At 38.6% G+C, this 67697-nt stretch overlaps 2 protein-coding genes across 2 annotated transcripts; both read right to left on the bottom strand.

The window, feature by feature from the left end:
- Positions 1–26233: 26233 nt before the first annotated feature.
- On the bottom strand, positions 26234–27310 carry LOC113729195 (polyphenol oxidase, chloroplastic-like). Its single transcript, XM_027253518.1, has 2 exons — positions 26879–27310; positions 26234–26782 (listed from the first exon to the last, which is right to left on the bottom strand). The coding sequence occupies exons 1-2, from the start codon at positions 27308–27310 to the stop codon at positions 26234–26236; spliced, it is 981 nt and encodes a 326-aa protein (XP_027109319.1).
- A 15-nt stretch (positions 27311–27325) lies between these two features.
- Positions 27326–27988, bottom strand: LOC113729194 (polyphenol oxidase, chloroplastic-like). Its single transcript, XM_027253517.1, has one exon. It carries the CDS (start codon positions 27986–27988, stop codon positions 27326–27328), a length of 663 nt encoding a protein of 220 aa, XP_027109318.1.
- Between the last annotated feature and the right edge of the window lie 39709 nt (positions 27989–67697).

Below are 67697 nucleotides of genomic sequence, written 5' to 3'. Positions count from 1 at the left end.
TACGGGTATGCCAAGTTTGTACCGATTAGTGCTAATTCGGATGCGGGCTCTTAGGGAAGAATAATTATCTTTTCGAAAGGAGAAAGGATGAGACTGATTCATTTGAAGATTATCAAAGTGTGTTGGTGACTTTGGTGCAGAAACTAGAGAGTGGTGCTGTAACCATTGGTGCTATTGAAACTCACCTTGCTCTCAAATTCGGGTTTTGGTTTTTTTTTTTTCCGAATTTTAGGTCGAGGTTCAAAATTTCTTGCAACTTTCTTTCCATTTCCAATATGCCGTAAAATGTAACAGCGGATGGTTTTCTATTTCAGTATGACACTGTGTATTATGGTCACAGCACCTCTCTTTGGACCAAAGTCACCAACACACTTTCGTGATCATCTGCCCTACTCAAACTCTCTCAATTCCTCATCCATTCTAAAGTTGGAGGATGTTTTCTCTGTGTCCAGCACAAGCAGGTAAAATTTCCGAATTCCCGTGTTAATTTGTTGCACGAATATTGTTTACTTGCTTGGAACTGTCATTTGGAAGCAGAAAACAGAGAGATAAGTTAAATGAAAAGCTTGACGTGAATGGACGAAAGGCTTCAGGGGAGAAATATGATTTAGTCAAAAAACTCAATCTAAGATTTATTCTTTGAACCCATTTATGGCATTGGAATTGGGAATGATTTGTAGCTTTCGAAACATTTTAAATATGATATTTGACAAATGAAAAGCTCCTCTTTATACTTTGATCTTTTGTTATTTCATTTTCTTGGCAAGTTCATGTTTGAATTTGATTGACTGCATCATACACTTGATCTCATTTCTGCTTCAAAAAAGAAAAGGAAGATATCTAGCTATTTCTTCAATGTTGTCTCAAGACTACTCATATAACCAGGCCAAGACCTGTTATTAAAAAATAAAATAAAAAACTGGCTAAAACCTTTCCTTGGTGTAACTAATACAGACCGACAACTAGGAGGGATACATGTCCGGAACAAACGAACTCTTTAATGTAATATACCACGAAACTTGGCAAAACTGAAGGAGTTAGTCCCATTGTAAAAAAAATGCTGCTGCCTTTTCCACGACTGAGAGAGTTACTCCCATTGTAAATATAATTCTGACAATCCAAGAATGATTGCAAATTTTTCTACATTCTCGCTGTGTATCTTAGCGTAAGAATTTGATATACATCTTTTTTTTTTTTTTTTTTTAAAAAAAAAGTGCGATCCTTTCACCATTTTCATAGTTAATAATTACGTACGTGAACTAATCTCAACCGTTGGAAAAAATAAACGAGTATGAACAATCACGAATAGTTCTTAATAACTTTGATAAGCAATTTTTGCGGTTATAAGAGGCAAGAGTCCAAGTCACCTCTACCCTTCGAAGGAAATGCTGCAACCAATTCTTTTACTGTTCGTAGGTTGAATTAGTATCTGGGCATTCTTAGGAGCCGATGCAAGTTTATTGGGTTTACGTGGATTTGGAAAGTTTTTCAAAAACTATTTTTGCATTTGGAGTATGCAATAACAATTCTAAAAATACACACAATCTTAAATCTAACTTATATAAAAAAAAAAAACCTACCACATTTTCTTCTTCCACCCACCAACACCACCAACTACCCCTCGCCTCCATTCCTATTCCTCTCTCCTCCCTTCTTTTCTCCTTCTCCCTTTCCTTCCCTCCCCTCCCCTCCTTCCTCCTGCTTGTCCCTCTCCTCTCCTACCTGTCTCTTCCATGCCCTCCCTTCCTCTATTTGGTAGTGACTAGAGGAGAAATGAGGCGAGGGAAGGAAAGGGAGGAGAAGGAAGAAGAGGGAGGAGACAGAAGAAGGAAGCAACGGGTGAGGGGTGGTGGCAATAGTAGGTAGTGGTGGTGGGTGATGGTGTTTAATTTTTAAAATATACCTCAAAAAAATTTAAATTCTAAAAATATCTGAAAATACATTCTCAAAAACACTCCCAAAAATACCTCACTATCTATAGTAAAATTTTTCATATCCACTACTACAGAAAATTTTTTGAAAATTAACCCCAAAAATACATAATTCATACGAAGTTGTGCGAATCTGGATAGAAGATTATTTGAAATATTATTTAAAATAATTATTATAGCATTTTTTATGGTATGATGTATGTAACATTAGAATGTGATCGAAAAAGTGAAAAAATGTGCTAAAAAATATATTTGTGATGCAAACAAATAAATTTTTTTACAAATAAAACCTATCCAAACACACCCAATGCGGGGCCTCAACCCAATGAGTATCCGGGCTTTCCATTCTAAATTTAGATCTTCTATAGATTCTAGTAGTAATGGTACAAATCATTAAAACTAATGATACAACACATTAATACATTAAAAAGTACTCCTTATAAGAATTTAAGAATAACCCTGATGGTTAGTACAACAAGTCGTGATTGTTTCTTGCTGAAAGAGCAAAGTAAGTCATCTTTAACGCCTTTCTGGGAAAGTAATCACAGCCTTCTTCTTCTTCTTCTTCTTTTGTTTTTTTGGTTGAAGGAATCTAAAGAAATTAAAGTCTACAATGATGAGAAATGATCCAAAACACGCTTCTTTTTTGGTTTGATTCTTAGCGGAGTTGAGCTGCAATTGGTGAATGTAGGAAAGCCGATATGATATTACAGAGTTGTGAAAATGTATGGTCAATCATTAGCTAATAAATGTTGCCGACGTACTTGTGTTAGTTGTGCAAGCATTTAATCTATTACACCTCCCAACCTCCTTAATTTATTTTCTCGTAACCTCAATCTTTGGAATAGCAACATGACCTCCAAGATTGGAAGTAGCCTTTTCGCCTGGGATTATCAATTTATCATTCCACAAATCCTAACATGAACTTAAAAACAGCCGCATTTGTAATTAAATAATTGATTGGGCAGACAAAAAGAATGTTCAAGACGTGTAAACCCTAATTAACATCGTAAATACGCAATAGATTCTCGAAGAAAACCGTTTAAATTCAAATCAAAGCCTCTACTAACCCAATGTAATCTCACATCATGAAACAGGTTCACATAGCATTTAACAACAGAAAAAAGAAGGGTGTGTTGGATCCTTAATCCAATGTTGGACTTATATGTAAATAATTATGGGTTGTAGACTGTCAAATAAGGTTAATTCCAATTAAAGTGATCAAATATGGTTTGGACTTGATGTATCTAATAGGATGTGGGCCTTTAATGTGTAGAGATTTAAGATCTCCTATTTCTATGATGGGATGAAATAGGGTTTCAAAAGATAACAAGAATGTTACCTATAAATAGGATTATGGTTCCCAAGTCACACGGATTATTCTTTTGTCGTATTTTCTAGTACTACAAAATATAGCTCTTTTCTGATATCCCATCGTCAGGAAAGATACCAGAGAGATACTAAAGGACTCTCTCAAGGATCGGCGAATACGTGTTAACCTTGAAGGCCACCCCAATACCTTTGGAGATTCATATATTAGTTTGTCGATATGAATCCAGGTACACTTCCGCAATTTTTCCTGTTAATTTATTTCTTAATAATCGCCATATTGATTTTGGGTTTAATAGATGATGGTTTTCACCAAAAGTTAATATGAATTGTCACCCTAACAAGTGGTATCAGAACCCATATGGTTGGTTATTAGGAAATAATTTTGTTTTAGTAATTCATATTGTTATTACTATCGATTCTGTTTTCATGGCTACTAGCTGCGGACTCTAATGCTATCAAATATATGATTGTTATGTGTTCAAGTCTTGTTGATTCACTATTTTGATCATATATGTGTATGATTTTGGTTGCTTCTGCCGCACCACATGAATTCAGAACTATGACGCCTTTTGTTTTCGGCCTCTGATTCATTAAAAAAAAAGGGGATTCGTGGTCAGAACTATGATGCTTTTGGTCTTCGGTCAAACAACTCAATGTTTTGATTACATAAGTCTTGATGATAATTTGAGAAAACAAAAACGTTCACCTAAGAGTAGTGACACTAAAAAAAAAAAACCCTAAACCTACGCCGCCATTAGGGTTCATACGGCTGCCGTGCATTATGGCTGCATGTCCCTCCTCCGCTGTAGGGGAGGGAGTCCCCCCTATGGCAGGCACGAAGGCTGCCCCTCGTTCGTTTGCAGAGGTGGTCTCGGCAAAGCAGAATCTGGGGTTTCAGTCCAAGTCCTTCGCTTCCCTTATGTCTCCTGCTGCTGGAGAAACAAGGGTACAGGCTGTTACGTCCACTCATAGAGGGGAGCCGGCAGTCTGTTTTTCCGTGGAAGATATTGAAAGAGTTGCAGTTCCCTTCCAGTTTTCGTTGGTGGGGAAGTTCTCTAGGGGTCGGCCAGCGATGGAGGACCTGCATAAATTCTTCCGTGCGCTAGACTTGAAAGACGATTTTTCGTTGGGACTGATGGATCGTCGGCATATTCTTATTAGGTTGTCAAACGAGGCAGATTTTTATCGCATTTGGTCGCGCAATATCTGGTATATTCAGGATGTTCCGATGAGAATTTTTAAGTGGTCGACCGACTTTCATGTCGACAGAGAATCCTCGGTTGTGCCAGTTTGGTTTTCCTTGCCCAAGCTGCCGATCCATCTCTTCCACAAAGAGTGTCTATTCTCCATTGTGGCATGTCTGGGCCGGCCGTTGTGCGTGGATACGACTACTGCCGTGGGCTCGCGGCCAAGCGTAGCAAGGATGTGTGTTGAGGTGGATCTGCAGAGGGAGATTCCAGCAAGGGTCTGGATTTCAGTGGGGGATAGGATGGGTTTTTGGCAGGTTTTGATGGCAGAAAATCTCCTAAAATATTGCAGTTTTTGCCTACACCAGGGACACAATGAGGCCGACTGCCGGCTTAAGCATCCTGGGCCGCGTCCTGAGCAGATGGGTCGCTCGCAGGTGGCGAGGACAATGTAGCGGTACCAGCAGAAAAAGGATCCCACGACTGGGCAGGGGATTTGCACGGCATTGGGCAAGGTTGGAGAGTGTGGAGGTGGTGTTGAAGTGGCATTGGAGGAACTTGGCAGAGAGGAGGCTAATAAAGTTGTGGGTCAGATGCAAGTGTTGGTGATCAAGCAGGCAGCAGCGACGTCAGTAGCTTCACCATCTGCCGAGGTGCAGATGAGCGCGGGTGCGAAGGAGTGTGTCCACAGTCCAGGCCGTGGGCAAGGAGGGGTCAGGTCCACTGATGGGAGCGTTTCTGAGGGGGTGGCCGTGACAGTTGCTGGGGTTGAGCAACACCAGGCAACACAGGAGGCAGAGGTGGAGGCCGCGGCTGCCGAACTAGCAAGGGGCATGGTGGGGATGTTGAGCAGTGGGGAGAGGGGACACGCTGCCCCCCGGGAGTTGGTTGACGCCAACCGCTTTGTGATGGAGATGTTGGTGGAGGAGGCAATTGAGAGTGCTGCTGATAGTGTCATGCAGGCCATGGCTGAGCGTGTCGTGGCAGAGGAATCAGCGTCAGTGGAACGCAACGAGCAGCAGAGGGAGATACAGCTGGGTCACAACGAGGTCGAGCCTATCCAGCAACCATTAATGGTATCTACGGACAGGTCGGATGAGCAAAGGGATGTAGAAGCGGTTGAAGGGAGGACCATTGAACTTTCTCAGAGTGCTGGGGATTTATCGCCAAGGATGGTTATGGTGCCAGAGCACAGCTCGGCATCACTATTTGTGGAGCTGAACATTGAACACCCAGGTGAGGTAGGGAAGGGGCTCAGAACGTCAAAGGGACGGGGAGCTCGGGTCCGGATCCCGTCAGACAGGCAGCTCAGGTCAGCAACATGTGCTTCAAATTCTTCCCATTATCTTCATCATGATTAATGTCCTCATGTGGAATATTAGAGGGGTTTCTCGAAGCCCTAACCTACGTAGATTGATTCGCTTAGTAAGAACACATGGCATTTCAGTGGTAGCTATGTCTGAACCTAAAATGAATGTTGCCCGTGTTGACGGCATCCGCATGCGACTAGCATTTCATTCGGTTGTGGTCAACCAGTCAGGGGATATCTGGATTTTCTTTAAGGCTCCATTTGGTGTGTCAATTGTGGGGGATTCTACTCAGCATATTTCATTATCTGTACACCACCCGTGGTTACTAGGTCCCTTGATATTTTCTTTCGTCCATGCGAGGTGTTCTATGGTGGAACGGCGGGAGCTGTGGGCTAATTTACTAAGGGATAAACCCCAGGCATCTCCGTGGTGCATTGGGGGAGATTTCAACGTCATAACGGCCCCTCACGAAAAGCGTGGAGGCCGGCCCTTTGCATTGTCTGAAGGTGTGGAGTTTTTGTCGTTTATGGAGGAGGCAGGGGTCTTTGACTCTGGCTTCTCGGGTCCAAACTTTACGTGGTGCAATAATAGGAGGGGGAGGTCACGGATATGGAAGCGGCTTGACAGGTTAGTAATGAATAAGGAATGTCTTGGGGTAGCCTCGGCCGTATCTGTTGTTCATCTTGCTAGGCACCCGTCAGATCATTCTCCTCTGAAGATCTCATTTCGTTCTAGGCTTGACAATAACCCACGGCCATTTCGATTCTTGAACATGTGGACAGCAAGGCCGGACGTGTTGGAGGTGATTCGAGAGGCCTGGAAGGGGGACATTCAAGGTTCCCCCTTGCGGATTTTGTGTGCAAAATTGATGGCGGTGCGGAGGAGTATTCAGAGATGGAATAGGCAGGTCTTTGGTAATATCTTTGATGCGGTCAAGAGAGCGGAGGCAGGGCTCCTAAGAGCCGAGGGAGTTGTTGAGACTGACGCCTCTGAGGAGGCTCAGATGGAGTTACAAAGGGCCCAAGCAGAACTTAGACGGGCCCTAGCAGTGGAGGAGCAGTTGTGGCACCAGAAGGCTAGAGTAAAATGGTTACAGCATGGGGACCAGAACTCTAAGTATTTTCATGTGATAGTAAAGCAGAGGCGGGTGCAGGGAATGATCCATAGGGTTAAGAAGTCTGACGGAGTGTGGGTGGAGGATGATGTTGACATTGCAACCGAGGCGGTTGCATATTTCACTAGTTTGTTCTCGGGTGAAGCAACATCTCAATCGGATGGGTTGCTCAACTTGATCCCGCCGTTGATTACGGAGGAGGACAATTTGATCTTAGAAGAGGTTCCCACCATGGAAGAAATTAGACGAGTGGTATTCTCAATGGATGGGGATAGTGCTGCGGGCCCGGATGGCTTCACAGGGAAGTTTTTCACCTTTGCTTGGGACATCATTGCTCAGGATATCTACAGGGCGGTTGGGAGTTTCTTTTGTGGGGCGGAGTTGCCTCGCTTTATTACCTCTACATCCATAGTGCTAATTCCTAAGGTTCCTAATCCCCAAGATTTCTTGAAGTTTCGACCCATCAGTCTGTGTAATTTTTTCAATAAGGTGATTTCCAGGATCCTGGTGGAACGGATTGCTCCGATTTTACCAAGAATCATCTCTCCCCAACAAACGGGCTTTGTCCAAGGGCGTAGTATCACGGAAAATTATCTGTTGGCCCAGGAGCTAATCTCGGGCATGGGGAAAAAGACAAGGGGAGGAAATGTAGTGCTAAAATTGGACATGACCAAAGCTTATGATCGAATGTCTTGGGTTCATATTACTACGGTTTTGCGGAAGTTTGGGTTTGGGGAAAGGATTATTGACATGGTATGGCGTCTGCTGGCGAACGTTTGGTTCTCAGTGATCATCAACGGGTCGTCACACGGGTTTTTTAAGTCTAGCAGGGGTTTCAGGCAAGGGGATCCTCTGTCTCCTGTATTGTTCGTTATTGGAGCAGAGATGTTATCCAGGGGTTTGAATAACCTTGTTCAACAGAAGGATTTTATGGGGTTTCTGTGACACCCCAACTTTTAAGATGCTATTGTTTTACGGTTTCTTTAGTTCATTTTATTTTAAAACATTATTTTGTTTCAGGGAAGATACTAAAGTTATTTCTTTGGGTTTGATTAAAACCTTATTTTGTTTTAAAAGATTAGAAACCCTAATATTGTAGTAAAAAACTCTAGTTTACTTGTGACTAACCGGTTTTCTTAAATCTTTCGTATTTTAATTGATACCCTAATTTTAATCATTGGAATTGTAAAACCCTCACGTTTTCTTAAAAATGCCCTTTTATTTGGAAATTATTATTTATTCAGGCTCCTCTATCCAATCATTCCACATAAGTGCAAATAAACCTAGAAAGTAGGGTTTCACTCTTCGGTTTTCAAGTTTAGAGCAAAATTAGGGTTTTCACGATTTTTCGCCGGATGAATTTTTGGTACAGAGTACGGATTAAATTTGGAGAGTAAAAGTGACTTTTAAGTGAGAAATAATATGTGATTAGTAGCAATGATATAAGGTTAGTGAATGGGAAGTAAAAACCCTCATACGTGTGTTTTTAAGAAAAACGGCGCGAACCGGCGGGTCCCGCACACTACCGATTGAACGCACCACTTGACCACCACTTTCTTATCACATGAGCATTAATACTTGAGCAAAATATTTCCCCCTCATTGCCAGCTAGCTTGACCGAAAATGTGGACTAAAAAGAGCAAGGAAAAGAAAGAGAAAAATGAAAGGTGGTGGTGGCGACACTTGTCGCCACCCTAGAGTTTCTTGGCCAAGTGATCAACTAGCCTTCTTAAACCAATTTTCTGCCCTTTCCTCTTCATTTTTCCAGCAGCTGGTCAACCAAGAGAGAGAGAGAAAGTGAGAGCAAGAAACAATTCCTTCTTCTTGATTCTAACCAACCAAGTGACAAATTAAATTTCCAAACCGATTAAAGTGCTAATTGTGAGTTGGGAAGCTAGGGGAACCAGAAATTTTCCAAGGAGGTTGATTATCACTCATCCAAGCTTGTCTTTGAGGTATGAAATCTGATCATGGTCTTTGATCTTTTAAATCTTGTGTAAATTAGCTTAGCAACTCAAATTTGGTGGTGAATAATGGATGCTATCATGTTTTGGGGGTTTTCCCCTTTTGGTTATATGAACTAGGGTTGGATGATTTGCTGCCCAACTTGGTGTATGGTTAATATATGTTGTAATTAAGGTTATATAAGGCTGTTTGGTAGTGATTAGAACAAGAAATTTGAGAAAGTTCCATTAGAGACCAAAAGATTCCAGATTTCTGGAAAATTTTTCCCCTTTCTGTCCGTTTTTGTTGCACCATGTTAGAAGCCGAATTGGCCTTAGCTTAAAACATGAAAGTTGTAGGGAATGACATTTTAGAGGTTCCTGAAAAATTTCAGGACAATCGGAGTAGTGTATAATGAGAAAAGTCTAAATTACCCTTGCTGTCCTGTTTCTACCCGAACCTGAGAACTGCGATTATAATTGGTTATTTTGGTTTGGACTGTTTCAGAATTGGTTGTTGAGGCCTTCTGATAGAATTTAGCCCTGTTTCTTAGCTTTCAGCTGGTTTTGGAATTTCTGGATTTGGACTTATGTAGGCTGTTTTATGATGTTTGTACTAGATTACGGTTTGTGAACCTGTTTTGCGATTCTGGTGTAGTATGTTACATTTTTGACGTAGTTACACTCGAAATTTGACTGAGTGGCCTTCTTCAACATTGTATCCTCTTATGTCTTGAATATGTCTGTAAAATTTCGGGTCAAACGGATTAGTGTATCATGAGTTATAGATGAAATACTCAAACCTGTTTTTAACATCAGGTTCTGTGCGTTTTTAGTTTAGCTTCTGTCCGTGACTTTTTCGGTTTTGATCCCGTACGATCTGGGTTTTGACTCCTTCATAAGAAATGTAGATCTTGGTTTTGGCTTCGAAATGGTATAAACTGAATCGAAATCCGAGTTCCGTAGCTCCTGTTATGACCAAAACAAAATCGATCATCAGAACTGCCTTGAATCTGGACAGTTCTGACGAGTACTTTGACACTCAAATTTCGTTCTCTTCTGAGTGGATTCAGGTCTTGGCCAAAACATCAAAGTTTTAGCCTTATGTCTCAGCTTTCTAATGCCTTTGGAATTTACTGATTTGGATTTGTGAGGTGGGAGTTATAGTCCAGCAAACATACCCTGTCCGTTACTCTGGAGTGCAAATTCCTGGAACGATTTTCTGCACTTTCGACCTATTTCTGTTCAGATCCGGATTTAGGTGTCTTCATGAAAATTGTAGCCCTTCCTCTTAGCTTCGTAACGGTACCTCATATACCTTGATCCAACACTCATAGCTTCTATTAGGTTCAAAACAGTTTTGACGGCAAAATGGCTAGGCCGCCATTCCCGTTTCCGTGTGTCGTTTCCGCACTCGTATGTGCCGATTTTGCCGTTTTTCTTGTTTTAGGCATATTAGTAGCCATTTATGATATTTTGTGACGCAATCTTCTATTTCAGACGGTGGTGAGCTACGTGGAGCCGGTGGGGCCTACTAGCTACTATTCGCGGCACAAATTTTGAATTTTGCTCTTTTGTTCGTTGTGTAAGTATTCAGGCCGCTCCTACATGTTAGTTGCTTATGTGTTTCGATATGTATGAAAAGGGTACCTAGACGAGGGTGTACTTTATCACGCTCGATCTAAACCCGAATTTGTGCACATATTTGTATATGACATATGTATGTGAATTATTTTGGAACTAAACCCCTTGAGCTTGTGGCTCGAGGTGACTTTTGAATAAATTTTGTGAAGTTTGTGAGTTTGGGGCCCGATCTCATGACCTAGATGGACTATTCGAGCCGGTTAGGGCTTGGTCGAAGTTAGTCCAACCTGGTTTGAGGTCACCAAGTTTGTGAATCCGGTTCACCGATTATGTGGACCAAGTTTGTGACCCGAGCTTGTGAACCAAGCTCAAGTTTGTGATTTCGTTCGCTCGAGCAAGTTTGTGAGGTGCCTGGCCAGAGAGGGTGATAAGGTGTACGGTGGGTGTACAAGTGAAGTTCTACGGACCATTATTTGAGGTCGACGGAGTGTCGGCAGGAGGTCACACATGGCAAACGATCTGGCTTTGGAGCCACCTGTATCCTTATTATGTGATGTTACTTTTCTGCTTTTGCTGTACTCTTACTATGTAACTGTTGATACGTGAAAATTTACGCTTTTGCCCCTGTTTACTTACTAAGCATATTGCTTACCCCATTCCTTTTGTTTTCCTTAGCAGGGGCCGACGCGGGGACTTTTGTCACACACACTAGTATAGTTAGATGTGCATGTAATAGTTGGACAAGTACGATGTTTGTTTTAGTTTTGGTGGTTTGTAAAAGGACCCTCCATAGGGTCTACCTTCTGCTGGTTGTTATTTTAATGTATTAGAGTGGTTTGACTCGATACTTTTGAGATGTAATTATTGGAGAAGTTGATGTAATATTTGAGATTTATCTCGTACTTTATTTGAGAACTTTAGTGAACGACTGAGTCCTGGCGAGAGCTGGGCAGGCGGCCCGCCGAACCTTCTGGTTCGCCTTAGGGGGAGGTGGGGCTGTCACAGGTGGTATCAGAGCTTAGGCTTCAGATCTCTGTAGTGTATCCTAGGCTAAAGTTTAGGATGCCGGACTGTGGGATTTGATTTGATTTGAAAGTTAAGCAATTGAGGGATAAAACCTATAGCTGCTTCGCGTGGTCTCTGCGCAGAGTGAGCCTGGATGAAGTGGCGAATAAGTATGAAGGACTAAGTGTTCGTTCGAGCATAAGTTATGGATCATAAATGTTATAGGCCTTAAATCTTTCTCATGGTATCTGAGGACTATAGATAGGTACGTCAGGTAGGAATTTCGATTGTAGATAGTTTACTCTTGGGACTGCAGCTCGAGATGTGAATTATCTTATTTCGGATTCTTGTGCCTGAGTACTCCAGAGTTTAGTACTTGAGACTAGCATTTTGAGAACATGAACAGGCTTTGTCTGGCTAGAGTGAGTACAAGATATCAACGGGCACCTTGGGGAGTGGAGTAAGAAACCGGACGATGGTGATTTTTCCTGAGCGTGGGACGATAAGTCGCGTTTCTTTCATTTTGTCCTTGCACTACATGTCATTTACTTGTGGTATGTGAATACCTATATATATAGTACCTGCAGCTCTTGACTTTGTCTAACTTGAAATGTCCCTTGGTGTATAGGATGCATTATATTGTGTATATTTTGGCGTGACTTGTATATATATGGATACATTTTGATCTTTTGATTATTTTGAGTATTCCACCCTTTAGTTCGTTGATTGGAATTTCGAGAACGAAATTCTGTTAAGGAGGGGAGATTGTGACACCCCAACTTTTAAGATGCTATTGTTTTACGGTTTCTTTAGTTCATTTTATTTTAAAACATTATTTTGTTTCAGGGAAGATACTAAAGTTATTTCTTTGGGTTTGATTAAAACCTTATTTTGTTTTAAAAGATTAGAAACCCTAATATTGTAGTCAAAAACTCTAGTTTACTTGTGACTAACCGGTTTTCTTAAATCTTTCGCATTTTAATTGATACCCTAATTTTAATCATTGGAATTGTAAAACCCTCACGTTTCCTTAAAAATGCCCTTTTATTTGGAAATTATTATTTATTCAGGCTCCTCTATCCATTCATTCCACATAAGTGCAAATAAACCTAGAAAGTAGGGTTTCACTCTTCGATTTTCAAGTTTAGAGCAAAATTAGGGTTCTCACGATTTTTCGCCGGATGAATTTTTGGTACAGAGTACGGATTAAATTTGGAGAGTAAAAGTGACTTTTAAGTGAGAAATAATATGTGATTAGTAGCAATGATATAAGGTTAGTGAATGGGAAGTAAAAACCCTCATACGTGTGTTTTTAAGAAAAACGGCGCGAACCGGCGGGTCCCGCACACTACCGATTGAACGCACCACTTGACCACCACTTTCTTATCACATGAGCATTAATACTTGAGCAAAATATTTCCCCCTCATTGCCAGCTAGCTTGACCGAAAATGTGGACTAAAAAGAGCAAGGAAAAGAAAGAGAAAAATGAAAGGTGGTGGTGGCGACACTTGTCGCCACCCTAGAGTTTCTTGGCCAAGTGATCAACTAGCCTTCTTAAACCAATTTTCTGCCCTTTCCTCTTCATTTTTCCAGTAGCTGGTCGACCAAGAGAGAGAGAGAAAGTGAGAGCAAGAAACAATTCCTTCTTCTTGATTCTAACCAACCAAGTGACAAATTAAATTTCCAAACCGATTAAAGTGCTAATTGTGAGTTGGGAAGCTAGGGGAACCAGAAATTTTCCAAGGAGGTTGATTATCACTCATCCAAGCTTGTCTTTGAGGTATGAAATCTGATCATGGTCTTTGATCTTTTAAATCTTGTGTAAATTAGCTTAGCAACTCAAATTTGGTGGTGAATAATGGATGCTATCATGTTTTGGGGGTTTTCCCCTTTTGGTTATATGAACTAGGGTTGGATGATTTGCGGCCCAACTTGGTGTATGGTTAATATATGTTGTAATTAAGGTTATATAAGGCTGTTTGGTAGTGATTAGAACAAGAAATTTGAGAAAGTTCCATTAGAGACCAAAAGATTCCAGATTTCTGGAAAATTTTTCCCCTTTCTGTCCGTTTTTTTTGCACCATGTTAGAAGCCGAATTGGCCTTAGCTTAAAACATGAAAGTTGTAGGGAATGACATTTTAGAGGTTCCTGAAAAATTTCAGGACAATCGGAGTAGTGTATAATGAGAAAAGTCTAAATTACCCTTGCTGTCCTGTTTCTACCCGAACCTGAGAACTGCGATTATAATTGGTTATTTTGGTTTGGACTGTTTCAGAATTGGTTGTTGAGGCCTTCTGATAGAATTTAGCCCTGTTTCTTAGCTTTCAGCTGGTTTTGGAATTTCTGGATTTGGACTTATGTAGGCTGTTTTATGATGTTTGTACTAGATTACGGTTTGTGAACCTGTTTTGCGATTCTGGTGTAGTATGTTACATTTTTATATAATTGGTTATTTTGGTTTGGACTGTTTCAGAATTGGTTGTTGAGGCCTTCTGATAGAATTTAGCCCTGTTTCTTAGCTTTCAGCTGGTTTTGGAATTTCTGGATTTGGACTTATGTAGGCTGTTTTATGATGTTTGTACTAGATTACGGTTTGTGAACCTGTTTTGCGATTCTGGTGTAGTATGTTACATTTTTGACATAGTTACACTCGAAATTTGACTGAGTGGCCTTCTTCAACATTGTAGCCTCTTAAGTCTTGAATATGCCTGTAAAATTTCGGGTCAAACGGATTAGTGTATCATGAGTTATAGATGAAATACTCAAGCCTGTTTTTAACATCAGGTTCTGTGCGTTTTTAGTTTAGCTTCTGTCCGTGACTTTTTCGGTTTTGATCCCGTACGATCTGGGTTTTGACTCCTTCATAAGAAACGTAGATCTTGGTTTTGGCTTCGAAATGGTATAAACTGAATCGAAATCCGAGTTCCGTAGCTCCTGTTATGACCAAAACAAAATTGATCGTCAGAACTGCCTTGAATCTGGACAGTTCTGACGAGTACTTTGACACTCAAATTTCGTTCTCTTCTGAGTGGATTCAGGTCTTGGCCAAAACATCAAAGTTTTAACCTTATGTCTCAGCTTTCTAATGCCTTTGGAATTTACTGATTTGGATTTGTGAGCTGGGAGTTATAGTCCAGCAAACATACCCTGTCCGTTACTCTGGAGTGCAAATTCCTGGAACGATTTTCTGCACTTTCGACCTATTTCTGTTCAGATCCGGATTTAGGTGTCTTCATGAAAATTGTAGCCCTTCCTCTTAGCTTCGCAACGGTACCTCATGTACCTTGATCCGACACTCATAGCTTCGATTAAGTTCAAAACAGTTTTGACGGCAAAATGGCTAGGCCGCCATTCCCGTTTCCGTGTGTCGTTTCCGCACTCGTATGTGCCGATTTTGCCGTTTTTTTTGTTTTAGGCATATTAGTAGCCGTTTATGATATTTTGTGACGCAATCTTCTATTTCAGACGGTGGTGAGCTACGTGGAGCCGGTGGGGCCTACTAGCTACTATTCGCGGCACAAATTTTGAATTTTGCTCTTTTGTTCGTTGTGTAAGTATTCAGGCCGCTCCTACGTGTTAGTTGCTTATGTGTTTCGATATGTATGAAAAGGGTACCTAGGCGAGGGTGTACTTTATCACGCTCGATCTAAACCCGAATTTGTGCACATATTTGTACATGACATATGTATGTGAATTATTTTGGAACTAAACCCCTTGAGCTTGTGGCTCGGGGTGACTTTTGAATAAATTTTGTGAAGTTTGTGAGTTTGGGGCCCGATCTCATGACCTAGATGGACTATTCGAGCCGGTTAGGGCTTGGTCGAAGTTAGTCCAACCTGGTTTGAGGTCACCAAGTTTGTGAATCCGGTTCACCGATTATGTGGACCAAGTTTGTGACCCGAGCTTGTGAACCAAGCTCAAGTTTGTGATTTCGTTCGCTCGAGCAAGTTTGTGAGGTGCCTGGCCAGAGAGGGTGATAAGGTGTACGGTGGGTGTACAAGTGAAGTTCTACGGACCATTATTTGAGGTCGACGGAGTGTCGGCAGGAGGTCACACATGGCAAACGATCTAGCTTTGGAGCCACCTGTATCCTTATTATGTGATGTTACTTTTCTGCTTTTGCTTTACTCTTACTATGTAACTGTTGATACGTGGAAATTTATGCTTTTGCCCCTGTTTACTTACTAAGCATATAGCTTACCCCATTCCTTTTGTTTTCCTTAGCAGGGGCCGACGCGGGGACTTTTGTCACACACACTAGTATAGTTAGATGTGCATGTAATAGTTGGACAAGTACGATGTTTGTTTTAGTTTTGGTGGTTTGTAAAAGGACCCTCCATAGGGTCTACCTTCTGCTGGTTGTTATTTTAATGTATTAGAGTGGTTTGACTCGATACTTTTAAGATATAATTATTGGAGAAGTTGATGTAATATTTGAGATTTATCTCGTACTTTATTTGAGGACTTTAGTGAACGACTGAGTCCTGGCGAGAGCTGGGCAGGCGGCCCGCCGAACCCTCTGGTTCGCCTTAGGGGGAGGTGGGGCTGTCACAGTTTCGGGCCCCACGGGATTGCCCCACAGTCACGCACTTAGCCTTTGCAGACGATGTAATGATATTTACAAATGGGGCTACTGCGGGGTTATCAGGCGTCATGCACATACTAGGGGAATACCAGCAGTCATCGGGGCAACTGGTGAATGCTCAAAAGAGCGGCTATTTAGTTCATCCGTCGTTGCTCCCTAGCTGCAGAAGGGCGATTGAAAGGGTCACGCAGTTCACACATCAGGAATTCCCTTTCCGATATCTTGGTTTTCCCTTATATATTGGACGGTGTAAGACGGTATATTTTGGGGACGTAGCTCAGGTGCTCTTAAACAAAATTCTGACCTGGAAATCGAGGTTCTTGTCCACAGGGGGAAAGTTAACCTTGATTAGGCATGTGCTTCTGTTTGTTCCGGTTCACTTGGTCTCTGCTGCGGTGTTACCTGCGTCGGTTTTCAGATTGGTAGAAAAGGTGTGCGCGAACTTCCTATGGGGTGCCTCGGAGGTAGGCACGAGGTAACACTGGATTGGGTGGTCCCAATTATGTTACCTGGTTGAGGAGGGAGGAGTGGGCCTCAGACGGTTACGTGACATTTATATGGCGTTTTCTTGTAAATTGTGGTGGCAGTTTAGGACCGGGTCATCACTCTGGGCGAGTTTTATGCGTGCTAAATATTGTCGAGACCTCCATCCGTGAGAGGTGGACCTGAGTCGGCAAGCCTCCGGCACATGACGGAGAATGGTAAATGCTAGTAGGCAAGCAGAACTCTCTGTGGGCTGGCAGATTCAGGGGGGTCATGTCATTTTTGGTATGATAACTGGCTTGGGACGGGCGCTTTGTTTCTTAAGGCTACGGTGGCCCCAACCCTCTCCTTTAATGACTTCATCGAAAACGGGAAGTGGAGCTCATGTTTGCTCTCCCTTGCCCTCCCCCCTGACTTAATTCCTTCTGTTGTATCACTTCCGATTCCTTACGGTGCTCGAGCTGATGAGCCTATATGGAGGTTGACTACGTCTGGCGAATTTTCAGTGGCATCGACTTTCGAGGAGGTTCGACAGGCTCGCAGTCCTTCTTTCGTCCATTCTCACCTTTGGCACCCTCGCATCCCATTGAAAATCTCATTTTTCATGCTGCGTTTGGTGTTGGGGAGGTTTCCATTCCCTGATGTTTTGTGTAAAATGGGGTTTCTGATGAGACCATCAAAATGTTGGTACTGCCCGGAGGGAGCAAGCGAGACGGTGGAACATGCATTTTCTGAGGGGCAGGCCGCTAAGGAGGTGTGGACCTATTTTACTAGCATGTGCGGTATTACGTATGGAGGGCCTTCTTTGCGGGCGAGGGTAGTGGCTTGGTGGCTGTCGTCTCCGCGTTCAGCATACAGGCGGCTTATCTTCAGATTGTTGCCGAGTTTCATTTGCTGGCACATTTGGAAGGCGAGGAACGCATCGATGTTTGAAGGGAGCCGGATGCACCCGACAACCATTTGCCAAGCCGTTTCGTCCGATATAAGATTAACGGTGGAGATTCATTTTCATACGAGGCTTGGTTTGCTCTCATTCCCTCAGCTCTACGAGTGGTCGGGTCGCTCAAGCAGCAGAGTTAGCTTTCAGATAGTGCGGTGGATGGCAAGACCAGGTTGTTTAACTCTGAATACGGACGGGTGTTCCAAGGGTAACCCAGGCTGCAGTGGGGGCGGTGGTATTTTACGTGATGCTTCAGGAGGGCCTATACTGGCTTTCTCGGCTTTTTTTGGCATACGATCTAGCTTACACGCGGAAGCCCTCGCAATGCTAACCGGCCTTCGGATGTGTGTGAAGCAGGGGTTTGTAAGAGTAGACCTTCAATCGGATTCTCAGGTGTTAGTGGGGATTATCCAACGTCGTTTCCGGTGTCCGTGGCAGATCCGGACTGAGATAGAGCAAATCTGGGATCTGACAGCGGCCATGGTAAGAGTTTCTCACTGCTACAGGGAAGCCAACCGTGTGGCGGATATTCTGGCCAATGTGGGTGTCTCTCACCCACAGCAAGTCTATATTATGTATGACAGCACTAGCATAATTCCAAAGTTAGCGAAGGGGGAGATCCGTTTAGATAAGCTAGGCATGTCATCTGTTAGAAGGATAGTAAGGGAGGCGGAGCAGCCAGACCGGGTGGGGGACATTCTGTAACTTTGTTATGGTTTTGCTTCATAAGTAATAAAGTATCATTAAAAAAAAAAAAAAAAGATTACATAAGTCTTCACACGGTTTTCAATCTATGTTCACTAATTGGTAAATCAAGTGATGATTTACGTGGGACCCACAAGCTACTTGTTTTCTGGCTTCGGGAAGTGGTTCGTCCTTTTCTCCACTGTTAATAATTAAGTTGTCAAACTATGATGCAATCCAGTAGCTGTTACTGTGCTTGATTTTAAATAGCCGAGAGTTTCTCAAATAAATTATGGACATGGTGATTTGTGTCTTAAATCTTGGGTACACAATTTCCTTGTATTGATTCTGCCGTGATTTATATTTTCCTTTAGACTTGTTTTGGTATATAAGAGGATATACATATATTTTTTATGTTAAGGAAATTAGGGTTTCTTTAATTTAAGTGAACCCTGATAAAGTTAATAAGACATTTAAGTCCTATAAAGTCCATATATTAGACCCATTAAATATAAAATTTTATAAAGTAATTATGGATTTCAAGAAGATTTGGGACTTAAATAATAAAATTGGTTCAATTATGGATATGGACTTTTAGTCCAACAAGTCTTGATCCAATTGACTAGTTTGACTAGTTTTGACCAGAGTTGATCAAAGTTGACTTTGATAAAAAATTTTGTTTGATTTGTATAATTTTAAATTTGAATATTGGTATAATTATATATATTTTGAAATAAATTAATTGAAATAATATGCCACCAAAGTGACCTCTATTATGGAAATTAATTTATTTTAAAATATAACTAGTTGAGTACTTGTAATTTTATTAATATTGATCGGCCCAAAAGAAGGTCAATATTTAATAAAATTATATGTGCACTTGTGGTAATAAATACGTGATAATTATTTAAATTTTTACATGTGATTTATAAATTTGCCCAAAGGAAAATTTATTTTTTAACATGTTATTATTATCAATATTTATTACTACACCAAGATATCACTTATAATTTAATATTTTTTGTCCAAAGACAAAATATTAATGGAACATTGGTATCTTGAGATGGAGTTACCTTTATTTAAATTTATTATTGTTTGGTTTATGTGAGCTTGTTTTAATTATTTAATGTTTTCTGTTCAGTTGCAAATGATCTTACGAATATTACTACCAACATCAATAATATTCCTATGTTGAATGACAGAAATTTCAAGTCCTGAAAAGAAAATCTGTTGATAGTACTTGGAGTAATAGATCTCGACCTTGCGTTAAGGGATGATTTTTCCCCACCTCTTATAGATCAGAGTACCTCTGATGAAAAGAGGGATAAGGAAAGGTGGGAGAGATCAAATCGTTTGTGTATGATGATCATTAAGAAGGCCGTTCCAGAAGCATTCAGAGGAACAATGTCAGAAACAAAAGTAACCGCTAAAGAGTTCGTTCAAGATATTGAAAAAAGGTTTGTCAAGAACGAAAAGACTGAAATTAGTACGCTCTTGATATGCCTAATTTCAATGAAATATAGTGGTAAAGTTAATATCAGAGAGTACATTATGGAAATGTCTCATCTTGCTTCAAAATTAAATGCATTTAAATTGACACTCTCTGAAGAGTTACTAGTGCATTTGATTTTAATATCTCTTCCTACATAGTTTAGCCAGTTTAAGGTGAGTTACAACTGTCAAAAGGAGACTTGGTCTCTAAATGAACTCATCTCGCACTGTGTAGAGGAAGAGGAAAGGTTGAAGTAAGATCAGACAGAAAGTGTCCATCTGGTGTCGACCACTAATAATAAAAGTAAGGGACATAAGAGAAAGAAGGAAAAAGGAGCTGCAGGTATAGCGCCACAAAAGAAACAACAAAAGAAATCAGATGATCAGGGAAAGAATAGTTGTTTCTTCTGAAGGGTATAAAAAAAAATATTGCACCAACCATCACGCTTGGCGTGCTAAGAAATGTATGCTTCTTAATTTGGTTTGTTCTGAGGTTAATTTAACTTCGGTACCTAGACACACATGATGGTTAGATTCTGGTTCTACAACTCACATCAGTGTGTCTATGCAGGGTTGCCTGAATTGCCGAAAGTGTAATGATAATGAAAGATATATCTACGTGGGCGATGGCAAAATAGTTCAAGTTGAGCCAATTGGAGTTTTTAGATTATTGTTAAAGACCGGATTTTATTTGGATCTTAATGAAATATTTGTTATACCATCTTTTCGACGAAATTTGATTTCTATTTCTGCTTTGGACAAATTTGGTTATTTTTGTTCATTTGGAAATAAAAAATTTGAATTGTTTCATGATTCAAAATTGGTTGGTTTTGGTTCTTTAATGCATTACGATAATCTATATTTAATTGATACGATTGTCTCATTTAATGAATCTCTGCATTTGAGTACTAGAGGAGTAAAGAGAAAATTAGCCAATGAGAATTCAGCTGCATTATGGCACAAGAGATTGGGACATATCTCCAAACGGAGAATGAAAAGGTTTGTGTCAAATAAAATTCTCGACTTTACAAATTTTAATGATTGTATTAATTGTATAAATGGAAAACAAACCAATAAAAGGAGATTTGAAACCAATAGGTTCTCAAACGTCTTAGAACTTATACATACAGATATTTGTGGACCATTTCCTACATCTGCTTGGAATGGTCAACAATATTTTATAACATTCATAGATGATTTTTCAAGATATGGCTATATATATCTCATTTCAGAAAAGTCACAGTCACTGGACATGTTTAAAAATTTTAAGGCTGAAGTTGAGAATCAACTAAACAAAAGAATTAAAAGCGTCAGATCTGACCGTGGTGGTGAGTACTATGGTAGATATGACGGTTCAGGTGAACAACGTCCAAGACCATTTGCTAAATACCTAGAGGAATGCGGTATCGTCCCACAGTACACTATGTCGGGTTCACCTGTAAGGATCGAAGACAACCTAAGAGGGGGTGAATTAGGTTGATTAAAAACCTAATTAAGTTATGGGCACTTTTTGCTCAATATGAAATTTACCCTCTTTTCTAAGTGATCACATAATGAATCAATTAATGAATGAACAAAATCACTTGAGAGAAGTAGAAGAGATAAACAATGTAAAGATCATAATCATAACAATAAGTAAATAAAAAGGAAAGAATTGCAAATCAATTAACTACCCAACTCCTCTTGAGCTTGTAGATTTATTCAAACAAGTTTTTTCAAGTTGATGAATTACAATCACTCTTGTGTACAAAGGAAGGTTCACTTCCTCCTTGCCCCGAACTCCACTCGGTCAAATTAGGAAATTTTACTATCCCTCAAGGCAACCCTCACAGAGCTACACTCATGAAGTATACACTCACAAATGAAAAGTTTACAATGAATCTCACACCACTAAGACTACAAATCTTCCTTGGAGAGTGTTTTCTCACTAAAACTACTCTAGATCTTTTGTATCTTCAGTGTGCAAAAGTTATTTGAAGATTCTGACCATACTCTACTTATAGGAGACCAACAAAGTGCTTCATTAATGCTTCCAACGGATAAAAAGTAGCTGAACAGTCAACTAGGCATTGAAGTATCGGACGTCCGGTACTCCTGTCTTTTATATCTGACAGCAGGCAGTGAGTTTGAGAAATTTTCTTCAATTCTATCGGACGTCCGGTGCAAGCTCTTTGTGCGTCCGACAGCAAACAAAGAGATTTGAGAAATCATCTTGTTTCTATCGGATGTCCGGTGGAGACATATTCAGCGTCCGATAGTTTCGTCGACTTTGAAGGATCCTATCGGACGTCCGATGTTTGCGTCCGATCGAGGTTAGTGATCCAGGGGGAATCTCTTATTTCCTTCGGACGTCCGGTGGTGGAGTTCTTCATGCGTCCGAAGTTACGCAATGATTATCGGACGTTCGATCCAAGCGTCTGACAGCTTTCAGCAGCCTTTGTCCTTTTCAATTGCACTTGATCTTTGAATCTGATTTTCTTCACAACTGAAAATATTTCTTGAAGAGATATTAGTATTATCCATTGTTTTGTAAACATCAAAAGTTAGGGACCAAGGTCAACATCACCCACTATAAATAGTATAGCTGAAAGACGAAATAGAACGCTTAAAGACATGGTAAGGAGTATGATATATCATTTTACCTTACCAGAGTCACTCTGTGGAGAAGCACTTAAGACTGCAGCATATATTCTTAACAGAGTTCCAACTAAAGCAACTATCAAAATCCCTTATGAGCTTTGGACAGGGAAAAAGTCCAGTTTAAAGCATTTACATATTTGGGGATGTCCAGTTGAGGCAAGGCCTTATAAGCCAAATGAAAAGAAACTGCATTCAAGAACGATTAGTTGTTATTTTATTGGATACTCTGAAAAATTCAGAGGTTACAAGTTTTATGATCTCACAACTAAATCAATTTTTGAGACAGGAAATGCCCAATTCTTTGAGAATGTCGAGTTTGGGGGAGAAAATACAGTAAGGGATATTATCTTTAAAGAGAAATATATTAATATTCCTATAGGTGTCATTGATCTTGTTCAGGATCCTATTCCTGAACAAGATCATGACATGACAAATCAAGACAATGTCGAAGAACAAACTGTTATAGAAGAACAAACTCTCCCTCTCCAAGAACCAATGCCATTAAGAAAATCTAGTAGAGAAAGGAGAAGTGCAGTGCCAGATGATTACATTGTTTTTCTCCAAGAACATGAGGATGACTTTGGATGATGGAAGATGATCCAATCAACTTCCGTCAAACCATAGAAAGTTCAAATTCTCAAAAGTAGATCGATGCCATGAAGAGGAGATTAAATCCATGAAAGACAATGATGTTTGGGATCTTGTCTCATTGTCAGAAGGTGCGAAACCTATTGGTTGTAAATGGATATTTAAAATCAAGAGAGATTCGAAAGGCAATGTGGAAAGATACAAAGCTCGTCTTGTCGCTAAGAGATTTACATAAAAAGAAGGTATCGACAATAAAGAAACCTTCTCTTCGGTCTCTTCAAAGGACTCTTTTAGAATTATCATGGCACTAGTGACGCATTTCGATCTTGAGTTACATTAGATGGATGTAAAGACAGCGTTTCTCAATGGTAACATTGATGAGACGATTTATATAGTGCAACCAGAAAACTTTGTATCAAGAGATCCAAAAAATATGATTTGCAAACTTAAAAAATCCATCTATGGGCTCAAACAAGTATCTCGACAATGGTATTTCAAATTTCATCAAGTGATCATCTCATTTGGTTTTGAGATGAATTTAGTAGATGGTTGCATATACCATAAGTTCTGTGGGAGCAAGTATATTTTTCTGGTATTATATGTTGATGACATTTTGCTTGCCAGCAACGACATTAGTCTATTGCATGAAACCAAGAAATTTCTGACTAAGAATTTTTAGATGAAAGATCTTGGTGATGCATCTTTTGTGTTAGGTATACGAATACACCGAGATCGATCTCGAGATATTTTAGGACTATCACAAAAGGGATATATCGAAAAGGTTCTCAAAAGATATGGCGTGCAAAATTGTAAACCAAGTGACACTCCCGTGGCTAAAGGAGACAAATTTAGTTTTGAGCAGTGTCCTAAGAATGCTTTTGAGGAAAAAGAGATGCAAAAGATTCCTTATGCTTCAGCAGTAGGGAGTCTAATGTATGCTCAAGTATGTACGCGTTCAGATATTGCGTACATTACTGGAATGTGGGTAGATATTTAAGTAATCCAGGATTAGATCATTGGAAAGCAACCAAACGGGTCTTACGGTATTTACAGAAAACAAAAGATTACATGCTCACGTATCGGAAGTCAGATGAGTTAGAGATCGTTGGGTATACTGATTCCGATTATGTTGGATGCCAAGATACTATGAAGTCAATGTTAGGTTATGTGTACTTGTTGGCTGGAGGTGCTATATCCTGGAAGAGTGCTAAACAGTCTCTCATAGCATCTTCCACTATGGCTGCAGAGTTTATAGCTTGTTATGAGGCATCCAACCAAGGAATTTGGCTACGAAATTTTGTCACAGGATTACGTGTAGTGGATAGCATTGAAAGACCACTCAAATTATTTTGTGACAACAAGTCAGCAGTTCTATATTCCAATAATAACAGGAGCTCGACGAAATCTAAACATATAGATATCAAGTTCCTGTCTGTTAAAGAAAGAGTACAGAGTGGACAGTTATCGATAGAGCATATCAGGACAAACTCCATGGTTGCGGATCCGCTTACTAAGAGATTACCACCCAAAATATTTCATGAGCATACTGCTCGTATGGGTGTCATATTAATAAATGATGTACAGTTTTAGTGGGAGTTTGATATTTTAAATGCTCTTATGATACGTTTCGGTTATTAATGATCTAAGGATATTTTATGCATAAATAAAGTTTGGATTTATTTATACTCTGACTTTGGTATGGTTTGATCTCATAAAATTTTAAGGTGGACCAGTTGAAAATAGGCATGTTTTGATCACATTACATGAAATTTTCATGCTATACATCTACATCATGATTCATGCCATTCAATTGCATCGATATATGTGACCATTGATGGGTCGAGTTACGAAATTGTAACAAAGACCACTTTGATCCTATATTGGTGTAATTGATGGACCGAATTGGTTACAGATACATTGTGATAATGATAGTAAAGTTAAGTTCATACGATTAATTGCAAAACATAATTATAAGGTTACACATATAGTCCAAGTGGGAGATTGTTGGATCCTTAATCCAACATTGGACTTATATGTGAATAATTACGGGTTGCAAGCTGTCAAATAAAGTTAAGTCCAATTAAAGTGATCAAATATGATTTGGACTTAATGTATCTAATAGGATGTGGGCCTTTAATGTGTAGAAACTTGAGGGCTCCTATTTCTATGAAGGGCTGAAATAGGGTTTCAAAAGGTAACAAGAATGTTACTTATAAATAGGGTTATGGTCCCCAAGTCACACGATATCTTCTTGTCGTATTTTCTAGTACCACAATATACAACCCTTTCCTGATATCCCATCGTTAGGAAAGATACCAGAGAGATACTAAAGGCCTCTCTCAAGGATTGGTAAATACGTGTTGACCTGGAAGGCCACCCCAAAATCTCTAGGGATTCAAGCACCAGTTTGTCAACATGAATCAAGGTATGCTTCCGCAATTTTGTATTAATTATTTCTCAATAATCGCCATAAAGATCTTGGGATTTCATAGGTGATAGTTTTCACCAAAGGTTAAATATAAATAACCGCCCTAACAGGGTGCAAATACTGCATTCTTCTTTTCTTTCCCTCGCTGCCTTTCGGGGTTTATTTAGGCAGGTATATCACAATTCACAATCCCCATGCAGGTTTATTTAGGTAGACACATCACAGTACTCCTCATGCATGATCCGGTAAGATGAGATGGCTTTCCGAACCATATCAAAAGGAAAATAAAGGTGGATTCAAGGCCCTAATTGGTTGAGGGAGGACACAGAAATCACAACATCTGAAACAAAAAACAGCATGCAAGACACACATATAGGGGTTAAAAAATTCCCCACCCCCTCCCCGTTGCATTTTAATTCCCCCGGCTCCCACTCCCGCCCCCGTCCTGCCCGCTTCCCCCGCGATGTTAAAAAATTTTATTATATAATTTCATTATAATTAAATTTGAACAAATAATCAAGTACTAAAATATCAATACATCACCAAATTATTATTCATTGTAATTTATAAAAATAATTAAACAAAGGTTATTTGAATACAATTTAATATGATAAAACAAAAATAACTAAAATAATCAAGTTTTCACATTTGATACAAATACAATCACTAAATTATTATTGTGTTTTTTTTAGAAAAAAGTGTTATTGTATTAAGTGTAGTTAGGAATTTAACATAAATGTATTAATAAATTTGGTATAAATAATTAATAATTTTTTTAATAGACATGTATCATTAGTAGTATAATTGATAATATCATTATATATATATATACAATTATGTACATATATATATTCAAACGGAACGGGGGGAAAAAATTCTCCCCCGCCCCACCCCTCACCCCAATGACTCCCGCGGGGCGGGTGCCCGTGTCCGTTGCCATCCTTACAAACATATATGAAGCACACCATTAAATTTTTTTTTTAATCTCATGCAGACACCTTGGTGTTATCATACTTGATCTTGACTCCCGAGATGGTAATAGTGCTACTCTTGGGGACCAAAGTAACCAAGACGCTCTCAAACTCATCCGCTCCCAATTCCTGCAAAACTTCAGATATTGCATAACTCTTAGTAGTAGTAGAAATCATGGAATGTCCATGAGGCACGTTGGTGAAGCTCCCCAGCAGCTCAGTCTTCTCCGGCCCGCTCTCGTCCGGAGTATCTTCATTGATGTACACATCAAACTTGACAAACTCTCCAATATTGTACTGGATCCCAGATATCTCCAGAACTTCCTCTGCCTTCTGCTTCTCCGTCTTGGTACTCTTCTTCTTTGGCCTCTTCACTAGAACAGTTATAGCTTTCTCCAGGGTCGTTGGAAACACTTGACTTGGAGTAGGAGCTGTTGGTAATGCGATAGCCGTCCTACGCGGGCTTGGCTTACTATTCAGCCAGGGGATATCCACAGTTTGATAAGTATATCCAAGAACTGAGGTGTCCAAACAGTCTTTCACATAAACCTTTACAGGCTTTGCCTATTCGTTGTAGAAATAGAAACTGGAGTTTAACCAGTCTGAATCAGTTAAGTTCAGGCCTCCTAAAGAGTTCCAAAGAGACCAGATTCTATCAACGTTGGCATGATGACAATAAAAGGTTGGGTCTCTTCCCGCTGAGTCGAAGGAGCCCATGTCCTCGCCATGAGATTCATTAGGGTCGCCAGTCCAAACGTGCACATTCGTATGAGGACTAGTTTCAATTGAACCGGCTCCGGGATCAGATGTTTCACCAGCACGAAACGCTTTTTTGAAAAAACTCAATGGAGTTGTGGACTGAGTAACCATTTGCTTGTACATGAGGTAGAGATTGTTTCTTATCACTGTTGTGGTACTATCCTTTGAATCAGTGCCTTCGTAGGACAGATCAAGAACTGTATTTAGGTGAGAGGGATTGCGTAAGCTATCATAGAGTGGGGATGAGGAGTCTTTGAAAATGACTGGCAGAAACATCCCAGGTGGATTATCCCAGTTCCAAAAGGGAAGTGCAAAAGTATCGTTATCGACCATGTTTTGGCATATCTTCTAGACGAAATACAAGTACCATCTGTGAAAGGGAAAGAAGAGCCATGAGTTGTGAACATCCAATAGAAGTTTAGAATCTGCATAGCCATCTTGATAGTATCCACCGTTACAATATGCACAATGCACATTTGCTTGTGCAGTGAAACTACGTGGATCATCCGAACTTAGATTCCTCATTTTCTCTATGGCCGTCTTGTACTTTTTCAAATAAGTCGAGTCGACTAGTTGCACCGCAGGTCTAGTGGCGATGACAGAAGGAGCAGTAGGAACAAAATCAGTGATATCCGCGGCCATGACCGAGGGTGGACAACAGTCGATTTCTTTTTTGTCGGGGTCAGTGGCATCGTGACAGGCTATGAATGTTGGAGATAGTGGTGCTGCAAAGGCTGATGGATTAGCACCAGAAGTGAAGGCACCATAGAGCCCTCCTCCAATGCCAAGTAGCACATTTCTTCTATCAAGCTTCAGTAAAGAAGTTTCTCCATTTTTGGAGCCGGCAATGTCATGATCACTGGAGTTTTCGTCACCTTTTGTGGCATTGCATGTAAGTTTTGGGCCTGTTTTACGATTTGGGTGAGTGGGTTTTGCAAGTGAGATGAAATGTGCTATGGAGGAGGAATTGGCAAGGTTGGAGGAGAGAGTTGGCATGGTAAGAGAAGCCATGACCTAGATATTGAGCAAGTTATGCCGTGTGTACTATGCATGCTGTGCTGCCTCAACCTATGCTTTATATAGTGGACTTGAGCTTGGTAGCTTGATCAGATTAAGGTAGAAACCTATCATATCTAACTGGTTGATTGATGAAACCAAGCTTTAAGGTTTATAAATTGTTGGGTTTTTAGGGTTATACGATTTTCTATTCACGAGAAGGTTGGCAATTAAAAATCGAATTACATCTTAAGCGTGAATATATAGTACCATTGTTAATTTGCTCTTTTGTACGCTGGTTGTTGTGTCGCATCCAGGGCCCTATGTCTTGTTGCATTTTTATAATGGCTGTTTACATATGGGACATGGAATAGTGGGATCACTACTAGGTATATTGGGGAGGAATCAATTGGGTCAGTTGATGACATTGAGGCAGAAACCTAGTAGCCTAGTACTGTATTTGGCTGGCGTCATGGCAATACCCCCTGCCTAGAGTATCCAAACAATGTCCAAAATGAAAGTGATTTCTACTCGGAATATATTGGAAATTAGTTAAATTTTTAGATTTAAATCTTAACAACAACATATAATCTACAAGTTGTTGTGCCATGTTTGATAGGTTTTTGGCTTGTAATTTGATTTTTAGTTTGACAGGTTTTTATCTTCTGTAACAAGTATATTTGTAGGGCAACTTCTATATAAACTCTCATCAATGTTGATAATGTTGGTACACCATGAATAAAAGTACTTTTTTTCTAAAATTTATAAGAATACCCTTCCACTCAAAATAGTTAGGAAAAAAAATTGTGATGTCACTATCTGTTATACAAGTCATAATGAAATATTTGTTTATTTTTTAAATTTTTATATATATAATCAATATTTAGATGTTAGATTAGAATAAAATTTGCACAAAATTGACTTCATTTCAAATATTTCAATCTTAATATTTGTTGAATTCCACCATACATACATAAGTACACACGTATATGTATGTATATATATGTATAGACACACACACACACACATATATATATATATTTCAAAATCTTGAATAATTAGCGACATAAATCATAAATTAAACGAAATCAGACATTCATATTCTCTATCTATCGTACTTTTGCTGTTTATCTGAAATTCATGTAAATTCTTATATACCCACTTGTTCATGGGAAAGGTGTCTAGAATCGGACCAGATCTTATACATGAACAATTTCTAATTTTGCTAAAAAAAATTCCAGCGAATTATTCTTAACTAGATTGCTCCTTTGTACTATATGGAGTTAAAAAAAATAAGCACCTTTCAACCTCAACGGTTTCAGCTTTGCGGGATCCCATTTAACTGTTGATTAGTTCCCATACTCATTAATTGGCTTCAAATTCTCTGTTCCCAAAGTAGTCTTTGTCCTTTCTATCCTTTATTTGTACAGCTGCCACGTGTCTCTAGGCTTTTGTTACTCAAGTTTACTCAAGTTAGCCTTTTGATAATAATCGGTTGACAAGTTTACTTAAAATCAATTAAAGCCTCATTAATGGCTTCGAATCATCTATCACCAAAGTAGTCTCTGTCTCCTCTGTCCCTTATTTGTATAGCTGCCACGTGTCTCTAGTATTTTGTTAACCCAAACTCAAATAAATCAATAATAATCAGTTTACAAGTTTACTCAAAATTAATTAAAACAGACAACTCAAAACTTTTTTTAATTTTCTTTTTAACCAAAAAGAGTCTTGTTGATTTGGGGTAAAAAATAAAGAAGAGTTTTAGTTGATTTCTATGTTTATGATCAACAAGACTCTTTTTTGTTAAAAAAAAAAAAGTTTTGAGTTATCTGTTTTAACTGATTTTGAGTAAACTTGTAAACCGATTATTATCGATTTATTTGAATTTGGGTTAACAAAAGGCTAGGGACACATGGTAACTGTGCAAATAAGGGATAGAGGGGACATAGACTATTTTGGGGATAGAAGATTCGAAGTCCTCATTAATACTTTGGCGCTTTATCCCAACATTACATGCACTTAAAACAGAAAAAAACTTGTCTCGTTCATATAGTCAACTCAATGGTGCCAGAAAGGGGGTTGAAAACTCCATAACATGATTGTAATTGGACTTCTTATATTTCAGAACACTTTTTTTTATGATTTTCCCTAAACAAATTCTATTTTTTTCAAATAATGAGAAAAAACAAACAAACTCTCTTACGCTTCATTTGGATTGAGAGATTTCATGAATGATTTGAAATTATCTTAAATCGCTCTAGTTGTTTAAATTATTTAAGATGCATTTGAACTTGTGAATCACAAATTATTATAGTGTTTAAAATGTATTTCGATAATTGATTTATTATACATTCAAATGATTTTTAAATATTTTAAACAACAACAGCGATTCGATGAATTTTAAATCTTTCATCAAATTCTTCAGTCCAAACTAAATAATACATTTGTACAGTTTCTCTGAGGTATAGGCATAGGGTGTGCATTAGGGAATTTTCCAAAGCTATAGCTTCGGTTGCTATTCTCTTATCAATAAAATATGGACTTAAAAACAAAAAGGGAACAAAATTGCACTTCAGAAGAATGCTGGAAAATACTCTCCCTTTGATCATGAATGTAATTAGTTTTTTTCTTTTTTTTTTGGGTTGGGAAGGGGAGAGGGCAAAAGGTCATCTCTTCATTTAGCTTACTATTGTACATACCTTAAGGGCCTCAAGAGGAAAATTCCATAACACGAGTTCTAAAACTGCAAATGAGTTGAATTGAATCGAATTTTGATCTAATTAAGTCGAGTTGAGTTTCGACTTAATTTTATCAAATTTAAACTTGATCTCGAGCTTGACGAACTCTCAATTTAAATTTTAAACTCAAATTCGAGCCAAGTCCAGCTCGAACTTGAGTTTTAAAAAAAATAATTATTTTATTTTTTAAAAAATAAATAAAATAGTAATTTTTTTAAACAAATAATAAAATATTATGAAATATATGTAATTTCACTATATATAAGTATATAATCGAGTCAACTTGTGAGTTAACAAAACTTGCGTTTGAATTCAGTTTGGTTAGCTCAAGTTCAAATTGAAATTGGTGTTAAACGAGTTTAAATTGAATTTTGACTCGACCTATTCGCGAATAGCTAGGTTTGTATGCAGCTCAAATGAGCTGTCATTAGCTCTCAACGCTAACGAACGGAAAAAGTTAGGCAATCAAAAAACATTTGCAATTGTTCTTGAAAAGATGATTAATTCATACTGCAGGGTTACTTTTTCTTTCTGACAAGCTGTCAAGTAAAAAGTACTTTTTCTTTCTAGTTAGCCGATAACTCTTTATTTTTCTTTTGGAGACTATCCCATAACTATTTTTTTTCCACTTGTCACTGAATCAAAATAAATGCTACTCCATACAATTATATGCAAGTTGAGCAGCAGAATAGTGGAACAACCACAATCACAAACCCGTGATGCCGTGACAGAAAATGACAAATAATTTGTCGACAAAGGTGTGCAAAAGTCACATTATTGTTGTCCGGACGATGCACCATGATTTTTACCTTGTCCACAATTCTTTAGGATTAAAATTAGGGTGAGAGCAAGTTGGATGCTCGCTCCATGCATTGTTTTGCGATCAGTCTTTTTTTTTTTTTATATCTTTACTCGACCTGTATATTAGAGTACTCGCTCAAAAGGGTCAGGTAAACAGTACCCATCCCATGCTCGTTTATTATTTAATTTTTAAAAATAATTTATACTAATTTAAATTTATAAATAGTACCTTGTTTAAATATATATTCCACACCAATTAAAATTTTTCTAAAAAACATAAGATCATAACATCTAAAAATGAATCTTATAAACTAACCATAGTCTCTCATATTGGTAGTATAATTTGTTTAATGAAATTCCTCAATTAGGACTAAAAATATTATTTTGTAGTATATGTATAAAAATAAAAAATAAAAAATATATATGCGGGACAAGTTGTGACGACCCGAAAGAATGAGCGTGAGAACTCGAAAATTTTCTCATTTTCTAGGGTTTATTTTATTTAATCGCCCGCCTTTTCTACATTTTCTTTATTAGCAAAATTCCCCAGATAAAGTTTATGAGCAAAGATAGTTTTAAAATGATTTTTCTGGTATCGGTTAGTTTTTGAAAAATTAAAAGCGTATTTTGGACGTGGGACCCGCAAGTGCGGTAAATGCATTATATTTTTGACAACTTGTTGGAATTTTGTATTAAGTGATATTATTTTACAATGTGTTAAGATATTTGTATTGGAGAGACAAAAAGATAAGATTAAAACCCTAAAGGACCATTTGTCACAAAACCATTGGACCTTGACTTTTGACCAAGACTTTTCTAACTTTACTAAAACCAATTTGGACCCAATTTCTCTCCATTTTAGCTTGTCTTGGACGAAATTTTGAGAGAAAAAGAGAGAGAAAATCCATCATCTTGCACTTCAATTTCTTGTCCAAATCTTGAGTTCCAACCGATTAAATTGCAAATCACTCCATAAAACTTGCTAGCTAAGGAAGATTGAAGCTCTTGGTGGAGTTGTTTTGGAAGAAAAATCCCTAAGTCATCACCTTTCTTGATATTTGAAGGTATCATGTCTAGCGATCCTTTCTTTGTTCTTGATTATGCTAAATTAGAGACTTGTGATGGCTAAAGAGATGGTTTGATGGATTATATTTTGAGTTGTGGTTGGATGGATGAACTTTTATTATTTTTGGGGATTTTTCTGTTTTAATATGAGTATGATTATGTGGTTATGTATGATGATTGGAAATGATGTTTAATGATTCTAGAAGGTGGAAAAAGTGGAGGATTGCAAGTAAATTCTGTTTTGGAAGAAATCTGGAAAATTAGGGTTCTTGGTTCTTCATTCTGTCCGAAATTTTAGGTCCTAGATAGAGGCCGAATTGGCCCTTTCTTAAAACATGAAAGTTGTAGGGAATGACATTTTAGAGGTGCCTAAAAAATCTCAGGTCAATCGGAGTAGTATAGAGTGAGAAAAGTCGAAATTACTATTGCTATTCTGGTTTTACCCGAATGTAAGAATTGCGCCTGTAATTGGTTGTCTTGGCTGGAATTGCTTCCGAATTGGTTGTTGAGGTCTTCTGATTAAATGTAACCCTGTTTTTTAGCTTTCAGCTGGTTTTGGAATTTCTGGATTTGGACTTGGATAGCCTGCTTTATGATGTTTCCGCTAAAATGCGTTCTGTGAATCTGTTTTTGTGATTCTGGTATAGTTTCTTGCATTTTTGACCTGGTTACACTCGAAACTGGGTTGAGTGACCTTCTGTAATATTGTACCCCTATCTCTTAGCTTCGAAACGGTGGGTCTTGTACCTTCATCCGACCATCGTAGTACCTTTGGTTCCATTACCGCAAAATGACGTCAAAACCTGTTTTTCTGGTTTTGAGCTTAACTTTCATTTCCGGACTTTTCCCTAGCTTGACTTGTACTAGTACTACTTGGAGCTTGCTGAATGGCTATTGGATGAACTTGTTGTTGTGTGTGTACCTTTGGGATTGGATGAGGAAATAATGAAGCCATGATGGCTGGAAAAGTTAGCAAATTTAGGGGAAGTGCTGTCCGAACTTTGAAGGGATTTGTTTGTATTGAGTTTGTGATCTAAGACTTGGATTTGAGCAAGGCAATGATATTTGATGGATGATTTCTGAGCCATGGAGGTGAGTGACCCTAAACTATTTCCAAAGTACTTGTGAAATGTTTCTTGCATTATGTACTCGATTGCATCTCATGCGTGCTTGCATGTGAATTCATGACATGATTTGGTTTCAATGAGTTCTGGGAAAGTCTTGTGCTGGACACCAACGTCTCCACCATTTTCGTGAGTTCATGACATGACGGAGCAAATGGCTCCGGAGCTCAAAAAGGGGCTCCCTCCTAATGTTAATGTTAATGTTAAATGATCTATTTGAGCGTTGGGTGTTCAAGTGCAATGATTTCACCGGCTCATGAGAGCAATAAACGTACATTTGATCTCTGAATCATGACATCATCGAAATGATCGAAATGCATTATTGTGAAATATATTTGATTTCTGATTTTACTGGTTACTCGCTGAGCTTCTAGCTCACCCCAAAACTATTTTATTCCCCTCCACAGGGCTCGTGGCGAAGGAAGGCTTGTTGTGATTTTATTGTTGTGGAATTCCTCTTGTATAAGAATTGGGATCATGGATCAGAGTGGCGCAGTGGAAGCGTGGACGCTTCGCTTTTGATATGTAAATGTTGGAACATTTGAGTTTTTGATATGTAAATGTTGGAACATTTGAGTTATATTTGAGATTTATCTTGTATTCATTTGAGGATTGTAGTGAACGACTGAGTCCCGGCGAGAGTTGGGCAGGCGACCCGCCGAACCCTCTGGTTCGCCTTAGGGGGAGGTGGGGCCGTCCTCACATTTCCAATGTATCCTCCTGTGTGGTAGATCTCATCCCAACTATTACTAATATTATAGGTTAGAACAATTCCTAATATTATATAACAATTATTGATAAAACTAATATTATATTGTATCTAAAAAAAAATTGTATCTATCGCCTCAAATGTAATTTGTGGCTAATGAAAGTTTTATCATTTGACTAGCTAGTCAAAAAGATTTTCTCTATTGCCGCAAATTCCATTTATGTGATGTGCGGTTAAAGAAAAAACTTTTCCAAACCACCGCAAATTAGATGTGTGGTTAAGGGAAAAAAATATTTTAATTCATTCGCCGCAAATTAGTATTGCGGCAAAAGATTTAAAAGACATTTTTTCCCTACTCCTTCAAATCATGACCCTTGATCATATGTTAATCAACGGTTCATCTTTGGCTAAAATAAAAAAATGCAATCGAAAATCTTAACTTCAAAAATTCTTAAGTTGTGGAAAAAAATGAAAAAATAAATCGAACAACTTTTAAATCGATATTGTGACTTGCGGCGAACCTTATGACAAAAACACTCCCTACAAAACACTACTTTTGTGATAATTTTTGGTTTTAACATTATTCCGAGAAATTCGCTTGTGGGTCACGACAATCAAATTACTATTGTGGTATTATCAGCAGTGGATGAGTAGATAATTGTAACTTTCTGAAAAAAAGAAAAAGTAGGAGCTAGCTGTTCTGCACAAGTAGTCTAATAATCCAATTGCGTTTTACTGCAGAAGTGCGTTTTATTGCAGAAGGGCACTAGTACGAAGTATCACATGGCATGGTTCCAAACTTTCAATAGGTAATTTATACCATCGTACGAAGAATCTACCAGGATTAATTTTTTGCCTCGTGGAGATTAAGCTCTATTTGCTTGGCACCCGGTCATACGGATAAAACGAGAGAACTGAAAGAAATAACTTGTATTGTATGCATTGAACATCTCACTGACATAGATAATGAATAAATAGGAGTTAATATCATTCCGATTGTCATTACAAAAGCAATTAATATTTTTGGCTAATAATTATTCTAAAAAATACTATCAATTTTCCCAAGAAATCACTAGTACCTGGTAATACAAAAGATGCCATGGAAAATACCTAGTAATGCAAAGGACGCCAAGGAAAAGGTACTAAATATCGTGAATATTTTTGGCATTAGAATAGCCATCCCACCCATTTTGTTAAGATAAACAAGACGTATATCATCCTAAAAAAAGGAAGAAGAAGAAGAATACTCTCTGTGAGGACCCAAAAATTTTCTTAATTTAAACTCCTATTACTGGTTTATTTAAATAATTATTCACCCATTTTCTTCGAATAATTTATTTCAACCCCTTTTTGGAACCATTTACATAGAACTATGACTTGCGTATATTTTTAAAATGTCCCGTTAATAAATTTAATTTTGGAAACTCGTTTAGCGAGATTTAGTGAAATCGCGTTTGGAGGCAATAGTCGATTTGACAGTACAGTGACCTTGGAGATTGGAGGACTCATGCGTTAGTCTTAAAATAGGTATTTTTATGATTAATTACCCAAATATTAGTTAGTTATACTATCGTTACAAGAATTTCTTAAAAATTTCGCTTTATCGCGCACGAGTCGGAAGTTCTCGTTTTCGCGCACGTGACTAATTGAGGGACTTTGGACATTTATTTTTAAACTATTAAGAGTGGATAATAATAGTGTTAAAGGAAGTGCATTAGAGGTTTAGTGCACAAGTGAAACAAACCCAAGAGAAAACGGGCACGAAACGCGCGCGTACACGCACTAGTAAGAGTTGACTTTTGTACCCAAAAAGGCCACCAACCACCAAGCTTCCTCAAGAAGCCGCACAACACTCTCCACTCTCTCTTCTCTCTCTCTTGCTGGTCTGCCAACCCAAGGAAGAAGAAGAAGGAAACTTCATCTCATTTCACCTCATTTTTTCATCAAATTCACTCCAAATTCACTACACAAACTCACAACAACTTGGAGCTTCACTTGGGCTAGGAAAAGAGCATCATTTCCACGGTTTCTTGGAGCTTCTAGGTGACCGAAATTTCTGAGTTTCAACGCCCAAGAGGTAGTGAATGATCCAACCTTTGAAACTTGATTTTTGTGGGTTAGATTGGACTTGGAAGCTTGTAGCTTCATGTGGGTAACTTTGGTTGGTTGAAAATCGTGTGAGTGGGCTCTATGAAATCCCACAATGGACATGTTGGACTGATATGATGATTTTGGATGTTATTTCTATTGATTAAGTGTTAAACTAGTGGTTATATGTTGAAAAAGTGGAAAGAAACTCAAAGGGAACCAAAGAGAAGAAGGGCCGGATTCTGCCCTGTTTGTGCAGAGGCCTTGGTTCGATTTTTTTTTGTGATTAAATTGCCTTGATTTTGATGTAGATATGTTGTATAGGTTGTGTGGAAAGTTTCCACCAAAAATCACTTGATTTGGTTGGGTAAAAGTTGCATTTTCGAAACATGTTCAAACCTGGAAAACATGTACAGAGATACTCTGGCAGCGAATTTTAAACGATCATAACTCTTTGCTCACATGTCAAAATCAAGTATCGTTTGCGGCATTTGAAACTAGACACTTCCAGTTTTCTAACGGTATAAAATACATCCCCTGATTCGACTTGAGTGAACCGTACAGTTCTTCAAAGTTACCTGTCCTGTTTCACTCCTGTGTTAGAGAGTCAATGATGTGCTGGGATTTGTTGCTTGAATTTGAGCTAACTATGGACTGAATTTCAAAATGATTTTTCTTATGAATGTAGTTTCCAACGCCATCAATCATGCCCAATTCCAAGTTGAATTGACTGAGTTATGGCCAAATTACAGAACTGCATCAGTGATAGAAAACCCTAGTTTTGGGCTAGCCGATGGCTTAGCTCGAATTGGGACTTGTTATTTTGAAACTCTTGGTGTTAATCACCTACCAAATGTGTGTTGAATGTTTCTTAGACTTTTCCTTCATGAATGAGGCCAAAGGTTCGAAAAAAGGAAAACGGAAGCATAAGGCAGAATTGCCTTGGAAATTCCTGGAACTTTAGTGGTCTTGTTAACTGACTTCCCATACGAATTTTTACATGAAATTTGACAGAGGAGTAACCCTTATATGGTAGTGTAATCCTACCAAATTTGGTGCCATTCCAAGTCCATTGCAATGCCCAACTGAAGTCCCAAAGTTCATGTTTCAAATCTGGAAAATTTCCCAATGGTCTTCATTTTGAACCAACTTTGAGCTGCTATATCTTGGCGCCCAAAACTCCAATTCTTTTTCTGTTTGTTGTGTTTTAAACTTTGATTGTAACTCTAATTGAGTTTTGAATTTTAGAGGCTAGTTCACATTCTGTGAATTTTGCCGAATTTCCAAAGTTTGCCAAAAACCAACCCCGAATCTGTCTTGTAAGTGCAAGTCAGCAACTTTAAGCCGAAATTTGAGTATCTTCCATTTGGAATCTTAGAAAAGTATCTTCTAGGAACTTTTAGTACTTTGGAACTAATTTCCAACGGTACCAAGTTTTCCAATTTTGAACCTACGGAGTGTAAGATATGATTTTCCAAAAATTGCTCCTCGAAACTGAAATTTTTGAACTTGAAGGGGATTGAGTTTTTAGAAACTCTCCATTTCCTGTCGATATTAAATGACCATTTTAGACTTGATTTCTTGAGGGAAAATAGTTTTACCTTGCATGATTAAACCCACTTTTGAGCCTCGATTTACGAGTAATTTAGCTCTTTTCACGATATTTTCTTAAGTATTGTACAAGGGTACAATCTTCTACGATAGTTAGAGGTTTTTAAGTGGTAGCATGCAATCACCGATTATTTTTGCTCAGACACTCAAGGGGATCTTCAAGAGGACCTCACAGCGGACGTTTAAATACTTGATTGTGCACCACTCTCTTATTTTGACTAGGTGAGTGTCAAGTGCATGAATATTTGGAAATTATGTGAATTGCTCATTATGTAATGGATGGTTTATAACTGCTGAGTCGAGTGTGTACTTTATTAAACGCGTTCTCATTTAAATGAAATGTAATTGAATTGCTTGAATTGAATTGCATCATATGCTATGGCTGCATATATCGTTGGAGTGAATCTCCTCGACTTACACCTGAATTAAATTGAATTACCTGACCTGAATTGAATTGAATTATATGCTAGGGCTGCATATGTCATTGGAGTGAATCTCCTCGACCTATAATTGAACTGTATGACTGCCGATTGGAGTGCGCTCATCGGCCTATAACGGTATTTGTCGATTGGATTGAATGTCATCAACCATTATAATTATAATCGTATAATCGGGTCTCTGAGCGATAGCATGTACCACACCGATTCGGGTGGGACGTACCTCTTATGTCGGCTCAAAACCCTAAATAAATGATCGGTTCTCTGAATGATAGTAAGTACCATACCAATTTGGGTGGGAGGTGCCTCTCATGTCGTCTCAGAACCACAAACCATTCTAAGTCGATTGGAGTGATGTCTCATCGACCACTGAACGATAGTAAGTACCGCACCAATTTGGGTGGGAGGTACCTCTCATGTCGACTCAGAACCATAAACAAAATATAAATCGATTAGAGCGATGTCTCATCGACCACTGAGCGATAGTAAGTACCACACCGATTCGGGTGGGAGGTACCTCTCATGTCGACATAAAATCATAAACATATAATCGATTCCCTGGGCAATAGTAAGTACCACACCAATTCGGGTGGGAGGTACCTCTCATGCCGACTCAGAATCATAAATGGAATAAGTAAAGTTCTACGGACTTAATTACCCACTCGGATGACGGAGTGTCATCACGAGGAGATATTAGACTGAACTTTGGCAAAACAAGTGGAAATGAGCTATTTTGTGAATATTCATGAATTACTTAAATATTATAGTTTTATTTCTCGTACAATTTTTATTGCTACTTGAATTACGTGCTTGCATGATTTTCTTGGCCTCACTGAGCGTCAGCTCATTCCATTAGTTTTGTTTTCCTTAACAGGAGCCAAAATGGAAGGAATCATAGAGAGGTCGACTTGATGGCCCCTTTTGATTAGAATTTTAATGTAATTGATTAGACGACATTGGGAGACTGTATTTTGGGGAAAGTGATGTACTTTTGAGAACTTGAGTTGTAATACTTGAAAGTTTGTTTAAGGAAGTGACTTTTCTTACTTCATCTGTCATTCCTTAGTTGTTTATCTTAAGTTTGAATTGAAATTGTATCGAGTCCTGACGAGAGCTGGGCAGGCGTTCCGCGGATACCCTTGGGTTCGCCCTTGGGAGAAGTGGGGGCGTCACACTCTCAACTCTTATGTGTGCTTGAGAGGGGTGTTTTTTTAGGGAGTTTTTAACATGCAAGTTTTTTTTTATGATTTTGTTGATAAGAACTCCTTAAAAATATTCCAAATTTTTAAAATACACACCCTAAAATAAATATGGATGGGGGGAAGAGAGAGAGAGAGAGAGATGGCGACCAGCGTGGTGATAGCAGAGAGGAAAAAGAAAGAGGAAAGAAAGGAAAAAAAAGGAATGAAGAAGAAAAGGAAAAAAAAAAGAGAAAAATTTCAGTTTACTCAAATCTAATATATACAAAAAAAAATTTATAATTTTTACAATAAATTATAGTAAAATTTTTTACAAACACCAAAAAAACACACCTTACAAATAGACCCCTTGATCAAGGTAGGGACTAGAAATAGCTGTACCCATATCTGGCTCGAAAATATCCTAAGTTCACCAAAACTTTGTTTCAATTATTGAACAAGTTTTTGGCCTATCAAATATCTTTTTCTTATAAACTGAAATTTTCATTTCCAATGGTGTGTGTTCAGGGTATATTTGGACTGGAATACGTAGTTTTGCATTCACATTCGAGTTGCAAAGTGGAACTCAAAAATGGGGAGTTAATATTGCCTTTTGCATTTACATTGTATGATATCATGCTTCTTGAGTTCAATTGTTTTCTTATCAATCTCAGCAACTGCTAAGATCGTAACCCATACGGCATCATTCTATCGCAGTTACGCTAAAGAACAATAGAAGGAAGATTTGATGGCGGTCTATTATTATTTCCTTTGTACTGGCGTGACTTTCGGGAATCTTTCGATGCGCGCACGGTATAAGCTTAATTTTTACTCACTCATATCTAATCTCTCAATTAACTTTTCTTAGTTTACTATTGATCATTCTTAATTCTCCAAAATTATTGCACTCTTGAATCGAATTTTGCTCGAAAAGCATGTTCTTGTTATTCCTCACTAAACGAGTCTTCGAAAAATAAATTTTTCTAACGAAACGTTTTAAAAACATAAGGGAGACGTTCCATACAAATGAACTTAAAATGGTTGAAATAAATTATTCGGAGAAAACAGGTGAATAAATAATTAAATAAGCCAGTAAATTACGATAAAAATAAGAGAATTTTCGGGTCCTCACAGGGAGGCCTTTCTTGTTGTCCTCTTTCGGTCTGAGCTTTGCTGACCAAAGTCCTAGTTCATTGGTTCTGAGCTCCAAGCGAAAATCTTACTCCACCAATTCCTCTTCCTACTTTGGGCTACACGACATTTCCTCGAGGTTGCCTAGAAGTAAGGTTATGGGCATTTCGTTTCCTAGCTTGGAAAGTCTTAAGTTGAGATTTAGCATTCCAAATTTTCTGGGCTTTGTCAAGAGCCCTAATGAAGGTATCCAGGGTGACTAGCGCTAAGGATTCCTGAATCTCCAAATTTAATCCTTGAACAAAATGCCTCACTCTCTTTTGTTCGGTCTCTAGGCTTTGTCAAGAGCCCTAATGAAGGTATCCAGGGTGACTAGCGCTAAGGATTCCTGAATCTCCAAATTTAATCCTTGAACAAAATGTGAGAACTCAAAAATTTTCTTATTTTCTAGGCCTTATTTTATTTAATTGCACATTTTTTTTATTATTTTCTTTATTAGAAAAATTTTCTAGATAATTTCTATGAGTAAATATAGTTTTTAAATCATTTTTCTAGTATAAGTTAACTCATGAGTTTTTAGAAGTGTATATTGGACGTGGGACCCGCTAGTGCGGTAAGTGCGCTAAAATTCGGTCAATTAGGTTAAGTTTTGTATACAAGGATTAATTTTTCAGGTGTTAAGAGATAATTAGAGGTTACCAAATGGATTGGTGTTGGAGAGACAAAAGGATAGCTTTGCATTAAAAAGGGTGACAAGTGTCACTTTGTGATTTAAGTTGAACTTTGACCATTCTACCAACTTTACTAATTAATCAAAAAAATTGACCCAAAATCACCTTCATACATCTCTCTCTTGGCCGACTCTCTCAAAGGGAAAGAAAAGAAAAACCTTCAACTCTCATCTTCTCCAACTAGCTCAATCTAGCAAATCAACCGTTTAAATTTCCGATTTCTCCATAAAAACCCTTAGTTTAGTAGTAGTGAGGTTGTTGGTGAAGTGGTTTGGAAGAAAGTGGTGCTAAGTTGTGTCTTTTCTTGAGGTTGCAAGGTGAGTAGTTAAGGAATCCCTTCTTTGGTTTTGATAATGTGAAATTAATGACTTGTGTTAGGCATAGAGTTGGTTTTGTGAAAGATTTTGTGACATTTGGTAGAGATTGATGAATTTTATTTTTATTCATGTTTTTTTCTATTTTTATATGTTTAAACTTAGTTGGCCATGGTTGGTGGCTTGGAATGGTTTAGAATGGAACTTTGGTGCGTAAATTGTGGCTATTTGTGGAAAATTTCCGCTTTGTACGGAGAATTTCAGCCTTAGGGTTTTAATTTGACCATGATTGGGGATAGTTTTGGAGCTACCAATTGGTTGTATCTTAAGGGTGTTTCATAGACTATGATTGGCATGTGCAATGGTGATTGTTTGTTGTGACGCCCCGAAAAGTATAAGTGTGAGACCCGGAAATTTTCTACTTTTCTAGGGTTTATTTTTTAAACGCCCGCCTTTTCTACATTTTCTTTATTAGAAAAATTCCCCAGATAAAGTTTATGAGCAAAAAAGAGTTTTAAAATGATTTTTCTAGTATCGGTTAGTTTTTGAGAAATTAAAAGCGTATTTTGGACGTGGGACCCGCAAGTGCGGTAAACGCAATATATTTTTGACAACTTGTTGGATTTTTGTATTAAGTGATATTATTGTACAATGTGTTAAGATATTTGTATTGGAGAGACAAAAAGATAAGTTTTAAACCTAAAGGTGACAAGTGTCACTTTCTTACTCAAGGGTGGACTTTGACCATTTTACTACCTTTACTAATTGATTAAAAACTTGACCCAAAATTCATCTTCTTCATAAGCTCCTTGGCCGAACCTCTTGGAGACAAAAAGAGAGAAAAGCTTCCAATTTCTTCCTTCTATTTCTTGCCCAATCTCACAAACCAACCGTTAAAACCGTGATTTGCTCCATAAAAACCTTTCTCTTGGTGGTATTAAGGTGTGTGGTGAAGTGGTTTGAGAAGCAAAGGTGCTAAGTTGGATCTTTCCTTGGGTTTGCATGGTAAGTGACTAAGGAACCTTTCCTTTGATCTTGATAATGTTCAATTAGTGATTGTTGGTGGTTGAATAAGTGATTTTATGGATGATTTCATGATTTTGGTTGAAATTAGTGAAGTTTTATATTTAATCAGGATTTTTCTGTTCTCATATGATTGTTATTATGTGGTTATGTATGATGATTGGAAATGATGTTTAATGATTCTAGAAGGTGGAAAAAGTGGAAGATTGCAAGTAAATTCTGTTTTGGAAGAAATCTGGAAAATTAGGGTTCTTGGTTCTTCATTCTGTCCGAAATTTTTGGTCCTAGATAGAGGCCGAATTGGCCTTGTCTCAAAACATGAAAGTTGTAGGTATTGATGTTTTAAGGGTGCCTGTAAAATTTCAGATCAATTGGAGTAGTGTAGAATGAGATAAGCCGAAATTACTATTGCTGTTCTGGGTTCATCAGGATGTTAGAACTGCGTCTGAAATGGGTTGTTTTGACTGGAATTGTTTTGGATTTGGGTGTTGAGGTCTTCTGATGAAATGTAGCTTGATGTCCTAGCTATCATATTCCTTTGTAATTTCTGCATTCGGACCTGTACAGACTGAGTTGTACTGATTACAGCATAGTGTAATTTGTAAACCTGCAATTACGGTTCTGGTTTGTTATTTGGCATATTTGACTTAGTTGTATTGGGATTTGGACTGAGTGACCTTCTACAATGTTGTAGCCCTGTCTTTTAGCTTCGAAACGGTGTATCTTTCACCTTCATCCGATACTCGATGTGCCTTTGGTACCATTACCGTAAAATGACGTCAAAACTGTTTTTCTGGTTTTGAGCTTAACTTTCATTTCCGGACTTTTCCCTAGCTTGACTTGTACTAGTACTACTTGGAGCTTGCTGAATGGCTATTGGATGAACTTGTTGTTGTGTGTGTACCTTTGGGTTGGAATGAGGAAATAATGAAGCCATGATGGCTGGAAAAGTTAGCAAATTCAGGGGAAGTGCTGTCCGAACTTTGAAGGGATTTATTTGCATTGAGTTTGTGATCTAAGACTTGGATTTGAGCAAGGCAATGTTATATGCTGGATGATTTCTGAGCCGTGGAGGTGAGTGACCCTAAACTATTTCCAAAGTACTTGTGAAATGTTTGTTGCATTATGTACTCGATTGCATATCATGCGTGCTTGCATGTAAATTCATGACATGATTTGGCTTCAATGAGTTCTGGGAAAGTCTTGTGCTGGACACCAACGTCTCCACCTCTGTGTACTTGGAGCAAATGGCTCCGGAGCTCAAAAAGGGGCTCCCTCTGAATGTTAATGTTAATGTTAATGTTAAATGATCTATTTGAGCGTTGGGTGTTCAAGTGCTATGACTTAACTGGCTCACGAGAGCAATAAACGGACATTTGTTCTTTGAATCATGACATCATCGAAAGGATCGAAATGCAATATTGTGAAATATATTTGATTACTGATTTTACTGGTTACTCGCTGAGCTTCTAGCTCACCCCAAAAATATTTTATTCCCCTCCACAGGGCTCAAGGCGAAGGAGTGGCTTGTAGTGTTTATTCATGGATTATCTCATGTATGGATTGAATTTGGATTCCTTTTGTGTAATCATTCATATCGGGATTGTATTGAACGTTTAGAATTGATTGGATGTGTAATAGTCAAGATTTGGACTTCCTCCTGTATAATAATTGTGATCAAGGATCAGAGTGGCAGTGGAAGCGTGGACGCTTCGCTTTTGATATATAAATGTTGGAATATTTGATTTTATTTGAGACTTTATCTTGTATTTGTTTGAGGACTGTAGTGATCGACTGAGTCCCGGCGAGAGCTGGGCAGGCGGCCCGCCGAACCCTCTGGTTCGCCTTAGGGGGAGGTGGGGTCGTGACATTTGTTATGAAATTTGGTGGTTGATGGTAGCATGGTAACGTACGGAAATTTAGGGGAAGTGCTGCTGAAATTTTCGCAGGACCCTTGAGCAGTCTTGGGGAATCTACTATATCTTGATGTAGGAAAATCGGAATTGAGTTCCGTTGGTTACTTTTTAACTAGATTCATAGGGATATAAACCGTGTAAATTTCAGACCCTGTTTCTATCTGTACAATTTATGGTGATTTTTCAAAGTTGACTGAAAATTTGTACCTGTTCTGTCTTTCACTGGATAAGCAGCAACTTGAGGCTTGAATTTGACTGACTTTCGTTCTGAATCTTACCATGGTGTTTTCTGGAAAGTTGTAGCCCTTTGAATGTATTTTCCAACGGTATAACTTTTATCAATTTTGGAATTACAAAACTTGAAATATGATTTTTCATATAGGGTTGCACAAAACTGAAAAATCCAGTTTTCCTAATATTGATCTTACTTTCATTTTCTACTTCAAATTTGGAGTTGGTCAATCATTGTAGGTGGGGCTTTGAGGTTGTTCATGCCTTTAAGACCAATTATTACCTTTTCACTCCGAAGTCGCCTCTTTGCTCTGCATTACTGGTTCATTTGCATAGGCATATGACTCGTAACCGAGTCTTACTTGCGAATTTCATTTACTAGGTCTTAGAGTCAAGTCTTAAGTGTTTGCCCTTGATTGTTCTAGGCGGTGCCGGCGAGTAAAGCCACACTTGGGAAGGAAACTTTTGAAATTATCCTTGTTTGAACTGGTGAGTGTACCACTCCCCTGGATTGTTGTTTAATTGGTTTCTCTATACTTGAAATTTGCAACATGGATAACTGTGAACTCTGTTATTTTGAATGAGATGAGGGTGTGTACTTTATCACACTCGTTCTCTTGCCTGTGCTGTATAAACTGAAATCTATTACTTGTACCTGTTATGAACTTGAACCTGTTACTTGCGCTTGTTATGATATCGTTTGGAAGTGAGTCCAGCGACTTTCCTGTTAAACCTGAGCTCAACCTCATGGGGAGTTAATTAAATCGAGCCATGCAAGGGCTTGGTCGAGGAAATTGACAATCCATGGGTACCTGTTCTTATGGAATCTTTGAGTATTGAGACTCTTGATTCCAGTATACTCGAGTATTACCATTCCTGTTCCTGTTCGGCGTTCGGGCCCGGTAAGGGGTATGTTTGGTGAACGGGATTTTGGCGTAAGAGAGGTCTACGGACATGACTGTGTTATTAAACGTTGACGGAGAGTCAACGAGGCTGGATCAAGTATTGCAACGGGGATTTGGCTCCTGAGGGCCACCTGTATCCTTTAAGTTGTGGTGTTCGTTTATTTCTCTTACTTAATGTGTATATGTGCCCTAAAAGTGTTTTCTCATGATTTTCACTGTTATACTTTTGATACCTCATTGAACTTCTAGTTCACCCCGTTCCGTTATCCTTGTTTTCTTTACAGGGAACCACTTTTGGAACTGTTATTTTGAAGCATGAGTTGAGCTGGTTTAGATATTTTGTATAGCTCCTCAATGGTTGGAAACCATAATTGTACTTGGATTGAAATATTCCCTTTTGATTTGTAAAATACGAATGTGGTTTATAAAAGCGTGTACCCATGTTCATGTGTTATGTTTGGTTTGTATATGTCCATTTCAAGGATTATATGAAGTTACTTGTATTCGATTGGGTCCGGGTCGGATGGTGACATGGCAGGCACTATTCATTTTTCGTTTCGATTTTTATTTTCGGTTTCGTGATTGTTTTTGCTTTGTTTATGCGCGCTACTGTATTCCGGCACGTTTTGAGTTGTGGTTAACCGTATTAGTAGTCCTGGCGAGAGATGGGCAGGCTGTCCGCTAACCTCTTTGGTACACCTTAGGGGAAGGTGGGGCTGTCACAGGTGGTATCTGAGCTGCTTCGCGTGGTCTCTGCGCGGAGTGAGTTTGGGGCCAAGTGGTGTTATGGTCCTGATTACGTGAATGTGTACAAATGTCTAAGTGCTTTTTTGAGCATAAGCTTTGGATTGTGAAATGTCATAGGTTTTAAACCTTTATCATGGTACTTGGAGATAATAGATCTGTAAGTCAGGTAAGAATCTCGATTGTAGATGAATTACCCTTGGGACTGGCTAGCCCGAATTGTGAATTATCTTATTTTGGGATTTTTGTACCCGACTACTAAATAGATGAGAGCCTAGGTTAGAAATGACTTGGGCGGACTAGAAATTTGATTCTATGGCACGTCATGCGATGTGTTAGAGTATCATTAAGGATGATTAACCCTACCTAAGATATAAATTGTGTTATTCTCGTAGATTATGGCTGGAGCCCTAGAGGGGGGAAAGCTTTTAATTGGTTGCTCTTGTACCATTGGCTTAGTTAGAATCACGAATGATGTTTCTTTTTGCTTATATCAGATTGACTGTTACTGTGTGATTTGTCTGCTAATATGTGATATACATATATTGCCTACTTTTATCACTTGTACCTGCATACTTTGGTTTTACTATTGTATTCGCATTTCAACCCTAGACTGGTTAAACCAAATGGACGGTACTCGTAGTGGACGGGGCCGAGGGCGTGGAACCTCAAATGAAGGAGGAAATCGGGAACCAATGCCTGGGCCCAATCCTGAACCTGGAGTGGACCCTAACGTTCAGGTAGCTGCCGCTATTCAACGTATGACCGACCTTTTGGCTCACGTAGAAGAACATCAGAGCCAAAATCCTATTCATCAGCCAGGAAAACTTGGTAATCACATAGAGGGTGAGGATAGAGCCCTCGAACGATTTCAGAAGTTCTCGCCACCAAAATTCCTTGGAGGACCAGACCCTGATGTAGCCAAGAAGTGGCTAGAGAAAGATGATTGATATTTTTACCGCGCTACACTTTACCGAGGAGCGACAGGTGACATTTGCCGTCTTCCAATTGGAGGGAGCGGCCCTTTCTTGGTAGACTATCATAAAACTGAAATGGGAAAGAGAACAAACCCCAAGGACGTGGGTGAATTTCATGAGAGAATTCAATACGAAGTATTTTCCACCTCTGATCCAGAAAAAGAAAGAAGATGAGTTTATTAGACTTCGACAGGGAACTCAAACTGTCGCCGAATATGAGAGCTAGTTCACTAGATTGTCTAAGTTCGCTCCCGAACTAATCGAGACTGAGCAAAGGAGAATACGGTGTTTTGTCCAAGGATTAAACGTTGAGATTCAAAAGGACCTGGCTGTAGCCCAACTCAACGCCTTTAGTGATGCAGTGGAGAAAGCTCAATGAGTTGAAAGCGCAAGGTTACAAGTTAGAAATTTTCAAGTCAAGAAAAGGGAATTTTCTGGTAGTAGCTCAGAGTAAGGGGATAAGGGTACGCCTCCTAAGATTGGAAGGGGAAACGGGGGAGTACAACTACCGTGAATATCAAGTGGTGCATCACCGAGAGGCTCAATCTCTGTTTCCCGTGGTCCTTGCGGGTACTGTGGGAAGTTGAATCACACGGAGGATGTCTGCTGGAAGAAAGGAAGAAAATGTCTGCGTTGTGGGAGCGCAGATCATCAAATCGCAAACTGTCCATGCCGATCTCGAGAAGGGAGTAGGAACTAGCAGCCAACCATGACCAACCCTGATCAGTCGAAGGGGCAAAAGAATGGACCGAAGGTGTCGGCTCGGGTGTATGCCCTAGAGCAACATCAAGCCCCTGACTCGTTTGAAGACGTGGAATGTAAGATCCTAATATTCCACCGTTTGACCACTAGAATGGTATATAAGAATTACAATTTGGGAAGGAAGAAGACACTATACTAAAGACTTCAATGTGCCTGGCCAGCAAAGGGGTACAGATTGGCTAGCTAAGTATGGTGCTCAAGTTGACTGTGAGAAGAAAGTAGTAAATTTTTTTGTGTCTCGGAGAACGGTGATAAGGAATTTCGAGGACGAAATTATTTTAAGGGGGAGAAAGTGTGAGAACTCGAAAATTTTCTTATTTTCTAGGCCTTATTTTATTTAATTGCACATTTTTTTTATTATTTTCTTTATTAGGAAAATGTTCTAGATAATTTCTATGAGTAAATATTGTTTTTAAATCATTTTTCTAGTATAAATTAGCTCATGAGTTTTTAGAAGTGTATATTGGACGTGGGACCCGCTAGTGCGGTAAGTGCGCTAAAATTCCGTCAATTAGGTTAAGTTTTGTAAACTGGGATTAATTTTCCAGGTGTTAAGAGATGATTAGAAGTTACCAAATGGATTGGTGTTGTAGAGACAAAAGGATATCTTTGCATTAAAAAGGGTGACAAGTGTCACTTTGTGATTTAAGTTGGACTTTGACCATTCTACCAACTTTACTAATTAATCAAAAAAATTGACCCAAAATCACCTTCATACATCTCTCTCTTGGCCGACTCTCTCAAAGGGAAAGAAAAGAAAAACCTTCAACTCTCATCTTCTCCAACTAGCTCAATCTAGCAAATCAACCGTTTAAATTTTCGATTTCTCCATAAAAACCCTTAGTTTAGTAGTAGTGAGGTTGTTGGTGAAGTGGTTTGGAAGAAAGTGGTGCTAAGTTGTGTCTTTTCTTGAGGTTGCAAGGTGAGTAGTTAAGGAATCCCTTCTTTGGTTTTGATAATGTGAAATTAATGACTTGTGTTAGGCATAGAGTTGGTTTTGTGAAAGATTTTGTGACATTTGGTAGAGATTGATGAATTTTATTTTTATTCATGTTTTTTTCTATTTTTATATGTTTTATCTTAGTTGGCCATGGTTGGTGGCTTGGAATGGTTTAGAATGGAACTTTGGTGCGTAAATTGTGGCTATTTGTGGAAAATTTCCGCTTTGTACGGAGAATTTCAGCCTTAGGGTTTTAATTTGACCATGATTGGGGATAGTTTTGGAGCTACCAATTGGTTGTATCTTAAGGGTGTTTCATAGACTATGATTGGCATGTACAATGGTGATTGTTTGTTATGAAATTTGGTGGTTGATGGTAGCATGGTAACGTACGGAAATTTAGGGGAAGTGCTGCTGAAATTTTCGCAGGACCCTTGAGCAGTCTTGGGGAATCTACTATATCTTGATGTAGGAAAATCGGAATTGAGTTCCGTTGGTTACTTTTTAACTAGATTCATAGGGATATAAACCGTTTAAATTTCAGACCCTGTTTCTATCTGTACAATTTATGGTGATTTTTCAAAGTTGATTGAAAATTTGTACCTGTTCTGTCTTTCACTGGATAAGCAGCAACTTGAGGCTTGAATTTGACTGACTTCCGTTCTGAATCTTACCATGGTGTTTTCTGGAAAGTTGTAGCCCTTTGAATGTATTTTCCAACGGTATAACTTTTATCAATTTTGGACCCACAAAACTTGAGATATGATTTTTCATATAGGGTTGCGCAAAACTGGAAAATCTCATTTTCCTAGTATTGATCTTACTTTCATTTTCTACTTCAAATTTGGAGCTGGTCAATCATTTTAGGTTGGGTTTTGAGGTTGTTCATGCCTTTAAGATCAATTGTTACCTTTTCATTCCGAAGTCGCCTCTTTGCTCTGCATTACTGGTTCATTTGCATAGGCATATGACTCGTAACCGAGTCTTACTTGCGAATTTCATTTACTAGGTCTTAGAGTCAAGTCTTAAGTGTTTACCCTTGATTGTTCTAGGAGGTGCCGACAAGTAAAGCCACACTTGGGAAGGAAACTTTTGAAATTATCCTTGTTTGAACTGGTGAGTGCACCACTCCCCTGGATTGTTGTTTAATTGGTTTCTCTATACTTGAAATTTGTGACACGGATAACTGTGAACTCTGTTATTTTGAATGAGACGAGGGTGTACTTTATCACACTCGTTCTCTTTCCTGTGCTGTATAAACTGAAATCTATTACTTGTACCTGTTATGAACTTGAACCTGTTACTTGCGCTTGTTATGATGTCGTTTGGAAGTAAGTCCAGCGACTTTCCTGTTAAACCTGAGCTCAACCTCATGGGGAGTTAATTAAATCAAGCCATGCAAGGGCTTGGTCAAGGAAAGTGACAATCCATGGGTACCTGTTCTTATGGAATCTTTGAGTATTGAGACTCTTGATTCCGGTATACTCGAGTATTACCATTCCTGTTCCTGTTCGGCGTTCGGGCCCGGTAAGGGGAATGTTTGGTGAACGGGATTTTGGCGTAAGAGGGATCTATGGACATGAGTGTGTTATTAAACTTTGACGGATAGTCAACGAGACTGGATCAAGTATTGCAACGGGGATTTGGCTCCTGAGGGCCACCTGTATCCTTTAAGTTGTGGTGTTCGTTTATTTCTCTTACTTAATGTGTATATGTGCCCTAAAAGTGTTTTCTCCTGATTTTCACTGTTATACTTTTGATACCTCATTGAACTTCTAGTTCACCCCGTTCCGTTATCCTTGTTTTCCTTACAGGGAACCACTTTTGGAACTGTGATTTTGAAGCATGAGTTGAGCTGGTTTAGATATTTTGTATAGCTCCTCAATGGTTGGAAACCATAATTGTACTTGGATTCAAATATTCCCTTTTGATTTGTAAAATACGAATGTGGTTTATAAAAGCGTGTACCCATGTTCATGTGTTATGTTTGGTTTGTATATGTCCATTTCAAGGATTATATGAAGTTACTTGTATTCGATTGGGTCCCGGTCGGATGGTGACATGGCAGGCACTATTCATTTTTCGTTTCGATTTTTATTTTCGGTTTCGTGATTGTTTTTGCTTTGTTTATGCGCGCTACTGTATTCCGGCACGTTTTGAGTTGTGGTTAACCGTATTAGTAGTCCTGGCGAGAGTTGGGCAGGCTGTCCGCTAACCTCTTTGGTACACCTTAGGGGAAGGTGGGGCTTTCACAGGTGGTATCTGAGCTGCTTCGCGTGGTCTCTGCGCGGAGTGAGTTTGGGGCCAAGTGGTGTTATGGTCCTGATTACGTGAATGTGTACAAATGTCTAAGTGCTCTTTTGAGCATAAGTTTTGGATTGTGAAATGTCTTAGGTTTTAAACCTTTATCATGGTATTTGGAGATAATAGATCTGTAGGTCAGGTAAGAATCTCGATTGTAGATGAATTACCCTTGGGACTGGCCAGTCCGAGTTGTGAATTATCTTATTTTGAAATTCTTGTACCCGACTACTAAATAGATGAGAGCCTAGGTTAGAAATGACTTGGACGGACTAGAAATTTGATTATTTGGCACGTCATGTGATGTGTTAGGGTATCATTAAGGATGATTAACCCTACCTAAGATATAAATTGTGTAATTCTCGTAGATTATGGCTGGAGCCCTAGAGGGGGAAAGTTTTTAATTGGTTGCTCTTGTATCATTGACTTAGTTATGTTTCTTTTTGCTTATATCAGATTGACTGTTACTGTGTGATTTGTCTGCTAAAATGTGCTATACGTATATTGCCTACTTTTATCACTTGTACCTGCATACTATGGTTTTAATATTGTATTCGCGCTTCAACCCTAGACTGGTTAAGCCAAATGGACGGTACTCGTAGTGGACGGGGCCGAGGGCGTGGAACCTCAAATGAAGGATGAAATCGGGAACCAATGCCTGGACCCAATCCTGAACCTGGAGTGGACCCTAACGTTCCGGTAGCTGCCGCTATTCAACGTATGCCCGACCTTTTGGCTCACGTAGAAGAACATCAGAGCCAAAATCCTATTTATCAGCCGAGAAACCTTGGTAATCACATAGAGGGTGAGGATAGAGCCCTCGAACGATTTCAAAAGTTTTCGCCACCGAAATTCCTTGGAGGACCAGACCCTGACGTACCCAAGAGGTGGCTAGAGAAGATGATTGATATTTTTGCCGCGCTACACTATACCGAGGAGCGAAAGGTGACATTTGTCGTCTTCCAACTGGAGGGAGCGGCCCGTTGTTGGTTGAATATCATAAAACTGAAATGCGAAAGAGAACAAATCCCAAGGACGTGGGTGAATTTCATGAGAGAATTCAATACGAAGTATTTTTCACCTCTGATCCAGGAAAAGAAAGAAGATGAGTTTATTAGACTTTGGCAGGGAACCCAAACTATCGCTGAATATGAGAGCTAGTTCACCAGATTGTCTAAGTTTGCTCCCGAACTAATCGTGACTGAGCAAAGGAGAATATGGCGTTTTGTCCAAGGATTAAACGTTGAGATTCAGGAGGACCTGGCTGTAGCCCAACTCAACGCCTTTAGTGATGCAGTGGAGAAAGTTCAACGAGTTGGAAGCGCGAGATTACAAGTTAGAAACTTTCAAGCCAAGAAAAGGGGATTTCCTGGCAGTAGCTCAGAGCAAGGGGATAAGGGTACGCCTCCTAAAATTGGAAGGGGAAACGGGAGAGTACAACTACCGGGGATATCAAATGGTACATCACCGAGAGGCTGAGTCTCTGTTTCCCGTGGTCCCTGCGGGTACTGTGGGAAGCCGAATCACATGGAGGATGTCTGCTGGAAGAAAGGAAGAAAATGTCTGCGTTGTGGGAGCTCAAATCATCAAATCGCAAACTGTCCATGCCGATCTCGAGAAGGGAGTAGGAACCAGTAGCCAACCACGACCAACCCTGATCAGTCGAAGGGGCAAAAGAATGGACCGAAAGTGTCGGCTCGGGTGTATGCTCTAGAGCAACATCAAGCCCCTGACTCGTTTGAAAATGTAGAAGGTAAGATACTAGTATTCCACCGTTTGACCACTAGAATGGTATATAAGAATTATAATTTGAGAAGGAAGAAGACACTATACTAAAAACTTCAATGTGCCTGGCCAGCAAAGGGGTACAGATTGGCTAGCTAAGTATGGTGCTCAAGTTGACTGTGAGAAGAAAGTAGTAAAATTTTTTGTGTCTCGGAGAACGGTGATAAGGAATTTCGAGGACGAAATTATTTTAAGGGGGAGAAAGTGTGAGAACTCGAAAATTTTCTTATTTTCTAGGCCTTATTTTATTTAATTGCACATTTTTTTTTATTATTTTCTTTATTAGGAAAAAGGTCTAGATAATTTCTATGAGTAAATATTGTTTTTAAATCATTTTTCTAGTATAAATTAGCTCATGAGTTTTTAGAAGTGTATATTGGACGTGGGACCCGCTAGTGCGGTAAGTGCGCTAAAATTCCGTCAATTAGGTTAAGTTTTGTAAACTGGGATTAATTTTTCAGGTGTTAAGAGATGATTAGAAGTTACCAAATGGATTGGTGTTGTAGAGACAAAAGGATATCTTTGCATTAAAAAGGGTGACAAGTGTCACTTTGTGATTTAAGTTGGACTTTGACCATTGTACCAACTTTACTAATTAATCAAAAAAATTGACCCAAAATCACCTTCATACATCTCTCTCTTGGCCGACTCTCTCAAAGGGAAAGAAAAGAAAAACCTTCAACTCTCATCTTCTTCAACTAGCTCAATCTAGCAAATCAACCGTTTAAATTTTCGATTTCTCCATAAAAACCCTTAGTTTAGTAGTAGTGAGGTTGTTGGTGAAGTGGTTTGGAAGAAAGTGGTGCTAAGTTGTGTCTTTTCTTGAGGTTGCAAGGTGAGTAGTTAAGGAATCCCTTCTTTGGTTTTGATAATGTGAAATTAATGACTTGTGTTAGGCATAGAGTTGGTTTTGTGAAAGATTTTGTGACTTTTGGTAGAGATTGATGAGTTTTATTTTTATTCATGTTTTTTTTCTATTTTTATATGTTTTATCTTAGTTGGCCATGGTTGGTGGCTTGGAATGGTCTAGAATGGAACTTTGGTGCGTAAATTGTGGGTATTTGCGGAAAATTTTCGCTTTGTACGGAGAATTTCAGCTTTAGGGATTTAATTTGACCATAATTGGGAGTAGTTTTGGAGCTACCAATTGGTTGTATCTTAAGGGTGTTTCATAGACTATGATTGGCATGTGCAATGGTGATTGTTTGTTATGAAATTTGGTGGTTGATGGTAGCATGGTAACGTACGGAAATCTAGGGGAAGTGCTGCTGAAATTTTCACAGGACCCTTGAGCAGTCTTGGGGAATCTACTATATCTTGATGTAGGAAAATCGGAATTGAGTTCCGTTTGTTGCGTTTTAACTAGATTCATAAGGTTATAAACCGTGTAAATTTTAGACCCTGTTTCTGTCTGTACAATTTATGGTGATTTTTCAAAGTTGACTGAAAATTTGTACCTGTTCTGTCTTTCACTGGATAAACATCAATTTGAGACTTGAATTTGACTGACTTGCATTCTGAATCTTACCATGGTGTTTTCTAGAAAGTTGTAGCCCTTTAAATGTATTTTCCAACGGTATAACTTTTATCAATTTTGGAATTACAAAACTTGAAATATGATTTTTCATATAGGGTTGCGCAAAACTGAAAAATCCAGTTTTCCTAATATTGATCTTACTTTCATTTTCTACTTCAAATTTGGAGCTGGTCAATCATTTTAGGTTGGGTTTTGAGGTTGTTCATGCCTTTAAGATCAATTGTTACCTTTTCATTCCGAAGTCGCCTCTTTGCTCTGCATTACTGGTTCATTTACATAGGCATATGACTCGTAACCGAGTCTTACTTGCGAATTTCATTTACTAGGTCTTAGAGTCAAGTCTTAAGTGTTTACCCTTGATTGTTCTAGGAGGTGCCGACAAGTAAAGCCACACTTGGGAAGGAAACTTTTGAAATTATCCTTGTTTGAACTGGTGAGTGCACCACTCCCCTGGATTGTTGTTTAATTGGTTTCTCTATACTTGAAATTTGCGACATGGATAACTGTGAACTCTGTTATTTTGAATGAGACGAGGGTGTACTTTATCACACTCGTTCTCTTTCCTGTGCTGTATAAACTGAAATCTATTACTTGTACCTGTTATGAACTTGAACCTGTTACTTGCGCTTGTTATGATGTCGTTTGGAAGTAAGTCCAGCGACTTTCCTATTAAACCTGAGCTCAACCTCATGGGGAGTTAATTAAATCGAGCCATGCAAGGGCTTGGTCGAGGAAATTGACAATCCATGGGTACCTGTTCTTATGGAATCTTTGAGTATTGAGACTCTTGATTCCGGTATACTCGAGTATTACCATTCCTGTTCCTGTTCGGCGTTCGGGCCCGGTAAGGGGAATGTTTGGTGAACGGGATTTTGGCGTAAGAGGGATCTACGGACATGAGTGTGTTATTAAACTTTGACGGATAGTCAACGAGACTGGATCAAGTATTGCAACGGGGATTTGGCTTCTGAGGGCCACCTGTATCCTTTAAGTTGTGGTGTTCGTTTATTTCTCTTACTTACTGTGTATATGTGCCCTAAAAAGTGTTTTCTCATGATTTTCACTGTTATACTTTTGATACCTCATTGAACTTCTAGTTCACCCCGTTCCGTTATCCTTGTTTTCCTTACAGGGAACCACTTTTGGAACTGTGATTTTGAAGCATGAGTTGAGCTGGTTTAGATATTTTGTATAGCTCCTCAATGGTTGGAAACCATAATTGTACTTGGATTCAAATGTTCCCTTTTGATTTGTAAAATACGAATGTGGTTTATAAAATCGTGTACCCATGTTCATGTGTTATGTTTGGTTTGTATATGTCCATTTAAGGATTATGTGAAGTTACTTGTATTCGATTGGGTCCTGGTCGGTTGGTGACGTGGCAGGCGCTATTCACTTTCCGTTTCGATTTTCATTTTCCGTTTCGTGATCGTTTTGCTTTGTTTACGCGCGCTACTGTATTCCGGCACGTGTTGAGTTGTGGTTAACCGTCTTAGTAGTCCTAGCGAGAGTTGGGCAGGCTGTCCGCTAACCTCTTTGGTACGCCTTAGGGGAAGGTGGGGCTGTCACACAAAACGCCTCACTCTCTTTTGTTCGGTGGATATTAATTCGGGAAAAAATTTAGACAATTTTGTGAATTGGGTTTCGTATTCAGCAATATTGGAGGTCCCTTGCTGAAGTGAAATGAATTCATCCTCCCTTTTCTCTCAAACCAAAGAAGGGATATATTTTTCTTTAAACTCGTAGGCAAAGTTAACCCAAGTCCATAGGATTTGCTCTCTTTCCCATTTAGTTTTAACCATGTTCCACCATGAACGTGCTGCTCCCTCAAATTGAAATACGGAAAAGGTAACCCGTCTATCCTCAGGGTATTTTAATGCCTCAAATATGTTAACTATAGCTTCTAACCAATTCTCTGCTATCTCAGGGTTTGGTCCTCCAGTAAACTTAAGTGGAGCAAACTTCTAAAACCTTTCAAAGTCCTTATCTTCCCCCACTTCTGAATCCCTATGTTGATGTGTAGATCTGTGAGGACTTGAAAATTTGCTTATATTTGCTTATAAGTTTTTTTTACTTTGAATAAGTTAATTTATAATTTCTTTAATACTAATTACTTCTCTTAATAGCTGTAATAAATAATAGAGTTAAGAGTTTTACTTTTATTTTTAAAGTTAGAGTAAGTTAGAGTTTTGGTGCATTTTGGTAGTGTGATCAATCGGTGAAGTGTGTGTGCTAAATTTGATGGATAAGAGCGAGTATTAAATAAGAGAAAGTATGTGATTAAAAGTGCTAAGAGTAAGTTAGTGAATCGTAAGTTAAAACAAAAGTACAAGAGAGTTAAGGAAATCGGCTTGAACGGACGTGCGCCTGTCGCACCACATTTTTAATGAAAAAATAAAATTACGATTACAGGTTTATAAAAATGAATTTTGATTACGGGTCCTCACTTTTGACTTAAAACTTAAATTATTAGGTTTTGAGTCCTTACTTACATATTACCGCTATTTCTCTATCTTTCGGATCAATGTAAGATATAATTCTTTAATCATAAAGTTAACAAATCTCTCCCTTCATGAGTACCTCCTCACATTAAATCCAAATTAATAGTTCTTCTCTGAACCCATTTTAATATTCAATGCAAACTCACCTTAACACCTAAGGTCATTTTTTTCTTCCAATCATGGACCCACTCTTCTTCAAGATCCAAATTGCATTCTGGACCCCTACTAACCCTTGACTCCTTGGTCTAATACCAACTAGACCCCTTGCCAAATCCATGATGCATCTGGTTCAACACTAGCCAAATTTCTTAACACTTTAATACATATGATTGGTAATTATACATGAATATGTTTAACTCGTGAACCCTGAGCGGATGCATGTACCACACCAATTCGGGTGGGAGGTATCTCTTATACAGAGTCAGCACTATAATCGGTTCTCTGAGCGGTAGCATGTACCACACCAATTTGGGTGGGAGGTACCTCTTATGTCGACTCAGAACCATAAAAAAATTCTAAGTCGATTGGAGTGATATCTCATCGACCCAGTTCTCTAAGCGATAGCATGTACCACACCAATTCGGGTGGTAAAATTCCCTAGCATAAAGGAAATTAAGTTGAAGAAATTCACAAATAATTCCTCATTGTTTAGATGGTAAATATATTGAGGCCAAATCTTGATTTTAGAAGGCTCATAGACTAATGCATCGCAATGAATTTTTTGAAATTACCAATGGGCAGACAATTCAATCGATTTTTGAATAAATCATCAATTTCATTCAATCCATTTGAACTGATTACTCGTTTTTTCAATCCATTTGACCAATTTCATCCAATCCATTTTTATCAATTCATTCATTTTTAGGACAATCTAGTCATTTTTGAATAAATCATTAACTCCATTTGATTAATTCATTCGCTCTTAGAACAATTTAGTCATTTTTGAATCTAGTCAATTTTGAAATAAATCATCAATTTTATCCAATTCATTTTATCAATTCATTCATTTTTAGGACAATCCGGTCAATTTTAATAAATCATCAATTTCATTTGACCAGTTACCCATTTTTAGGGTGATCTAGTCATTTTTGAATAAATCATCAATTTCATTCAACCCATTTGACCAATTAGGGTTTCAATGTCAAATTTCAAATTAGGAAACCTAGCCGATTTTGAGAAAACCATCCATTGTATCCAGCCATTTGATCGGTTGGGGTTTCGATCCATCCTTCATTGAGAAAATTTGTCAACAAAATTTAATCTTTCCGATAGAAAGTTCTTTATGGTCAAATCGGTGTGTTTTTGCAAATTCTTGTATCGATCAAAGCAATCAATCCATTCGGACTTTACCCTTGTTCTATCAGGCTAGAAATCTCCTGTCCTCCAATTGATCAATTTTTCAAATTATTTTTCACTCGAATATCAATAAGTTGATCGGATTCATCAGGTAATGTATAGTGCCTGTTCTGAAGGATTGCATTTTCATACTAGACCAACCCTTGGCGTAAAGAGGGTCCTCAAATAGGACATGCATCCGAATTACTTTAATTTTTACTAACTCCCATCTTTTTCTTTTTCTTTCCTTTTGATGGCAGTTAATCAAGAAAGGCATCTAAATAGGATTTTTCCTCAATTTTTAGGTAACTGCAAACATAGTTACACAAAAAAACCCCATCATTACCCGATCGCATAGCCGAGCTTCAAGAACTAGTGTAAACATGAGTACACACCCGGAATCATCCGACAGACCTGCAACGGCACCACCAGCTGATTTGGTCAACCTAGGAGCTCAACTGAGCAAAGTTTTGAACAAATTTAACGAGCTAAGCGTGGAAATGATGGCACAACAGCGAATGATCGATCAATTGGTCGCTGGTGGCGGTAGCGGTGCTCAGCATAATCCCTTACCCGCTAGTCAACCTACCTACTCATATCCCTACTCATATTACTCAAACCCACGCCCTGTTTACCAAACTACTATCAATCACCCTCGATTTTGGCCAAACTATGCAAACCCACCTATACTACCTGTCCCAACTTTTTCACCCTGTCCCAACTTTTTCACCCAACCTTCAAACTCAATCTCGCCCTCCTTATAATCCATGACCTGTTCAGCCAAATAACCGAACTTATCCTCTAAACTGAAAAATTTGAAATCCAACCCCATATCGAACCTTCACCAACCTAGGCCGACCCATCGATCAACTGTACGAACAACTCAAAGCTGCCAGAAAAATTGGTGTTATGCCTTCTAAAATCTATCTTAAAGGGTTTCCCCGTGATTATGATCCTCAAGCCGTTTGCGCTTATCATTTTGGAACTCCCGGGCATTCCACCAATAATTGCAGGGCATTGAAACATAAAATTCAGGACATGATCGAAGCAGGAGATATAGTGTTCAGGAAAAGAGAAGAACAAGAACCAAACACAAGTGCGAATCCTCTTCCTGAACACAAGGACACCAATGAAAATTTGAAAATCCTGGAAGCTGAATTAGTGAGATCTCTCCCTTTCGAAGGGAGTTTCGATAAATTTGGGGAATTATTCTGGTTAAAACCAATGAAAAATTGTTCATGCGTGTGTCTTTTGTTTAACTGATTTTTTGTAAATAGTTTTCAATCAAGTGGTTTTTGAAGACACGCCTTGTTTAACAAGTAACATGCTATTAAGTTTGGTCTTTATTTTGAAATTCAATAAAATGTACAGTTTTCTATATACTTTGTTACTTACGCATTCTTTGCAAATGGCCAAGAAATAAAATCCTTTGACCCTTTGGATATCACTGTTCCGAAATTTGATGACAGCGATTTCGATATCTCACGAATGTGAATTTGAATTTCAAAATGAGAGGAGTAGCTGAGAAGCATCAAAAAATGTTTCAAAGAGACTCGAATGGTATAAAAAAAACTCAAGCCGAATTGGGATCAAGATTAAGGAAATAAAGTAGAGGTCACTTGATAAGAAGTAGTTAAATGCAGTCCGTCATGGTCAATATCATCAAAAGGTCAAATCTTGACTATTCAAACAAGGAGACAAAGTATTGAGGTAAATTTTGTCGGTGCAAGATGTGGCCAAAAGAAGAGTTTGTCCCAAATCAGTAAGAGTCTTTTATTGTCAAAAGGTATCGCCTGGTGGAGTACTCGTTCTCACAGAAGCGGAATGGACAAGTTTTTCTCCCAACCAATCAATGCGGATATGTGTAAGAAATTCTTCATATGATAAATAGAAGTTTCTTTTTAGGGTTAATGCGAAGAATGGAATGAGAGTCAGACCCTCTTCCTTTCCTATTGAGACATTTTATTCCTAGTTATCCCTTTTGAACCTTCAGAATAAATTATTTCGTTTGGCAACCCCTGATGATCGCAAACCCCACACTAGGGCAAATTTAGTTTTGAAAAAGAAAAGAGAGAAAAAAAACCATACACTGGGGCAAATTCATTTTTTAAAGGAATGCTGAAAGAAAAGGAAATGAACAAAAGAAAACCTCAGTTAAAAATAGACTGGGGCAAATTTTAAAAGATGAATGAAAAAAAAACAAAAAAAAGAGAAAATGGAAAATTAAAAAAAAAAAGAGAAAAGAGAATTCCAGTTGAGAATAAACTGGAGCAAGTTTTGATTTAACCCTAAAATAGGGTTGGCGCAACAATGCGATTTCAGATCATTTAAACCACTTTTGAAATTTATCTTCAAGCCTTAACCTTTTCTCAGCATCTCACCTGACCACATTACAAAAACTGAAAGTCCTGACTTCCGTTCTTTGCACCATCTCTTTAAAGAAATTTTTTTAAATCACATGGCAAATGATGTCAATACACCTTCACCATTTTTGCAAGGGAAGGATTGTCGCATTGATACCACCATTTCTCAAAACACATTTCTGAATTGATAAAGGCTATTAGCAGGATTTGTTCACCAGATAAAAATCCGAAAGAGCACCTTAGAAGGAAAAAGAGAGAAGAGAATAAAAGAAATGAAAAAGCCAAAATGAGAAATGAAAAATGAGAAAAAGAAAATAAAAGAGGGCGGAAGTAGCCTTAGCGAAAACCCGAAAAGGCACTAAGGTAGAGCTTTATGAGGAAAAGTGAGCTTGGAATGGAATGGCTAGTGACTGAGTTCATTGGCATTGGAATTTCTCTTCACATTGTGGTTCTGTTGCCAAGCATTGAACTCCGGAGGAATGATATCCAAAGGGTCAAACGTGGCATTTTGTTCGCGAATCAAAGTGTTTTGGTTCATCACACGTAAAATTTTAAGTTTACAGGTTCATTTTTCTTAAATTAATTTTCTTTCAAAATGAATGATTGTTTTCAAATTACGGAGATTTTCATCATTGTTGTGTAAATAGGATATTCTTTCACTTGTTTCATCGTTTCATTTATCTCTTTGGATTTATCTAATGGCAATCCCTGTGATTTATTGGAATTACCTGGATACCAAGTGTCTTATTAGCATTAGAAGTCAAGAAGATGTGATGTAATTCGAGGATCGAAGTTGTGTCTAGAATTTATCAAACGACAACCCCTATGATTGATTGGATATCAAGGGTCTTGTTAGTATTGGAAGTTGAGGAAACTTGACACAGTTCATAGAGTAAAGTTAAGTTTTCGCTACATCGGGCAAAAACGCCCAAGTACTCATCTTTACACATTTCTTGAAAGCAAGATTGATCGGATGGTGGTGGCATTATCTATCATTACGATTATTTCTATTTTTATAGGTCCAATGTTTCAATAGCAACACACTGGGGCAAATTTTATATGATTGTGGAATGTCACCCAAGAATTGAAGGGTTCGGACCGAGGAAGAGGTGAATCAAAGTTTTAAGGAGAAGCAATAATGCCACAATGCAAATTGAATGATTGGTTGCACAATAATTGGTCAAAACTGGGGCAAATTATTAAAAAAAAAAGGTTCTCCTGAAAAAAAATCAAAAAAATCAAAAAATCAAAAAAAACAAAAAAAATCAAAAATCAAAAATCAAAAATCAAAACCAAATTTAAATTCTTGTTGGTGAAGTCTCAGCGTCCGCCATGCACCCTTCTACCCCCTTCTTGACAATCACATTTAATTTTTTGACCAATTGAATGGCAGGATCGGGTATTATCCCACTGACCAATTGAATGGCAGGTTTGGGTATTATCCATTGCCTGATACTATGACAGGCTCGGGAATTGTCCCACTGATCAATGGTACTGTTAGTTCGGGTATTATTTCACTGACCAATTGAATGGCAGGATCGGGTATTATCCCACTGACCAATGGAATGGCAGGTTTGGGTATTATTGTGACAGCCCCACCTCACCCTAAGGCGAACCAAAGGGTTCGGCGGACCGCCTGCCCAGTTCTCGCTAGGACTACGGAGTCGATTCACACAAACCCAATCTAGTACGCGCGATAGTGTGAGAATCTCAAAACAAAAAAAAATGACTACATACATATATACATCTAGGCATATTGCATTGGCATTCTTGATTATTAAATAAATTCTAGCTTTATTTCTACTTGTTCTTAACTAAGTACGTGAAAACAACTCTCAGGTTGCAAATAATATAATTGTGCTAAAGTATTAAATTACTTGGTTTTGTTAAGTTAAATTAACATCTCTTGAGGTAGATTATTTTATAGTCTTAATATAAATTCTTTGAATTCCGATAGCTAATCTTAAACGTTAATAATGATTAAGTGTTAACGGGAACCTTAGCATCAAGACGAAGTCGATATATTTTAGACAAAACCATTACAAGTACACTTAGTATACTTAGGATGTAAAAGTCTCAAAAATTGAATTTTTGCGAGGTCAGTATACTAATAGGCATTCAAATTACATTCGGGGGTAAATTTTGGAATTAGAGTAGGATTGAGGACTTGAGTGGAAATTCGGATGAAATGTGAAAAGACCAAATTGGCCCTCCATCATCTCGGATTTACCATGCAACCACCAAAGCTTCATTGGCCAACTCTAAAACACAAACATTTTCATCTCTGCCGGATTGCATTTCATTCTCCACTCACACACTCCATCTCCTTCATCCGTGATTTATCTCTCCATTTCAGCAACTCCAACACCCCACAACACCATTCCATTTCACTCCATTCCCTGCCTTGGTATCATCGACGAGAGGAAACCAGAGAGAGAGCTGTGCGAGTTGCGAACCTTGAACTGTCCGAGAGAGGGTGAGAGCAAGAGATAACCGTGCGAGCTTCATTACTTCCTCCATCACCACCGAGAGCTGCCATTTCATTCTTCACCCTCAACCAGCCGTGATCAATTCAATCACAACCACCACAGTTGCAACCACTGAACTCAGACCAACCATCCTCGCGTGCGTGAGCAAAGCCGAGAGGAGAGGGAAAAAAAAATTTCAGCTTTCTGGTCGCGTGAGTGAGCTCCATTTGAGGTAATTTCTGAACTGAAATTAGCTGATTATAGACAAATGAGGTCATCTATGGACTTGCATGTGATGCTTGTGCGCCCGGATGTTAAATTGTAACATAGGAAAATCTGATGTGAAGAAAATGGGTTGGCCGAGAGATTTAATTGGATAATGCAGCTGAAATTTGTTCGATCGTGATAATCTGAGCTTAGATAGGTGTTTAGCTAACTAGAAACTAGATGACCATGCTATGCATGAGGTTAATCAGTTCGGATTAAAAAAAAATGAAGCAAAAATCTGCTGCATGCAAGTCATCCGAAAATAGTTGAACAAATTCTAGATTTGTGGATGAATGTTGCTGATGACCGAACCTGTTTTGGACTAGAACTGATAGTAATTCCATTAATTAGTCATGCATGTTAGTTTTGAGTACTTAATACAATGATTCAGCCGAAGAAAATTCAGATTAATGACCGATTAAGTGCTGGAAAATTTCTTTGATATCCGAGGGAGTGAAGCCGGAATTTCAGCTTGTACCTGGAATTTTCTATTCTTTGCTCCAAGTCATGTTAGACAGAATGTGTGTTACGTGTTTGGTGTTTCAAGCAAATAAAGATGGAGATTTAATGGACATTTGGATTTGGCAATTGCTGGAATTTTTTTTTTGATTGTCGAAACAAGAAATGAAAATCTGAATTTCTAAGGGAATTTGTGAGTAAGCTAACTGTGAACTTCTTTTATGTTGGAGTTAAAGCTCTAGTTGACTTGTTGTAAGAAATATTTGTTTGATGCCAAGAGCTAATGATTGATGAAACTCTTGGCCATTTGAGTAATTTTTGCAAGAGTTAATTTTTGGTGAATTTGTTCAAGTAGTTGGCTGAAATGTACTTGGAAGGTCCATGGTTTGTGATTTGGGATTGTTTGATACTTTGGACTTACTTTGTTGAATTTTGTTTGGAATTGAATCTGTTGAAACCTAGGGCTAATGATTGATGAAACCCTAGTGAAATTGATGTTTGGATTGTGATTTTACTATATTGGTGACTTGGAATTCAAAGTGCAAATGAGTTGGAATCGTGAAGTCCGTTTTGGTCTTTTGAATTCGAGTATTTTTTATCAAGCTTTATTGAAATATATTATCTTAATATCGATTTATATAAGTTGGGTATAGTACGTTAACATTAAAGTAAATGTCGGGATTTTTTTAAAACTTGACAACTAGTTAAGTCTTTTCTTTCCTCAAACTAGCTTTATTACTTTTAAGAAGTAATCGTATTAATTTCCAAGCTTTAAGTTTTTCGTAAAATTATCCTTGGCTAGTTGTTTTGAGAAAAATTGTTAAAAGTGTGAGAGTTTAATAATTTTAAAAAGAAGGGCTTAGAAAACTTGTTCAGCAAGAAAACTTGTTTGAATTAAATTGGTTTTAGTTGCACCTCTAGAAAGAAAAGTAGCTTTAAAGAAACCATGCGAAATATTTTATTACTTTTCTAGCTTTAATTCTAAGAGATTTATTGATTTGTCCCGAGTAAATAAATTAGTTTTATACAAGATAATCTTTTGTATATAAACCAAGAGTTTGTTTAGTAAAACTTATAGTTTTTTTTTTTTTAAAAAAACTTGGATTTCTAGGGTTTAGCGAGGGCGTGGACTTCGATTCCCAGCTTGACTTTTGAGCTTCACTATTGGTGAGTGTCCGTCCTTGTTCTATGGCTAAAGTGTTAAAGTGCTTTCTTGACTTGTTATGTGATAATTGGAAAGTGATTTTCCTGAACTATCGAAGTGGCTGTGTGTACTTTATCGCACTAGCCTTTCGAGTGGTGACTTGCTTGAAATGTTTTCTCGAATATCTTGCAAATGTTGACTGGAACGTGGACTCGTCAACTAATCTACCAGGCAGAGGAATGTACCACACCTTAGGGCGGGAGGGTCTCTTATCCTGACTTGGTAAAAACGTGTTGTGACGTCGTTGGGTGAATCCCTCAACTAGTTTATAATGTGACATCGTTGGGTGAATCCCTCGACTAGTTTACAAAAAGGTATACTCGAGTAATACCAAACTCTCTCGTGAGGTGTGCGGGCCCGGTGGGAGTAAGTTGGTTGGAGCGTGTTAAGAAAAAAAAAATAATGAATCTACATGGACCTTAGATAGTGAGAGTTGACGGAGGGTCAACTACGATTAATTTTGATCAAGCTTGTGGAAAATGGCTCCTGAGAGCCCTGTATCCTACCCTGTGTTGTTATACGCTTTTCCACTTGCTGAATTTAAGCTTGAAGTTATGATTTACTATTTGTGTTATATGATTGCATGTTTTGGGGCACCACTGAGCTTAAGCTCACCACACGATATTTGTTTTCCTTAACAGGTTTTGGCATTCGAGAGATTTGAAGTCTATTTTTTTTTAGCTTTTGTAACTGTTGTGTTGAAACGTCTATGTATCTTTTGTTTTGGGTTGCCACTTGAAGCTGAAAAAGTGCAAACCCTAAGCTTTGGCTTGTATAAATTTATTTGAACTTTATGAATTCGCTGTGTGGTTTGTAATATGTATATTTGTAGTTATGTGTTGAGCTGGTTGGAGATGTGTTTAGGAGTGAACGTTCAGATGTCCAATGGCAATGTTATCTCCGAAGTTAATGTGTTCTTGGTATTCTGGTTGTAAAGGTTTGGCTTGTTCGGGTGCCGTATGGTGTTTTAGTTTAGGTTATACGTGGAAAATTAGTCGGTTTGCTTGCGTGAGTCCTGGCGAGAGCTAGGCAGGCGACCCGCCAACCCTCTGGTTCGCGTTAAGGAGAAGTGGGACCGCCACAGGTGGTATCAGAGCCTAGGTTAGAAAAATTATTTGGAAGATATATTAGATATGCTAGAAACTCTGAACCTTTTTAGAATTAAGAAGCGAGATAATTAGACGCATTCTAAGTAGTACTTGAGCGAGTTAGCTATTTAAGTATTAACCTTTGGATTTTGGTTATTTTGCAGGTATGGAAAACGGAAATGGACATGCTAATGGTAACGGAGTGGCTAATGGACATGTAGAGCCTCTTAGATCTATCTCCTATAGGCCATAAGGCGGAGGACCTCGTATACGTTATACACCAGCTGATAGGTACCCTCGATGCCAGTGTAGGGTCACGTATGCCTACCCTAACGAGTTAGTGCTGTCCTTAGACGATGAGCGTCGCCAGCTGAGGGACGCTAATCATACTTTGACCCAGGATGTCGAGGAGTTGAGCATCATGGTTGATACTCAGCTCGACCGCATAGCTGAGCTCGAGCAGAGGTTAGCAGCCGAGAGGGCTAGGTCAGAGGCCGCTCGTGAGGAGTTAGGGAGATAGAGGTCTCGATTGACTCGAGTAGCTGAGGAGGTACGAGATAGGAGTGCGGGTATTAGGGCCGACGCCACTATGATGATAGACGAGGTCATGGGGATCATTCAGGGTACAGCTCAGGCAGGGGTTGAGGAGGACCCGGAGGAGGATCCGGAGGAGGACCCTGAGGAGGACGTTGCTCCTGGTAGCCCTGCTGAGGGTTAGACTAGGTTTGATCTGTTTGTATCTACATATCTAGGGTTAGTTAGGGTGACACTAGTTTAGGTCATAGCATTTTGTCCAGCTAGATGGCCTACTTTTGAGGCACTAAATCCCTATTTTTGGTTTAAGGGATTGTTTGTATATATTCGTTCAACTTGTGTGCCATACGTTTTGGAGGCACCCTAACCTGCTATTTGTATGAACTTTGGTATGTGAATACATGTGTTAAGTATTTTATTTTCCTTTCCTTGGTATTCGTGTTGATTTTGCTTACAA

Source organism: Coffea arabica, chromosome 2e (genome assembly GCF_036785885.1).
Source record: "Coffea arabica cultivar ET-39 chromosome 2e, Coffea Arabica ET-39 HiFi, whole genome shotgun sequence".
Taxonomy (NCBI): domain Eukaryota; kingdom Viridiplantae; phylum Streptophyta; class Magnoliopsida; order Gentianales; family Rubiaceae; genus Coffea; species Coffea arabica.
This window is presented reverse-complemented; position numbering and strand designations above follow the sequence as displayed.

Coding starts and splice junctions, on each gene's coding strand:
- LOC113729195 (XM_027253518.1), bottom strand. CDS start 27,310: ATGGTCGATAACGATACTTTTGCACTTCCCTTTTGGAACTGGGATAAT. Junction 26,783..26,878: donor TTTATTGTCATCATGCCAAC/GTTGATAGAATC, acceptor TACAACGAATAG/GCAAAGCCTGTAAAGGTTTA.
- LOC113729194 (XM_027253517.1), bottom strand. CDS start 27,988: ATGGCTTCTCTTACCATGCCAACTCTCTCCTCCAACCTTGCCAATTCC.